The sequence below is a fragment of the Neovison vison genome, chromosome X (genome assembly GCF_020171115.1).
Source record: "Neovison vison isolate M4711 chromosome X, ASM_NN_V1, whole genome shotgun sequence".
Classification (NCBI taxonomy): Eukaryota; Metazoa; Chordata; class Mammalia; order Carnivora; family Mustelidae; genus Neogale; species Neogale vison.
The window spans coordinates 6,220,363-6,292,451 of record NC_058105.1 but is presented as its reverse complement, the minus strand read 5'-3'; the positions used below and the strand labels follow the sequence as shown (position 1 = coordinate 6,292,451).

At 41.4% G+C, this 72,089-nt stretch overlaps 1 protein-coding gene across 1 annotated transcript; it reads right to left on the bottom strand.

Moving 5' to 3' along the window:
- Positions 1–18,656: 18,656 nt before the first annotated feature.
- VMA21 (vacuolar ATPase assembly factor VMA21) lies at positions 18,657–27,844 on the bottom strand. Its single transcript, XM_044235001.1, has 3 exons — positions 27,683–27,844; positions 23,101–23,210; positions 18,657–22,485 (listed from the first exon to the last, which is right to left on the bottom strand). Exons 1-3 carry the CDS (start codon positions 27,733–27,735, stop codon positions 22,343–22,345), a joined length of 306 nt encoding a protein of 101 aa, XP_044090936.1. The 5' UTR covers positions 27,736–27,844; the 3' UTR covers positions 18,657–22,342.
- Positions 27,845–72,089: the final 44,245 nt, after the last annotated feature.

Below are 72,089 nucleotides of genomic sequence, written 5' to 3'. Positions count from 1 at the left end.
TTAGCCAGAAGACATAGATGGGGAGGAAATATCTGAACACTCTCTTGGGAAGAAATGATCTTTAAAAGGTTTTATTTATTTGACAGACAGAGACACAGTGAGAGAAAGAACACAAGCAGGGAGAGTGGGACAGAGAGAGGCAGCCTTCCTGCCAAGCAGGGAGCCTGATGAGGGACTCAGGCTGGATCCCAGGACCCTGGGATCATGACCTGAGCTGAAGGCAGACGCTTAATGACTGAGCCATCCAGGTGCCCCAGGAAACGTTTTCTATAGGTCTAGAAAATGTTGGGCTTCTTTTAAACTCTGCTTGAGCAGTGACCCGTGGAAATTATAAGAGAAAGGTTTCTGCTCATCATCTGAGTGTTGGGCCTGGTAAAGCGTTCTGACTTGGGTTTGTCTGTCTCCAGGCCCGTGGTTAATAAATGTTGTTAGCAAACAGCTCAGGAGGTTATTATGTTGTGGCTGGAAGAGAGATGAAATGGGTACAGTCTGGAAGGTGGTTCCATTACAGGCTCATATGTTTAAATTGCAGTTATTTTCTATGGAATGTAGCCTTTAAGTAGAATCTGTCATTTCCCAAAGCAGACCACGCTAACAATGGGAGCGGACTGTTATTTTGTTTGGGTGCTTCTTCCAGAATCAGTTTTATAATAACCACCATTAATCAGCAAATAGGAGTAATAACCTAAATAAGGGCACCTCGAATTCAACCGTGCATGCACAAAACAAGTCTCATCTGGCTGGCCTTTGCACAAAGCCATTCAATGGGCAGGTGCTATCTCCACTCACTTATGAGGACATAAAGGCACAGAGTGATTATGGGAATTAGCCAAAAGCGTCCCTCCAAACTCACAATATACTTTCCCTAATGTTATTGCTTTTCCATGAGACACATCTCTTGAGAATGTAAAACATTAAAATGGACCCAAATCACCTTCATCTAGCTTCAGTCCCTGGGCACTACCAACCCCGGTATTTCTGAAAATCAAGGAGAAATACATCTGTAGGTAGGAGTCTGTAATTGCCTATTGTTTTATAAAACAAATTGAGCAAACTTGTGCCACCTCTATAAACCACCTGTCCACGTTCTCTGTGGGTCCTCCTTCCCTTTCTATTAGCAAAATTGCTAGCAAATTTACTGGAGTAAGGAACAAAGTATGTCCCAACAAAAAGCAAGTAAATTAACTGGCTGCATTTCAGCTGTTGGCATTAAAATCCAATCTGTGTGTTGGTGGGGAGCCCTGGAGGTGGCGGGACAGCTAGGAGGGGAATAGCAATATATTACAATGGACCTACTTTGCTGGCTTTCTGGAAAAATAACAAAAAAGACCAAAAAGCCTGTTTGGATAATCTCCCAATGCCCACCCACACCAGAAGAAACACCAGGTGAAATGCTCGCTTAGCCCATAACTCAAAGAACACAGGCTTAAGGCTAAGCCACAGTGTTCACACAGAATGCAGGCTCCAAGTGCCCCGGAGTTCAGAGCCGGTCTTCGAAGTTCACATAAAGGCATCTCAAGCCCGTCCTATTGCAGTTCGCTCCTCCATGCTTGGTCATGCATGTGCCTATCCCTTAAGCCATTGCTCCTCTTCCCGATCCCTATATGTGAGCATTCAGCAAATGTCCATCACGTGCCTGTTATGTGCTAAGTGCTATGTGTCCAACTGCTATGAAGTTTCTAACTATAAAATAAAAAGTTTCAAAATAAGCATTTACTTCAGATATGCTCCATCATCGTGCCACAACACACGACTCAACCCTACCTCCTCCCAGTCTCCCATGGTTCAGATCGGCTGTTAAATAAAAACTCCTCTATCCCCACTTCTCCCATCAAGCAGCTTTCTCTTCTCACATCCATGAATCAAGAAACTCACTGCCACCCAACCCAGAAGGTACCAATGCTGGGCGTCTCAGCGGATCAGAAAATGCTCCCTCAAGCCTGCTTCCTCCTCTCCCTCTCTCTGCCTGCCTCTCTGTCTGCTTGTGATCTCTGTCTGTCAAATAAATAAATAAATAAATCTTTAAAAAAAAAAAAGAAAATGCTCCCTCGTATTGGGCCAAACTCTACCTTCCCTGCCCCATTTATACAACCCAGGACACACAGCTGTCAGTTATCAATGGTGCTGTCAATAGCAACGTCTTGTACCAACAAAATGTGGCAGCTTTCACCTACGTAACTCCACATCCAGGATAACTGATAACTTGTCAAAGAGGTAAGCAAGGAATAGTTCTGTTTCTGCTTTCCTTTCTATATAACTCACATTTAAATTACTTGCTGAAGGAGGAATATAAATGAGACTCAATCAGACCTCATGAGTCATTGTTTCAGTGGGAAACAAAGCAGCCCTGCTTCAAAAGGCAATTTAATTAATTTTGTTATGTGCTGTGGAAATAAGCTTTCAGAGATGATTCAAAACACTTACGTGAGATCATCTAAAAATAAGCAAACAACGCAAATTACTGTCTTTTTTTTATGAAAATACTAACATAATAGGAAGATAACTTTAAAATATAAAATGATGTCTGTGTGTAGTATTAAAAAGGGAAAAAACAGAGTGCAGTCTTAGCCAGTTGTACGTCAAAGGTAAACAAAAGCAAACATGCCACCCAGGAAAGACAAGGGTCAGTTTTAACAGCTCTCTTCTGACCCAGAGAAGGATACACCTTCCATTGCAGCCTTTGGACTTCCCCTCTCTGCATCCCCGTTTTCTCATTTGTAAAACGAGGAGGATTCCTGTCACTCTGATTTGCGGAGTTGAGGGTCAAATGAAAAAGTGGGTATAAAAATACTTTCTAAACTTGTAACTCTCTATCAGAGTAGAAAAATAACACTTTTGAGTTATAGATCTTTTAAGTAAAAACACTGTTTGTGCTTTATTTTCTTACCTCTTACTACTTAGAAATATGGCAAAACCGCAAAGACATTAAGACTTGACCCCCACCTGTACATCAAAACTGTCTGCCCCATCTCCTGGAGTGAGAGACACCCAGTTGTCCAAGTCAGAAACCTTGGAGTCCTGCTTGGTTCAACTCTTCCCTCCAACATCCAGTCCACCGAGTCATCTTTCAAAATATACCCAGAATCCAACGATCTCCACTCTATGCAATGCCCCTGGTCCAAGCTCCTGTCACTTCCTATCTCTCCCGAATGGATGCACTGCCTGCTGGGCTAGGAGTGGTCTCCCCTCTTGCCGCTTTCAACCCAATTTTTTTCATTTCCGAGTTTACACTGTCTCAGGAAGGATAGCCTTTCTGTTAAAAAGTCACACCCACACACACACAGAGGAAGAAAAAAAGGGAGAGACATATGAGGCAAGACCCCTTACCCACCACAGCCTTTGAACATTGTCATACAATACCTGATGCTTGGAGCTAATGGCAACCATAGATATGGCAGAGCTACGGCAGCCATGCACATAGAGAACCACTTAGAGTCCCCAAATCATCATACTACTGAGTTAACCAATCCTGGAACCACTTAGCTTTGGGCTCTTTTGTTAAATGGCAGGAATCAGCAAACTCTTTCTTGAAAGGCCACACAGTAGATGGGTTAAGCTTTGTGGTCCATCTTTGTCTCAACTCAACTCCCTCTGCAGTGCAAGAATAGCCATACCCAATACTTAGACGAAAGGACATGGCTGTCTACCAATAAAACTTTATTTACAGATACTGAAGTTGGAAATTCATGTAATTTTCAAATACCCCAGAATATTCTTCTTTTTTTTAAAGGCTTTTTATTTATTCATTTGAGACGGAGAGAGCAAGTGAGAGCACGCGCAGGTGGGAGTACAGAGGGGGAGACGCAGGGAGCCCGGTGATGCGGGGGGCTCCGTACCAGGCCCTTAGATCAGACCTCAGCCGAAGGCAGACACTTCACCAACCGAGCCACCCAGGCGCCCCTGGACTAGTCTTGGTTTTTTTCAACCACTTAAAAATGTAGAAAACACATACTATATGTCGGCTAACTGAACATAATAATAAAAATAAAAATAATAATAGTAATAATAAATACTTATTATTACAGGAACCAAAACATTAAATAAATAGAAGAAAGAATGTAAAACACATTCTCAACTCACAGGTCATATAAAAACAGGTAATGGGCCAGGTATGGCCTGCAACAGACTGTAGTTTATCAACCCTTGATGGGATAATAACAAACCTACTTTAGGCCTCTTAATTTTTTTTGACAGTGATGCACATATTAGTTTATTTTTTTAATTTAATTCTTATTCTCTTACTTACAGCCAAGAGTACATGAATTGATACAATATCCTTTTTCCTTTTTTTACTTAGAATTTTTATTTTTGAAATATATTAAAACATGCACAAAAATGTAATATGCACACATGTCCCCACTACCCAGATATAACTGATATTAACATATTGCCATACTTGCTTCAAACAACATTTTTTAAATAAATAATGCCTTACCCAACAGCTGGAGGTGACCCCCTGCTCCTCTTATGAAGGTACCAAACCCCCTGAGATAGGTGTAGGCTCTTCTCTGCACGCTGGGTATGTCCATGCACTTGGGTATCCATAAACAATAGGCCCTATTGTTTTCTGCTATTATCCATGTTGATGCACGTAGAGCTGGTTCATTCACTTTTGCCACTGTATGAATAAGTCACAATTCATCCAGCTACACCCCAGCTGGGAAAGGGAAGTTAGGGTTTTTTTTTGGTTTTTTTGTCTTTTTTTTATGGTTTCACTTCTACCCAAATAGACTTACAGAAGAGTATATCGTGTCACTTCTCACTGTTGGCAAAGGAGCTTTCTAACAGCATAGGCTTGATTGGGTCCCTCTCCTGCTGAAAATCTTTTGCTAGCCTTCTGTTGCCCAATCTTCTGAGCTTTAGCCCTGTGTTTCTGCCTCTGCTTTCTGCCTTTGAAGCTTTGCAGCTCTGCTCTGGCCCTACTGAACTCCCTTCCACCTGTGGGCCTTGGCACATGCTTTTCCTTTGGCCAAGCACAGTGCTCACAAGGCCCTCATGTGCTGAGCCTGCCACCTCCTCACCCAGACCCTCTCATCCTTCCCCACCCAGATATCACATGCGCTGCTCCGGCCAGTGCCCCACATGCCCTCCTCCCAGCCCCAGCCCTACGCCACGGCCCCATCAAACCCTTTGCTTTCTCCACACAGCGGCACCTCATCTAAGAAACTTTCAGTGACCTGGACGCCTGGATGGCTGAGTGGGTTAAGCCGCTGCCTTCGGCTCAGGTCATGATCTCGGGGTCCTGGGATCGAGTCCCGCATCGGGCTCTCTGCTCGGCAGGGAGCCTGCTTCCTCCTCTCTCTCTCTGCCTGCCTCTCTGCCTGCTTGTGATCTCTCTCTGTCAAATAAATAAATAAAAATCTTAAAAAAAAAAAAAAAAAAAGAAAGAAAGAAACTTTCAGTGACCTTCCCTGACCCTGCCAGGAGGTGGCTCCTGTGTGCTGACAGCTATGAAGCAGCTCCATAAAGCGGGTGCCCCTCCTTAACTTGCCATTCCCCTCTGCAGTATGGGGTCTATCTGTATCCGGGCACCATGTCCTTCATGCCTCTCTGTCCTCCTTGGATTTGGCACATAGAAAATATTCACTAAATATTAATGGGGTAATATCTGGATAAATTAAAAAAAAAAAAAAAGATGGCTCTACATGACTGATCCCAAGAATTACACAGACTGGGATGTGACTGACAGAACCCAGTCCAAGTGGCTCTTCCCCATGGATATCTGAACCCAGTAAATACTGCTATTTATAGCCTCTGAAGCTCAACTTTAGCTTGAAGATTCAGCCGATTATTAAACTGCCCTAACTTTTCTTAAATTCTTTTAAAGCTATTCTGAAACATAAACTCAGTTACTTACTTTTAGTTCAGGCAGGCTTCTGGTGAAAGTATATAAACTTGCAGAGAGAAGAAAATCTACATCTACTAGGAAATGAATTTATAAAAATGATGACTAAACATTAACTAGTAACCTAACCCTGAGATAAAAAAGCTAATATTACCTCCAGAAGCTAATCATTGGCCCCTTATTCACCAGAAGGATCCGTTCCAATAATTACACATTAGCAGTACTTTTATTTCTGTTACTCTCAGTACTTTACACCAAAGCAGAAGTCCATACATGAAGTTATAACATTAAATTTCTCCTGTCTCTTGTGGAAATCAATCTTGCTGGCTTACAAGCACAACATAAATCCAAAAGCATCTTGTCCACTGAACACCAAGAGGGCCCATAGAAGGGAATTTTAAAAACATCTTAATTTATCTCTCTTCAAATCCTAGAGCTTATATGCCGGGACCATTTGGGAAAGCAATGCTTCTAAATATACTATATACTTCTAAAGCAATGGGCAGAGAATATCGTTTAACACTCTATTGACCACTCACGCTATCCTCAGGAACTCTGACAGCAAGGGGCTACTGAGCTACCAAGGGGACCGGCCTGGAAAATGGAGAACCGAGGTGCTATCTCAGCTTTTCCATGACTTGCTGTGTGATCTTCAGCAAGCTACTTCCCCTTTCTGGCCCTCAAACAAACACTGAATAGTTAAACTAGAGAAGGGTGGATGGTTGCTTCCAGCTTTGGGAGGTATTTATCAAGTCTTCAAGCACATGCAATTTTATGTTAGTATTTTACAGAAGGAATTCAAGCAGTTATACCCAGTGTCTTCCAGAATTTGGTAGGCTAAAGAAGTGTGGATTAAATATAAGAGACATGTAATTTAATACACCAGGATATGTTGAATTAATAAGCAAGCTGTGTCTAATTACTAGGCTTTATTTTTAATACCAAAACTCCTGGATTTTTCTTCTCCCTGATGTGCTCATTTGGCAACTGGGAAACAGTAATTTCAACAACCCTGTCACTCTGAGTATCCGTTTCTACAAGACGGTGCAGTTACACAATTAATATATATCAACAGGGGGATTTGGGCCCACAAACGATGTATGAAAACTGTTTCAGACTACAAAACAAGCCTCCTAAGCCTTTTCAAATTATAGAGGCAATGGTGATTAACAACTGATTCAGTGGAAAAATCATTTTGTGCATTCAAAGCCTGAAGTACAGCCAGAAGGGGAAAGAATCAACAAAATAACACGGCCAGGCTAGATTGAATCCACACAACATATTATAGAAGAGGCCCTTAATGGGCTGGGCAAAAAAATGGGCTTGCTCACCAGGTGAAGTTAATAAAAGACCCTTTGACCAAGATTTCCATGACAAAGCTCTGCTAATTTTCTCAAGAAGAATCTGCTCCAGTGGTGAGTCACTGCCCTTTTACTGGCATTATTCTAATGATGCGAGTTAGAAGAAAAGGTCACAATTTAGATCAATGCCATCTTTGGATGACAGAGTGGGTGAGTCACCAAATGAAATTAATGCTGAAGCGTGGTTACCATTTTTGCTGTATATACTCTCGCCTGATAACACTCTATGTACAACATATCCAATGAGGTATTTCAGGAGAGCTGGTTGCTAGGTTTCAGCCTCGCTCAGAGCTCTTCATTTCAGTACAGAAAGAAATATGGAAAATTTTCAAGATGATAATATTAAATTTGCCATGAGGCAAAGGGCTCAGATATTTGCATACTGACATGGGCCACTCTAGTGACTAACATAAAATACAAAAAGAAAAGAAAGCCAGAGTTTCAAGAACTTCAGAAATCTCTTAGCCATTCCCCTTATTTTATAGAAGGCACTGAGAATTCAGAAAGGGAAGTGACTTGCCTAAGATGACATGTTTAGTAGCAAGAAGAAATCAGAAACCAGAGTTCTGTCTCCTTGACCAATGTGCTTCTCCAAAATGGACATGCTTGATTTATATGTTCAGTTTACAGACTTTAGATTCGACAAAATAGCCCCTATTTCTGGTAAGGGGAAGCAGCAGCCAAGTGAACAGGATGACTTTTAAAAAAAAAAAAATTGAAAAGTTTGTCAGGCTTTTAATCTTTATTTAAAATATTTATTATAAAGATGTGCTTTAACACTTCACCAAGTAAGATATACAAATGGAAAAGAAATAAGCAGCTCAAAATCACATGTCATTAGAGAACTGCAAATGAAAACAATGAGATACAACCTACATACCTAGTAGAATGGCCCAAATGCCAAACACTAAGAACACCAAATGCCGGCAGGGATACGGAGCAACAGGAACCTCTGGCAGGCACGCGGGCGCAAATGTAAAATGGTGCGGCCGCTTCGGAAGACAGTTGGCAGTTTCTCACGAAACGAAACATACTCTTACCATACCATACAGCAATCATACTCCTTGGTATTTACCCAAACAAGCTGAAAACTTATGTCAACACAAAACCTGCACATGGATATTTTTATAGCAGCTTTATTCATAATTGCTAAAACTTGGAAGCAATACGTGAATGGACAAACCGTGGTACACTCAGACAATAGAATGTAATTAGCATTTTTTAAAATGAGCTAACCCTCTAAACCTACTTTGTTGTGAGTTTTTATCATGAATGGATTTTGTACGTGGTCAACATAATAAAGGCCATATATGAAAAACCCACACTATGCAGCCATCAAAAAAAAAAAAAAAAAAGAAAAAAAATCCTGCCATTTGCAACGACATGGATTGAACTAGGGGGTATTATGCTGAGCAAAATAGGTCAATCAGAGAAAGACAATTATCATATGATCTCTCTGATATGAGGAATTTGAAAGGCAGGGTGGGGGGTTTGGGGGGTAGGGAAGGAAAAAATAAACAAGATGGGATCGGGAGGGAGACAAACCGTAAGAGACTCTTAATGTCACAAAACACACTGAGGGTTGTTGGAGGGTAGGGGGGTAGGGATAGGGTGGCTGGGTTATGGACATTGGGGAGGGTATGTATTATGGTGAGCGCTGCGAAATATGTAAGCCAGATGATTCACAGACCTGTATCCCTGGGGCAAATAATACATTATATGTTAATAAAAAAGAATAAATGATCATTTCAACAGATGCAGAAAAAGCATATGACAAAGTACAACACCCATTCATGATAAAAACTCTCGGCAAAGTAGGTTGCAGAGAAAGGGGAACCCTCCTACACTGTTGGTGGGAATCCATGCTGGTGCAGCCACTCTGGAAAACAGTATGGAGGTTCCTCAGACAGTTGAAAATAGAGCTACCCTGTGACCCAGCAATCGCGGTACTGGGTATTTATCCTAAAGACACAAATGTAGTGATCTGAAGGGGCAACCGTGCACCCGAATGTTTATAGCAGCAATGTCCACAATAGCCAAACTATGGAAAGAGCCTAGATGCCCATCAACGGATGAATGGATAAAGAAGAAGTGGTATATATATACGATGGAATACTATGCAGCCATCAAAAGAAATGACCTCTTGCCATTTGCGATGACGTGGATGGAACTAGAGGGTATTATGCTGAGTGAAATAAGTCAATCAGAGAAAGACAATTATTATATGATCTCCCTGATATGAGGAATTTGAGAGGCAGGGTGGGGGGTTTGGGGGGTAGGGAAGGAAAAAATAAACAAGATGGGATTGGAAGGGAGACAAAACTTTAGGAGACTCTTAATATCACAGAACAAACTGAGGGTTGCCAGGGGAAGAGGGGTAGGGAGAGGGTGGTTGGGTTATTGACACTGGGGAGGGTATGTGCTATGGTGAGTACTGTTAAGTGTGTAAGCCTGACGATTCACAGACCTGTACGCCTGAAGCAAATAATACATTATGCGTTAATTTAAAAAAAAGAAAACAAAGAGAAACCCACAGCTAACATCATACCCAATGAAAAACTGAGAGCCTTTCCTCTAAGATCAAGAGCAAGACAAGGATGTCTACTCTCACCACTTTTATTTAACATAGCACTGGAAATCCTAGCAATCAGACCACAAAAAGAAATAAAAGGAATCCAACTGGTAAGGAAGCAGTAAAATTTTCACTATTTGCAGGTGATGTAATACCGTATATAGAAAAGATTCCACCAAAAACTACTAGAACTGAAGAAAGAATTCAGTAAAGTCACAGGACACTTAATACATAGAAATCTGTTGCACATCTATACACTAATAATAAAGTAGCAGAAAGAGAAATTAAGAAGACACTTTCATTTGTAATTACATTAAAAGTAATAAAATACCTAGGAATAAACTTAAGCCAGGAGGTGAAAGACCTGCACTTCAAAAACTATAAAAACATTGATGGAAGAAATGGAAGACGACACAAAGATACTCCATGCTCATGGACTGGAAGAACCAATATTGTTAAAATGTCCACACTACCCAAAGCAATCTACAGATTCAGTGCAATCCCTATCAAAATACCAACAGCATTTTTCACAGAACTAAAACAAGTAATACTAAGATCTCTATGTAGCCATAACAGACCTCAAATAGCCAAAGCAATCTTCAGAAAGAGCAATGCTGGAGGCATCACAATCCCAGATTTCAAGATATACCAAAGATGTAGTAATCAAAGCAATATGGTACTGGCACAAAAGGGGCCAAAGATCACTGAAACAGAATAGATCCATGGTCAATGAATCCATGACAAAGGAAGCAATGGGAAAAGATAGTCTCTTCAACAAATGATGTTCGGAAAACTGGACAGCTACATGTGAAAGAATGAAACTGGACCACTTTATTATGTCCTATACAAAAATAAACTCAAAATGGATTAAAGACCTAAATTTGAGACCCAAAACCATAAAACTCCTAGAAGACAACAGTTGTAGCAACATTTTCTAGATAGGTCTCCTCAGGAAAGGGAATCAAAAGCAAAACTAAACTATTGGGACTACACCAAAATAAAGCTTTTGCACAGTGAAGGAAACCATCAACAAAACAAAAAGGCAACCTACGTAATGGGAAAAGATATTTGCAAATGACATATCTGATTAAGGGTTAGTATCCAAAACATATAAAGAACTTAAACAAGTCAACACCAAGAAAAAGAAATAATCCAGTTAAAAAATGAGCAGAGGACCTGAACAGACATTTTTTCCTAAGAGGACATACAGATGGCCAACGGACATATGAAAAGATGTTCAACATCACTAATCACTAGGGAAATGTAAATCAAAACCACAATGAGATATCAACTCATACCTGTCAGAATGGCTAGAATCATAAATATAAGAAATAACAAGTATTGGCAAGGATGTGGAGAAAAAGGAACCCTCGTGCACTGTTGGTGGGAATGCAAATTGGTGCAGCCACTATGGAAACAGTATGGAGTTTCCTTAAAATATGAAAAATAGCATTGCCATATGATCCAGTAATTCCACCACTGGGTACTGACCCAAAGAAAACAAAAACATTAATTCAAAAAGATATATGCACCCCTACGTTTATTGCAGCATTATTTTCAACAGCCATGAGATGGAAGCAGCCCATAGATGAATGAATAAAGAAGATGGTGGTATATGTGTGTACACTGTGTGTATCTGTGGTATATACCCATATCCATATCCATATACACACACACCCACAATGGAATATTACTCAGTTATAAAAAAGAATGTAATCTTGCCACGAGCAACAATATGGTTGGACCTAGAGGGTATAACGCTAAGTGAAATAAGTCAGATAGAGAGACAAATACCATATGATTTCACTCATGTATGGAATTTAAGAAACAAAACAAATGAACAAAGAAAAAAGAAACAACAAAATAGACTTAAATATAGTGAACAAACAGGTGGTTGCCAGAGGGGAGGTAGGTGGGGGACTGGGGAAATAGATGAGGGGGATCGAGAGTACACTTAACTTGATGAGCACTGAGAAATGTAGAGAATTGATGAATCTTATACTGTACACCTGAAACTAATATAACACTGTATGTTAACTATATTTCAGTAAAAATTAAATAAATAACAAACATGAGCAAAAAAAAATAAAATTTTTTAAAATGAGCTATCAAGCCATGAAAGGACACAGAGGAAACTTCAACATATATTATTAGATGAAATAAGTTAATATGAAAATACTACATACTTTATGATTCCAACTCTGTATCATCCTGGAAAAGGCAAAACTATGGAGACAGTAAAAAGATCAGTGGTTGCCAGGGGTTGGGATGGAGGGAGGAAGGATGAATATGTTGAGTACAGAGGTGGTTTTAAGAAAGTGAGACTATTTGGGGCGCCCGGGTGGCTCAGTGGGTTAAGCCTCTGCCTTCAGCTCAGGTCATGATCTTGGGGTCCTGGGATCAAGCCCCACATGGGGCTCTCTGCTCAGCGGGGAGCCTTCTCCCTCTCTCTCTGCCTCCCTCTCTGCCTACTTGTGATCTCCCTCTCTGTGTCAAATAAATAAATAAAATCTTTAAAAAAAAAAGACAGCGAGATTATTTTGTGTGATACTACAACAGTGGATACATGTTATTATACTTTTGTCCAAACCCGTAGAATGCATTCCACCAAGAGTAAAGCCTAATGTGAACTATGGACTTTGGGTGATGATGCGTCAGTGTCGGCTCATTGATTATAATGAATGTACCACTACGGTTTGAGATGTTGATGGCAGGGGAGGCTCTGAGGAGGGGGGAGTTAAGGGGATACATGGGAACTCTCTATTCTTTCCACTCAGTTTTGCTGTATACTTAAAATTTTTCTAAAAAAATAAAGTCAATTTAAAAAATTCTAATGTGCTATAGTTCTCATTTAGGAACTTTTACAACTCATAGGTTTGGGAATGAGAAGTTCAACACACACATTAAGCTAGTTTGCAAGATACATACAGTCTGACAGATTCTCAGAAAACCTAGTAAAAATTCTTCAGAACATGAAACATAATGACATTACACCAAATAAGTTGAAGCTTAATGCAGAGAGAAGACCTCTTCAAGCACCAAAACCCACACTGCATACTCACAATGAAAATAATTAAATATTCAACATACTGATGATTATTTTGTTAAAGGAATTATGTGCATTTTAACATGTGATCAGAGTTCAGGAAGCTTGCTCCTTGAGTTCCGTGTGACAATTAAATCTTTTGTTGTTTCTGGCTGGAGGGATCCTGCTCAAAGAGTCACCCCAGTGTTCTGGGCTACGCTTCCTGCACTGGAGATAATCATGAAGCTATCTGAAGGTTATTATAAGTAAGAAACAGATTATTGCTAAGTATGCTGACTAACATATCCTAATAAAATTTAAAAAAAGAAATGGATCATTAGTAGTAAAATCAAAGCTAAATGAAACAGGTAACAACATAAAAATCACTCGTTATTATGGAATTGTTATAGTTAAGCTTTTTTTGTTTTTGTTTGTTTTTAAGATTTTATTTACTTGAGAGAAAGAAAGAGTAGGGATGAGGGGCAGAGAGGGAGAAGCAGACTCCCACGGTGAGCGGGAGCCTGATGCAAGCCTTGATTCCAGCACCCTGAGATCATGACCTGAGCTGAAAGATGTTTAACTGACTGAGACACCCAGGCGCCCCAAGTTAAACTTTTGAAACCCACCATATTAACAGAAAGAACACACACCTTCTAGAAAGAAAGCTACATCTATTTCTGTTAAATAAAGAACCATGTGTTTGGATGATATAAAAGATGAATAATGTGCATTCTGTAGAAAACATCGTGTTAAGGATAGATAGAAGTCAAAGTCTGGAGGTTTCCCTGTCACTAATGTGGGTTGAGCAGAGCTGCTCCTGTCCCCCCAGTGGACTCCCTCTCCATTGCAGGTCCAGCTGCCTCAAGGACTCAAGCAAACAGAAAGCATATGTTAATATCAAACTCAAGAGAAAGAATTCTAAAACGGGACACAATTTGGAATGACATTCACTCAACATTCATTCACTCAACACATCCACTGTATACCTATTCTGTGGCAGGCACAAGGCAGTGCTCTGGGCATACAGTGTCAGCAAAATTGGCTGATATGATGCTTACCCGCATGTAGATGCATAGATCTCTAACGCTCACCCAGATGAAAATTAGGGGTGGGGGTCAGGCCAGTTGAGAACCAAATTGTGAAGCTCCCCCTGCAACTCTCTTGGTCACCATCGGGCTCTTGGTGTTTTGAGAAGCTGGTGACTTACCCAAGGAACTGCAATCATGGGGTTCCAGGTGGAAGTAAAAAAAAAGTCCAAAATCAAGGCGTGGACACAGCCACACTCCCTCTGGAGGCTCTAGGGAAGGATCCTCCTGTCTCTTCCAGTTTCTGTGGGCCCCAGGCCTCCTTAGCTTGTGGTGGTCACATCACTGCAGTCTCTGCCTCTGTCTTCACATGGCCTTCTCCTCTGCGTGGGTCTGTTTCAAACTCCCCCTGCCTCTATCTTGTAAGGATACATGTGACTGCATTAAGGTTATGAAGGGCTATCAAAGACCACCTACCAAAATAATCCAGGTAAACGCCTCCTTTCAAGATCCTTAATTTAACCACATCTTTCTCCATGTAAAGTGATATCCACTCTTGACATACAAAGTAATATTCACAGGATGTAGGAATCGGTGAGTACATCTTTGGAATGCTATTTTTTTAGTCTACCATAAAATCCCTGTGATAATATTGAGCCCATCCAGATAATCCAGGATATTCTCCTCCTAAAGTTGGCTAAATAGCAAACTTCCATCTACCTGCACCTTTATTTCTTTTTTCACAATTTCTCAGGATTAAGATGTGACCGTATTTGGGGAGTCATTATTCTGCCTAGGAGACTATATAATGAAATATTACAGGGCTGAGTTCAATCCCTATGTTGAAGGCCTAACCCCCGATATTTCAGAACATGAAATCCAGTCTTTAAAAGAGGAAATTAGTTAAAATGAGGTTATCAGGGTTATCTAGTCCATTATGACTCATGTCCTCATAAGAAAAGATTAGGCCATGGGCATACAGAGGGAAAAGCATGTGAAGCCACAGGGAGAAGATGGCCATCTATAAGCCAAGGTTCTTCAGCTCTGCCAACACCTGGATCTTGGACTTCTGGCCTCCAGAAGAACGGCGCGACAATATGTTTCTGTTGATTAAGCCGCACGGTCTGTGGTACTTGGTTATGGTGGCTTGAGCAAATTCACGCACTAATCTAATCCAGAGAGTTACTACCCCATCGCATTCACAGGTTCCATCCATAGTCACGAGGTGTACAAGATATAAGGCATGTCCACGAGGCAGTGGCATTCTCGGGGGCATCTTAGAATCCTACCTACCACACAGGGCAATTCTCACCAGAGCCTCTGCCAAGTCAGTTGGAAAAAATGGTTTAACTTCTCTTGCTTATTCCATTTTACTGAGCTTTCTATTCATTCTCCATTCAACTTTCAGTCCCGATTCTAGTTGGCCCAAGATGGGTCAGGAGGGAGGACTGAGCAAAGAGTGGAGGCAGAGCACTTCATATTTAAGTAGAAGCAGTAGAAGTACTAGGGGAGGGGCACCTTGGTGGCTCAGCTCAGGTCTTGATCTCAGGGTTGTGAGTTTAAGCCCCACAATGGGCTCCATGCCATTATCAAAACAAAACAAACAAACAAACAAACAAAAAACCAGAAAAAAAAGAGAAAAGAAATACTGGGGGGTGAGGGAGAAGCATGGTGCCTTTGGCTTGTTCTACATTCAATTTTTAGAAAAGAAATGGAATGCAGAAGTGTGAGCAGACTTCATTTTTCACAGCCCCCAAACATGTTTATTTTGTATTGTGAATATTTTTAAAGCAGTAACATCAGGCTATGCAATATACACTTTTCTTTAAAACAAGTATTTCTATAGTTACATACAGCTGAGAAAAATCAGAGTATTTCTATTCTACTTTTGTTGTCTTTACACACATTAACAGGCCAGGGGTAAACTTGATGACATTGCTGATAATTGCAGAATTACACAGCAGAGCACTGGCCAGTGGTCCCAGACCCAGGTGCTAGGCTGCCTCTTGCTACCATCAGTGGGAAGTGTGTGAAACAGGATCCTAGGTGAACGACAGCACTTGCTACGTTCTGTGAAACCTGGTGAAACAGGAAACCCCCAGGTGCCATACCCACAAAGAACACATCCAGCCGCACTGCTGCTTCGCTTGGATGCAGGCACAAAGCATCTGCCCCTGGCTACCCAGGTTTATAAAGAACCACAGATGTGGTGGGGAGGGGTAAGATGGGGAGGGGTTGAGAGAAGGGATGTTTTAGGGCTTCAGAGCACGGTGCAGAGTCCTGGAAACGGAAAGCCCCAGAGACAGATGGCAGAAAGATTTTGATGACTCTCCAACTATTTCAGTTTTCTTCCTAAGGCAGAACTCACAAAATTTGGTACAGAGGGACTGTGCCGCTATTTTGCCACTTACTAGGTGCCCAGCCCTGATGCAGCTGTAAGGTCCTCTGGAGGACGGCCCCACACCAGGTCCTGCCGTGTCCTGACAATGACGCTGGTTCCATGCTCCGAAGTGCATGACTCCCATCCCTGCATTCGTATCTGTCTATATCCCTAGCTACACCTATGTCTACACTGCATACTGCCATTTTCACTTCACGAATCTGTTGAGGCCCGCAGCAAATACGCTGAGAACCTCACCAGCATCAAACTCCTTCCTCAGGGGTGCTCACTGAGTGGCCCAAGTTAACCAAGTGATGGTTTGGGACTGGTCACTTGTCCGGCATGAACCCGCCGACGCTAGGCACTGCCCGGCCAAAGTGATTGTTTCACAGGTGGGTGTGTGAAGCCCAGGGAGGTTGCTGAGCGGCCAGGTGACTATCTGTGGGGGACAAATGGGGCCTCGGAATGGCTGTGGCCGTTCTGTTATCACGAGATAGGGAAGCCTGAGGCTGTCACCAACACGCTGAGGAGGACATGCAGAGAGAATCACAGAGAAATGGACCAGGAACTCTGAACCGTGCGAATGGACTGGCCCCATCTCTGACCTCTTCCATTGTTTAAGCCAGTTTGAACGGTGGTTTCCGTTACTTCCAGTTGGCCAAGAACATCCTTACTAAACTAAGCGCGAGGCACCGGGGATTTAGGGGACATACTGAAGCATACAGCACAGTGGAGGCAGGCCAACAATCAGGGCAATTTCATCCAATACTGTGTTGTGAAGGACGGAGGAGGCCTTTCTGGAGAAGCAACATGAGAGCTGAGACCTAAAGGGTGAGAGAGCGCCAGCCCTGGGAGGATCTGAGGGCGAGGGTCCTGGGCAGAGGAACAGCCAGTGGAAAGCTGTGGCACGGAGTGAGCACAGGCAGAACAGCAGGCTGAACAGGCAGTGAAGAGGAAGATGCAAGCAGTGACAGGAAGAGTATGTGGTGGCAGGCCTTATACTAGTATAGTATAGTATAGTATAGTATAGTTTACTGTACTACTCATAGAGCAGATATGCCTAGAAAACCATTTCCAGTCTTCTCCATTAGCTCCTTTACTTTTGAAACCAGAGTCTCTTAAATGCCTGTGCTAGGTTTTCCCCTCTCTTCAAAGACAACAGTTTAAGAATTCCAAATAAGAGGAAGGCATCAGAGGAGCAGCAGTGGCCATTTCCTAATAGGCTGAAGCTGTTTCTAAGAGGGCTGTCCCCTGCACCAGTTTTCATAGAATTCCTAAACAGTGAAGCAAAGTCAACATGATGGTCAGGTACCCAAGAAAGCTCTCCCGATTTTTTAAAAAGATGATTTATTTATTTATTTGACACACACACACAGAGATCACAACTAGGCAGAAGTAGGCAGAGAGGCAGGCAGAGAGAGAGAGAGAGGAGGAAGCAGGCTCCCTGCTGAGCAGAGAGCCTGATGCGGGGCTCGATCCCAGGACCGTGGGATCATGACCTGAGCCGAAGGCAGAGGCTTAACCCAATGAGCCACCCAGGCGCCCCAGCTCTCCTGATTTTAAGCAGAGCCTCCAATATACAGCATTATGCAGAACTCTACCTTTGCTTATTAAAGTATCTATTTCAGGCCAGCTTTATACAAACATCTCCCAGTCTAGCATTAAAAACAAACATTAACAATTCCCAATCTCTAGCAGCAGTTCTCAAACTGGCTTCATCAGATATGGCCTGTTACCAACAACTATTTCCATTCCAGGCCCCACCCCCAGAGGTTCTGACTCGGTAGGTCTGGGCAGTAAATCCTATAAGGTGATTCCAGTGGTCTCTGCAATGCCACTCTATGTGTCCTGAGTTCCCCGGACATTTTATAATCTGTACCTTTGTATATATATATGATCACATATCATCTTTATGTTTGGACACTGAGAGGTCTCAAATCTTTTTTAGAGGAGGACAGTATTCATTAAGAACTAGCTAGAGCCCTCAGAAGCACAGAAATTAGCTGGAGCACCACCAAAAGGTAGTTAGAGGGCCACAGACAAAGGCAACTGGCACAGGAAGGGGGTAGCATGCTAGACAGGGCAAGGAATTGACTACCCCCTAACTTAATTATTTAGCCACAAATATTACTCCCTTAGCAGTACCTGAAGCCCATTCACTCCCAAATGAATTTTCTTTAAAAAGCCACAGGGCAAGATGCTGCTTTCTTTCCCCACTGCCACACCACTTCTGATGGGGTCACCACATAGTGGGTATAACCAGCCCTTCCTGTCTTGGTACCCCTCAGAGACCCCCACCAGTTTGAGCACCTCTGGTCTACAAGTATTGCATAAAGGCCTACCCTTGACAACTCTATAGATTTTATATGGTATAAATAGAAGCAAATAAGGGCTAAAAAACAGAGATGTTAATAAACTTACTATTCATTCAATCAGGACACATCAAAGTCGCATTTCGAACACTTTTTTAATGACAACAGACGGTAAATTTATACAAATTACAGGCTGGAATATAATGGATACAAAATCCATCCAGGTAACAGTTAGAAAAGTATCACTTACAAAAGTAAATCTGATTCAAGTGGCTAAAGAACTCAAGCCCCCCATTTCAATAATTAAACACAGCTTTCAAAATAGCGCATCTAATCCCCATCCCTAGTCAGGGCACTACTCAAAGACTACAGCATACTCAACGACTCTACTGAGTTAAAGATTCTAACATCTTCGGCAAGGATGTCAAGAGACATCTCGTAGCAGATTCACTATGCAAAACTCAAACAAGAATATGTGAACGTTCTTTGCAAACTGTAAGGTGCTGTGCAGATGTTGTTAGCTATTGCTATTATTGTCCAGTGAGAGTTCACTGAACTTGAGAAAAAGGAAGACTAGCATGTGTAACTGACAAATATGACTGACAGAATACCTTAAAAGGAATGCAGAATCCATTCTTAAGAACATGAAGCAATGAAACAGGAAAGGAAAGTGTGGCCAGGAATGAGGGTAAATTGGGGAATTTCAGACTATTTTAGTGAATATATAAAGCATTTGACTATTCATAAATTAACATGTAATAGTTATTGTTAGATTTCCAAAGTCCCTGAAAATAATTTAGCTTCTCAGGTTACCCTTTCCCCTTCTGCCAAATGAAGAAAAAAATCTTGTCAAGTTATCAATGTGTTGCTTTAGCCAGCTCTCGCAAAACTCATCTTCAATATAAGAGTAGAATCTGAATAGAGTTGTACTCCTCTGTCGGAGGACACACATCACTTGACAGCCGAGAAAACCTGCTGCTGACCTCAGAAAAGTGACCAATTCTGTGCCACTGCTGAACCATTTATAAAGTGGGCCAACAATGGTCTATGACTTCACTTGATCATAAATAAAACAATAAACACGAACTTGTCTAGAGATGAGAAATACACACTAGATAGTTGTTTCACGTACCTTTGGCTATCATCTTTCCTTGTGTACACCTTATTTAACTGTTTTTACTGGTCTCCTTGGGTACTCTTAGCTGTACATATAAAATTTATATGAAAATGGCAGATAAATATCAAACATGTCAATCAGCTGGCTCTTTTGGCAAAGATAATGAGATTTTTATGATGAAAATAGCCTAATTATTACAATGTATATGTTAGATTTCCATGAAATAGGAGGTTTTTAAAAAGATGTTTAAGTTCCTTCAGTAACAGCTCAAAACTTAATTCTGCTGTTAATACGTAAAACAGTGTCTATCCACTTGAAGAGCTAATAACATCAGGTGCATTCTACAACACACTTCATTTTCTAGCACAACAGGAACGAAAATATTATATTCTGGCAGGTGGGCGCAAAATGGGAGGTAAGATGGGGAAAGCAATGTGTTTATCAGTAGCTCGTGCTGACACTTCAAGTTACGCTTCCTAATTGAGGTTATTCTTACAATCCCTTTTCAAACAACAGTGAACATAGTCCTATCTTAAAACACATATGAGGGCTCAACTGTAGCTTTCCTTTCTATACATCCTGAAGTACGTACATTGTGCAAGAGGAAATAAGTGGGACATCTTGAATAATAAATCTGTATGTCAAACACCATATGTCATTTCAACAGCAGCAAAGTAGTGAATTAACAGAACTCTGGAAAAAAATTAACTGGTTTGAAAACAAGCCTGTACTTTAACAATCTCAAATATCAACTCTAGCTTCCAATCCTAACTTTCAAACACTTGGTACTTTTTCCAAGAGTAAATTACAACTGCTTTTGCATGAATCTCTGGTTTAAATACTTGCAGAAAAACACCCATATCATTTTCTACTCAGCAAACATCTGAAATCAGAATAATCTAACGTTGGGCATTCTTATTTTACAAACAGCATGAGACCTCAAAAGTACAAAACCTTGGCATTATAGAAAAGAAATTAGGTGGGTAACAATTCTACGTGTAACAAGGCTTCTAAAGGGACAACCATTTAGAAATCCACCACACAGTACCCCAAACTTAAACCAGGATATTCTACAACTTTATATTAAATTTGTACAATTTTATACTAAAACTGTAGTCTTTAAGAAAACACTTTACAGTTAAAATAATGACTTAAAGATATTTAAACTGCAGACAATGTTTAACTATAAGCAAAATAAGAATCCTAAAATAGTCATCTTTCACTTTTTCTCAACAATTAAACACAAATGCCTACTTACTTTATGCTTAACCACCTCCCTATTCCTTTAGTCCAGCTGCACAACGAAAATAGGGGTGAACAGAAAAATCAGTAATGGCAAAAACAGCAAAGGCCACTATATTAGGAACTGCCAGTAACAGGAAATTGGACTAGTAAAAAGGAGTAAGGGTAGGATGTGCTTTTTCAAGAAAATGGCCAATATCATTCATCCAGAAAAATAATGTAAATAGCTGCGAGGCAACACAGGCAGAATTTGAACTTAACAGAATTTGAACTAAACCAAATGTTTAGTGTGCTCAATGAGCATTAGGAAATGCACATGGAATATAAGGCAAAATAATGTTTATCTCCAGGTGGAAATATCACACGGAATTTAAATTCTCTTCCTGTTTCAATACACATTTCTCCAGGTGTGTTTTTAGACTGCACGCAAGTAGTAGCAAGTAGCTGGAAAGAACAGACTAAGGGTGCCAAAGTAAAACGGCAGGGTCTTTTCCCGTCAGATAGGACCTCAGGATTACAGAACTGTATACACCTGGGGCATAACAGCTCTGATTAAAAAAGACTCGACTAGCAATCCCAGGAATACTTCCTGGATGATAAAAATAATCTACTTTCATGAAGTATGTGAAAATGGGCACACCTAAATGTAAATTCCTACCATATACACTACTGAAAAGTAGGAAAAACAAACTGAAAGGGAGTTTACACAAACCCTGTAATGAAAGCATTACTTCACTATTCAATGCCAGAGCAAAGCAGATCATTAAAAAGTTAGCCTAAAAGCACAGGGTAGCCTGCATAGGCTAAGTGCCCAGGTAGCTATCTCTTTGCTTTGCTGCCTAGATCCTTCAATGAACCAGTCCTTTCCCACAAAAGGGTGTGGGTGTGATCTGGCCTAGTCTTCCCATGAAATAATGTAATGAGAAAGATTCCTATTGACTAGGAATTACACTCGATGCAAAATTTTCAGTGACATTCAGATGAAGTCCAAAATCCACAATTCAAGCAATTTCGCACAGGAATTTACAACCTAGAATCCAATGACCCAGGACTTTAGTAAAAGTAAGGGAAAGTGCTGCAGTGAAAACCAGCTCAGATTTCCTTCACTGTGTACATCTTAACAAATCCAGAGAAGTGAACCTTAAAACCAACCAAAAGACAAAATGCTGTAAAACATTTTTGGCTGTGAGATAATCAAGTTCTTCCCAAATGTATAATTAAGTTAACATACTTATTTGTGACCAACTTAACATTACAAATTCTCATTTGCAAATGAGAGACTCGTACAGTTAAAACTGATGATACAAATCATTGCATTAGAAGGATCAAATTCTACACTAGTCAAATGTGACTCCTTCAGATGGATTTTAACATGTTCTCAACTTTATTGAAATTATTAATACCCCAGACACATTTACCATTTTTAAAAATCCATTTAATGCTATCAAAAGGTGACGTTCAATTTAATCCTGTTTGCCTTCACGCCACTGTCGTGAGCCTTCATTCCAGGCCACATAAACAAAGAGGGCCAACACCACGTGGACGGCGACCACCGCAACAATAGCAGCATAAAAATAGCTGTCCCTATTGGACATTCCAAAGGCGCCTATCAAGAGAAAAAAAGTTTCCATTTTATTCCCAAATTTATCAAAGTGCAAAAAACAAAGCATACTGCTTTTTATTAGCTATTTATTTATTTAACCAGTCAGGCAATTAAAAAGGAATACTTTGGGTGGTGATAAATCAAGTATTCATTTAAAGATCTGAATACCTCCTATACACAAGGAACATTATTCTGAGTGAAAACTGTAGTGATCGCTTCACTCACAGACTTCAACATACAAAGGGGGACTTCATTTTCTTTTTCTACTAATGTCTACTAATGTCTTCTACTAATGTCTGCTACCATGTACACTGCCCCAAATTCCTCCTCCCATGTCAGCTAAGTCTTGCTGTCAGAGGTATAGTAAGAGAAAGAACTTGCAAGCCATTTCACAGAACCCTCAACAAATATACTGTCACGCTAAAATGACTCAATGATGAACAAGTTAATTTCATGAAGGAAGACGCACTTGAACAACATGATTTTTGAAAAGCAAAACAGAAACAGATGGAAGAAGCAAATTAAGAACACCCAGCTTACAGATATAAAGAGATCATAAACACATAGAATCTTAAAAATACTAAGGGGGAAATGTCTTGTTTTATCATTTAGGATTACCTTCAAAAACATAAGATTTAGTCGTGAAATATAGCCCAATAGGTACTGTGATCATTAAAGCTGTGAAGAACAGGAGCGTCTTCAGGGTAGATGCTAATGAACTTTCATTTCTGGAAGAAAGTAAACAAAGAGAAAATCAGAACCTGCACAGCCATTTCCAACTGGTTTTGTACCCACAGAAAAGATGCTGGAAACCCTGCCCCTGCCTTGGGAGCACTGGACAGAGGAAGAGAAGTCAGGAACTCAAAATGAGAAGATCCTAAAGACCTAGAGAACACCCAAGAGACTGCCATTCAGATCCAGTGCGAGAGGAAGCGTCAAACTATGAAAGTGGTTTGTAGTGTCCAAAGTGCCATGCAAGCATACCCTAATTACAGAATATATAATGGAGACAGTAAAGGAAAAGAGAGAAAACAACTAATGACGTTCCTTCACAAAGCACACTATCAAGGGCCAGCTGGATACAGTACAAACAAGGCATGAGAGATCTCCAGAGAAAAAGCAGTCTAGAAAAATTTAGATGCAGCTGAAGGAAACTTAACTTCTTTGTAATTAAATAGCTATAGTACAACTTAGATAAGTCTTCATGCAACATGGACTCATTAAAAATTTAATGTCAAGGGGCGCCTGGGTGGCTCAGTGGGTAAAGCCTCTGCCTTCAGCTCAGGTCATGATCCCAGGGTCCTGGGATCGAGCCCCACATCGGGCTCTCTGCTCAGCGGGAAGCCTGCTTCCCGCCCCCCTCTCTGCCTGCCTCTCTGCCTACTTGTGATCTCTGTCAAATAAATAAATATAATATTTTTAAAACTTAATGTCAATAAAAAACCATAAAAAAAATTAATGTCAAAACACCTTCTATTCAGTGAATTCTATTTGTCCGGAGGTTATTTTAAAATCAAGGAAATATTCCAATGGAGAAAGTTTTGATCCAGAATACAAGAAAACCATTCTGAAGAACAGAATCAAGCTTTTCAAATTTATACTTGAAGAAAAACAAGTCTGATAATCTGCTACTTAAAACATTAATACAAAGACTAATATAAAAAAGATTAACATAAAAGCACAAACGAAACTGGATACAATAAAAATGTCCATAATAAGAAAATGATTTCACAATTGATGTGTATCAATATATGGATCCAACAAAAAAAACTCTGACCATTACTCAGAAAGTCCTTGTGTGACAAATGAACAAGGCAAACTACATCGTGTTATGTGTATCAGGGATCTGCAAAATAAGGCCTAAGGGCCCAATGCCTATTTCTATAAATAAAGTTTAACTGGAACACAGACACACCCATTTGTTTATGTATCATCTAAGGTGGCTTCGGAGCTACAAAGGACAAGCTGAGTAGTGGTACCAAACTATATGGCCCTCAAAACTTAAAATATTTGCTATCTGGTCCTTTACAGAAGAACTTCACCAACCCCTGACATATACTATTCCAATTATGTTAAAAATGTGTGCAAATAAAAAACGACTACAGATTAATATACAAAAATAAAGTTATTTCCCCATTTTCAAAATGTTCCTTAATGTTGTTTCACTGACTTTTCAATAAGTAGATATATGTCAGGATTTGTCCTATGCATTGCTACAAATGAGCAGCACTACTGCAAAGTGAAGCGACAGTAGGTTTCCAGCAACCGTGGACACATCTGTACCTCATACATACCACCACGTACACTGTAAACACAGTAAACCCTACAGCTTTAATCATTTAGCTTAAAGTCCTTTTTCGTCTCTTAAATCTATCATCAGACTACCTTAACACACTTCACGCTTTATGCTTATTGTCAACACTTGACCTTAATTCTCTTTCTGGTAATCCTCAGAGGCTCCAGTTTTTGTCCGTATCTTTTTTTTTAAGCTTTTATTTATTTATTATTTGAGAGAGTGGGGGTGGGGGGAGGGTCAGAGGGAGAAGCAGACTCCCTGCAGAGCAGGGAGCCCGATGCCGGACTCGATCCTGAGACTCCAGGATAATGACCTGAGCCAAAGGCAGTCGCTTAACCAACTGAGCCACCCAGGCGCCCCTGTCCGTATCTTTAGGAAGGAGCTAACCATGCCTTCAATGTCCCCCTCAAAAGAGCCTATCCTCTAAGCACTTTTCCTGATCATTCTGCCTGAAATGACTCATTGCTCTGGGATGCCATCACACTTAGCTCATACCTGTTATTACAGGACTTAACGTGCCACCCTGCTTCCTATTAGTCCTGCACATCTCTCTGGAGCCCTAAAAAATCCAGGCAAAGGGGTTCTTTTAAGTGTGTAAATGATTAGCAAGGAGGTTTCTGGAAGCCCAGAAAGGAAGGGAACATCTCAAGTTTATGGTTTATAAACAATGGTCTACAAACTTTTTTGACTATTAATCCATCTTAAATATAAGTTTTGAGCACAAAGCCCATATAAGGGCATACTGATTTTTTTGAACAGATCATCTACACACATATTATCAATTCATTACTTAAAATATAAAACATGTGCGAAACTAGATACTAAAAAGGATACAGTTAAAATAAATTCACATAGTAGTTTGTAATATTTCCTTTCCCTACTTCAGTGGATCATCTTTCAACACATCCTCCTACGATGATCACTGAGCTACACAATCCTCATCTAATATAGTTATGCTTCCTTAAACTGTTGACTAGTAGTAAACTTTTAGGGAAATTTACTGTGTAATCCTCATAAAGAATATGAGTAGCTCTACAGTAGGTCTATATAAATTCAACGTAAGTATTTGACCACTTCTTTCATGAATCCCAACACAAAACATGACCTGGGTGTTTCTATAGTGATTTCAAGTATGTGATTTAGGCATGCAAAGTTAAAATATCTAACCTGATAAAGAAACAAAGCTGGAGAATCTAGAGAAAGGGAGTGTTAACTGGTTCTTTTGTTCTTCAGATCACCTCTCTTAAATACGTAGTATCTCACCTGGCCTTCAGAAAACATCATTATTGAAAAGATGCTGTAATACCATACAAAAATGTGTTAAGGCAAACAAAAGCATTTACAATCCCACCGCTTAAACTTAGTCTTGTCTTATCTACATGTTAATTTCTAGCCCTACACTCTTATACCAGGCATGGGCTCAGCTTAACAATTTGCAGTTTATTTTCAACTCTTTTTCATTTTTTTTACCCTAAGCTCCAAAATTTTTTATTCTGGGTTATGACCTCACAAATATGGGACTAAGTATCAAGTTAAGTACACAGACTTTTGAAAACTAGCAAACTTCCTCTAATGTTAACAGGATATTTTCTCTTTGGCTTCCAGCCACATCCCCACCACAGCTGGCAGTTCTGCAGGCACAAGCCAGCTTGGGTGTAACACGTGAATTATTCTAAAACAAAGTAACTGGTATCATTCAACTGATTTCTTCTACAACTCTCTCACTGGGTGTCACAGAGACTTCTTAGAAATAAAGAACATGAAAAATCCAGAATTAAAGTGGGCCTCCAACAAAGAAATAACTTAGGATGAATCTTACTGTTCTCCCACTCTTTAAACAGCTTACCCAGTTGATATGAACTTCTGCAGCAAGCAGTAGCAGACACAGCTTACCACTTCCCTTCTGTGGCAATCAAGACTTCTACTGCAACTAGATTTCACTGCAAATTCCATTATGAAACACGAAAATCAGGTGTAGGAGGGCTACACTGTATTCTAAGTGTACCTGACAAAATTATCTGTTGGTATCCTAGTAAAAAGTAATTTAAAAAACATCTATATTGACATCATAAGAGAGAGAAAAGGATCACGGGGCTCCAAAGATTACAGGCTTTGGAATCAGTGGGATTGGTCAAATACCAGCTTCAACAATTACTAATTGTGTGTCCTAACTGTGTGATCTTGGGCAAGTCACTTATCCTGAGTAACTTCATCTTTTTTTTTTTTTTTTAAAGGGCGAACACTTTCTTAATTTTACTAAGGTATGTAATAAAGAGCCTAAGTTGAGTCTGGCACACAGTTAAGTCATCATCAAATGGCAGGTAAATCCCTCCCCACCTTTTGGCCTACCCAGGTATCACTGGCTAGGCTAGTGGGCCACAGTGGGCCAGAACGGCCGTTGTACTCAGCCACCAAACCTCATTCTACTAATTCCCCCAAGTGAAGTAGTCTCAAACCAGGGGAAGCCCTACTCTCTTCCCCTCGTTCATTCATACAACAAACATTTAAGCCCCGACGATGCAGGCCCCGTAGGGGACACGTAGAAGGAGAAGGCCGGGTTCCTGTCCTCAGGGAGCTCACCCTGTAGTGGGGAGACACTGCAGAGAGCAAGATCGCAAAAACAGACGACAGCGAAAGGAAGGGCTAGAACAGAAGCATGAGCTGAAGGCCCGCCGACCTCTACCCTATGACCCCAAGCCCCAGCTTGCGTGCGTGTAGACGATGGAGACCCCAACCTGCCTCCCCCCTGCCCCAGCCCGCAGCCCGGCCCCGAGGGTCCAGACCTCATGCCCACTGCAGGCCAGCCCGCTCGGTTCGGGCTTTCCTTTACACCCCACTCCAGGCCAGGGCCAGGTCGCCTTGCGGTCAGGGCTCCTACCCGGCCTGGGGCCCGCTCGGGACTACCTGAAGTCGGGTGGCTGCAGCGCATTTAGCGCCGCTTTATCAAGGCGCTCCATGGTGTAGCCGCGCCCGCAGCAGGTGCTGGGAGGCGGGCTGGGCTCCAGGACCGCACTCACTCCCCCCGGTTAGGCGACCCGAAGAGGTGTGCCGCGCCGGAAGTGCCGGCCGGAGCCGGGCGGCGGGACGCAATGCGCAAGTGCGGCGCGCCATGGTGACGTTGAGCGGCGCCGGCGCCGCCGTCGGCGCCGGCGTTCACGTGACTTACCGGCTAGGGCGCCGGGGCGCGCGCTCAGGGAAGAGCTGTCTGTGCTCGAAGAGCAGGCCGGGCGAGTAGCCGAGCCACCCCACGTTGAGCCGAGACTTGCCTCGCAGCATGATCCTCCGAGGTGGACGGCGGTGCCACCGCCCCCTGAGCGCGCGGGAGCACCTCTGGTCCCCCTCCGGAACCGCGTCGCCAAGCTGCGGTGTCGAGGCTGCCCGAACAGATGAGCCGCAAAGAGGGACGACCGGCAGAAGACTGTGGTCCTAGGCAACCAAGCAGTGTCTGAAGACAACACAAAAAAGAAGTGCACATTATTTCCCAGCCCTTGAGAAACGCCTCATAATTATTACCAACAGTGAAAGTCCAGCCATGGGAAAGTGGGAGGAGTTAGTTTAACACTCACCGGAGTCCGTAAGCTAGTCGATGTCAGAGCTGGAAAGAGCCCTTGCTGAGTGACCTCCGGACCTGACGATGCCAGTGACCCCAACTTCCACTTCAAGTTAAAAACATTTTGCAGCTGCTCAGAAAGCTGCCAATGAGACAACCGGAACTCAAATAGTAAGGGACAGATGGGCCTCCCGGGCCCGCGCAACCCGAGAGAGGTATAAACGAAAACAGTGCGGTAAGCATAGGGTCAGGCTTGACAAAATAGGGTTGCCACTGGCAGCTAGTAAGAAGACAACCCTTACATGGTCAACGCCTGGAAAGGGCCGCTGACCACACATCTATTTTCTGCACCACATGGATACAAAGACCGCATGTGAAATCATAACTAAACAGGGCAGCTTAAAACAGTGATAAGCACTGTGGGCTGGGATGCAAGAAGCCTGGGTTTGAGTTCAAACTGATTTCCTCTCTGGCCCTCATCTAGAACCTTAGGGAGACAAAATCATCTAATTCCAGAACTAGCACAAAATTAAAATTTAACTGTGGAGTTGGCAAACCGTGGTCAGCTGGGTGAATACATACAGCCTGCACGTTTGCAGTTGCAAACAGTTTGAAACTCGTGAATTAAGAAAGGGTTTGCCTTTTTCAATGGTTGAAAAAAATCAAAAGAAGAGTTAATATTTTGCCACACATGAAAATGGTATGAAATTCAAATTTCAGTGTCCATAAATACAATTTTATTGGAATTCCACCATACTCATTAGTTTGTATCATCTATAGCTGCTTTCACACTACAATGGCAATATTATGTACTTGGGACAGAGACTGTTTAGTCCATTAATATCTGGCCCTTCACAGGAAAAAATTTGCCACCCCTGCTCTAGCTAATCACCCTATACTGAAGTTCTTGTACCCCTAGGGATCCATACTTGGAGTTTCTGAGAATAATTTTCAATATGTTAAAAAAAAACCCTAAAAAATTCCATGTATTTACTTGCCATAAGAGATCAACAGCTACTTAGAATATGACCTTTCTTTGATTTTAGGCACTAATTATATCACATTGATGAGTTAATTCTGGTTATCTCATAAGAAAATATACAAATTATTACTAAACTAAGCTGTAATATACTTCGCCGACTAAATCTTTTAAAACATACAGAATAAGCTCAAGAGGAGGGAAATTTGCTTTGTGACTTTGTGTATTTCCAATGCCTACATTAAGGGCCTGGTATATGGTAGGTGCTCAATAAATATTTGTTAAATAAATGAACTGGATCCACAGGAGATCAAAGAGCAAAAGGGTTCTTGGTAGCAAAAAGACTGCAAGCCACTGATATAGTAGTATTAGCTTGCTGGGGCTACCTTAACAATGAACTGCAAACTGAATTGTTACTGGTGGGAGAGAGTCTGCATTGTGTGCATGGAGGTCTCTCGGATCCCCCACAAAGGATCTGTGTACAAATAAAGCTAGCCAGAAGGAAAGTACCTAGCACAAAGCAGTTTTCTAAGGACAGTGCATTCTCAAGTTTGGAGGTCGGTTGGGCCCAGAAGTGGCAACTACACTGGAGCTAGGGGTCTCTTCTTTTGATGTTTGCATAGGTTATAGGTCATAACTAGGGGCGGGGGGAGTCTCCAACTGAAGTTGTTTTGTAACACCTCAGTAACTCCTCCTACCAGTTGTGAGGGGGAGTCTTCTGGCCTAGAAGGTTCTTGCTGGAACTGTCATGGCCATTTTCCTCCACAGGGGTGGGGATTGAAACCACAGTGTAAAACTATAGGTTATCCTGGGGGTCGAGGTTGGAGAGAAGAGTGCAAGTTCTATACCTGTGGCTCTTGTTCTGTCAGCCCAAGGGTATTAGAAGACTTGAGACCAGGATATTAAAAGTCATAAAGTCAGGATGTTGTGCCGTCAGGCTTGTAATTTGTCCTGTGTCTGTCAACACCTTTGTCTCCAGCTCATGTCTAACTTACTCTATCAGAATGGTTAAAGAACAGAGATTTATTGTTACATAGTTCTAGAGGCTAAAAGTCTGCAATTGAGGGGCCGGCAAAGTTGGTTTCTTCTAAGGATGGTGAGGGAGAATTTGTTATGTGCCTCTCACCTAGTTTCTGGTAGTTTGTGGGCAATCTTTTGTGATCCTTTATTTGTAGAAGCATCCCCTGGATCTCTGCATTTCTCTTCACATGGCATTCTCCCTGTGTCTGTATCTGTATCCAAATATCTTTTTATCAAGATGCCAGTCGTATTAGATTAGGGGCCTACCATACTCCAGTATGACTCAACTAATCACACCTACAACCCAATTCCTAAATAAGGTCCCATTCTGAGTTACTGGGGGTTAGGAGTTCAACATAGGATTTGGGCTAGGAGGAAGAGAGACACAATTCAGCCCATACCATTAGTCTAAACTCCTTCTACAAATGACGAAACTGTGTTCCAGAGAGGAAAGGGAGTTATCAGAACATACATTTATCTAGTGGGGCCAAGCTTAAATCCTGCCTCCAGACCAGCACTTTTACACTCTCACATCAGCAGCCTGCGTGGCATTTGTGTGATAACTTAGACAAGATCATTCTTAAAAGAGATCTGATGTGGGACAAAATGCATAATCTCATTTACATATTAGTGTCTGAGGTTTTTTAGCAAACTAAAGATGTCATACCTCTTTTTGTTGCTGACTTCACACTCCTCCAGCATTTACTGTGAGCTCACTGAGGTGAAGATAGAACTTTTAGAATAAATTCAATCTGTAAGAGAAAAAAAGAAATTAGCACTCTGGCCCCTAAACAAAGTCCTGCAACCTCCTACCTGCAGCAGCTGCTAAAGAACTGGAGGTCAGTGAAGCCCAAACAGCCGTTGCCATGGGAATGAAATGGCATGTTGGGGGCGTGGTCATGATGGAGGCAACCCTAAGGGGCACCTCCTTTATTCCCTAAGAACCAGAAAATGATTCTTAAATAGCAAAAGCCCCAGTCTGGCCCTTTCAGTTCAGTTGAGAAAACAGAGCTAAATATGGGTAGTGACTTGCCCCAGACTCACTGGATTAGAGACAGGATTCAAGAATTTATAGTTCCCAACTCTCAGTCCCATGTTTTGTCCATTGTACATATTGTCTTAAATCTCTGTATTATAAACCCAGTGACAGGAAGAGTGTACACCCAAAGTTGAGTTTGGCAGTATCCCTCCATTTTCTTTATTGACTCACCCTGCCTCCCGACCCACTGCAGTCCTCCTTTAGGTAGCTGGTGGTGGGGTTGGATGGGAATAGCCATATTTGAAACACCAGCTGGCACTTTCTGAAGCCCATCCTCGCACAGTGTGACATTTTAAAAACTAAGCCACAAGGAAAATAGAAATAAGCTCTACCATACAATCAATAAAAATCATCCTGAGAAGGGGGTGGGCAAAGAGAGAGTGGGAGAGGGACAGAAAGAAACTCTGGCTTCTTTATAATGTGGGGTGTGATTTTTTTTTCTAATACAAATTGGTAAAATATGCCCCCTGGTGAAAAAACTTAGTTCCACTTCTAGAAAGAATACATAAGTGGTTTTGGCTGGGGTTATTCTAGTAAAAACTCTTCCTTCAGGAATCCCTGGGCAATGAAATGCAAGTTTTGTTGCCGTTCGCTTATTTGTTGATGTCTCTTCCAACAGAAAATTAACTAATTTATTTCACAAACACTAATGAAATGCAAGTTTTACTGAAGGGTGACAATTTTTCTTCGAATCCAGCCTCTTTTCATTATCTCATCTGCACTGGCCTCCAGACACCACCACTGCACAGAACAGTGTGCCTGCTGCTTCAGTTTACAAAGCCTATTCACAATCTACAGTTTATATACCATCTACATTTTATAGGTGGAAAAACTCGGGCCAAGGAAAATTTTGAAGTTGGTTGAAGGCCTCACAGCACCTCCTGTCTCCCAGCTCTCAATCACTTTACTAAAATTTACATCAGGCTACCTCTCCCAATGCTGTCATCCGCTGGAGAGCTAAGCTGGGATCTTAGAGTTGGTGGAGGGACTTGCCAATGGAGCCAGGGAATACTTGGGGCCCATGGAGGAAAACTATTGTCACCCGGCTGTCCCCACAGAATCTGAAGCCCAGGAGTTGACAACTGTAGAGCACTAAAGGGAGCCCTAGGGTATCTTCTAGCAAAGGGAAAGTAGACCCTGGGAAACAGTGAAACAGGCCCCATCACTTGCCAAGCATGGTACAGGTCAGCCTAGAGGCCTGAAGCCCCTGGCACATCACAGGGGTTTTACTATGAAGGGAACCCGTGAGGAGGGGCAGAACACCAGTTGCCAGTGCCAAAGAGAAGGATCCTGGTCCAAGAGATTTTCAGACAGGCCTGCCACCACAAAGGCAACCTGAGGACTGACGGGACAGGCCCACACCCCAAAACAGACATACTTTGTGCTCCACAAGGGCCAGGTTTGGAGGAGTACTTGTGATCCGTTGGAGAACAAAGAAATCAGTGCGCAGCGAGGAGGAAGTGAAGCAGAGTCTTGCCCAGACCCTGAGATGCCGAAACACCGCAAACACCGCACACGGAGAGCCTGCAGGCCACTGGGCCTGAGACCTCGGAGTCCGCTTTCCACGTGGTCCTCCGCAACGCCAAGTGGGCCAGTGGAGGGCGCGCGAGCGCGGCCCGCCTCAGTTTTACTGGGCCGTGATTGGTCCAAAGACAACTCCAGCACTGCGCAGGAGCAGCACCGCCTTCCGGCCAGCCGAGGGCGGGGCCTGGACGGGCGGGAAGTCCCGCCCACCAGCCGCAGGGCGAGGCGAGACAGGATGGGAGCCTGAGGCGCAACGAATGTTAGCGCTCCGCCACCAAATGGGGTCCCTGGGTTGAGATCTGTGTCTCCGAGCTCTTTCATTCAACAAAGCTGACACTCGCAGCCCAAGCTGTACTCCTAATATCCGTTGAATGAAGTTAATACGTAATTGATGAATGAGCAAGAGATAAGTACCAGTGAAACCCAAAGTTCTAGCAAATTCACAATGCGAAAGAGCAATTAAGTTTTGTTTGGAATCATTTTTAATTTTGTTTTCCTATTGTCCGTATTTTCTTTTACTGAGGTATAATTAATGTATATAACATTAAGTTTGTTTCAGGCGTAAAACGTAGTGATTGGTGTTCTCCATTTTTACTTTTTCATTTCCCATGAATGAGTTGAAAACAGAAACATTGGAGAAAGGAAAAAATGGAGTAGCAGCAGGTAAATGAAATCCTGAAGAAGCCAGACTCAGAGTACCTGGTGGGCACCATGTGAAAAACATAGAAAAGACAATAAAAGACAAAGAAAGCATGCCAGCCCAGCCACGCAGAGCCAATGACTTCCTGGCTGAGCGGTGCCAGGCTGCTCTTCCCAAAACTGTGGGGGAAGAAGACACCAACCACCTGCCTGCAGGTGCACTGAAGCTGTGGCTGTGCATGAGTATGGGTGTGGAAGTTGTGTGTGTTTGTGTGCAATGCTGGAGAGATAGTTTCCTCCCAACCCCGGGAAACCTCTCCACAAAGGCTTAAGAGAAAGCTAACAACTGTATCACTGAATAGCTGTGAGACCAGAATGTGCTGCTTGTCACAGGCCACCAGCTGAAGGGATTGCAAAGACAGAAATCTCATCTAGCTAAGTGGATACAAACCATTACATCTCATAGGCTGAGTAATTTGCGGTCAGGAAAAAGCCAAAGGTAGGCTCATCTCCTCCTAGAAAACTGGAAGACAGGACATTATGTTCCTTGAGGATTACATTGCAAGAGTTTGGCTCCCAGTCCCCTGAAGGAACTTTATTGAGTTGTGAGGGGACAAGGGGGCTTAGCCCTTAAAAAATTTACATACATTTGAAAGGACAGAGAAAGAGAGTGTGAAAGAAAAGACAAGGAGGGAATCTCTTCCAGTTGCTTTTCCACAGGGAGAATGTAACTTATTTCTAATTTGCATTTGCCCTTATTATATCAAATGGCTAAAGGCCAAGGTGTGTGTGTGTGTGTGTGTGTGTGTGTGTGCCTGTGTACATGTATGTGCACCCAAACACACACATGTGAGAACCTGCCGCTAAGACAAAGATCTTTGCTGGCTCCTTTGGTTCCCAGGTCCACATGGCTCTGCCATACTCACCCCTCCAGAGTGTTCTCCCCTCTCCCTATTCCCCCTCATCATACCCTCCAAACTCCCTCCTTCTCCCTCTCCCAACCCTCACACAAACACCCTAGATGACTTTGGAAAACATGGAAAACGTGCCAATTGGGAGGCAGCTCCTGTGCTGTCTCCACCTGAAGTGCCATTGCCCCCATTTCTGCCACCTGCCAAATGTCATTTTCCTCTCAATATCTCCTGTGGCATTTGGGGCCTCCGTGATAGTCTGTGATGTCTTCTGTACCCTATGAATGTACTTGGGGCATCCGGCCTTATCCATTAGACCACAGATGGGGAGAGGGGACATGGCTGGTGCATTGAACCTACACCCTCAGTCAGCTGCACTGAGAATCCTGCTAGGGCCATTTTCTGGCTTTCTCCCTCCCACCCTCTTTCTGTTTCTCAGCTCCCTAAACTCTGCTATGAGAATATTAAGCCAGTAGAATAAGGATTTACAAGATCTGTTCCCAGAGTGTTTCCCCTAAGAGTGGGTATAGAGCTGACCAAGTTCACTTTAAATGCCTAAAGGCCAAGCGAGGTGCTTTCCCAGCTTGTCTCCCACCCTCTAGGCTCTGAGCACCCCACTGTGTAAAGCCCTAGGAAATCTAGATTTTGTTGCAAGGAACTATGTCCAACACTCCCCTGTAGTGGATAGGCTGGTACTTCAGGCCCGAGGAAGTCAAAATGGGTGAAAGAGCAACCAGCTCCTTGGAGAAGCCCATCCAGACAGGCCTATCAGTAGGCCTTTGTCAACTGAGAAGGCAAAAGTTTACACCACAAAATAGCTGCCCTTTCAGAAATCATGATTTACTGAAGTTGTGCACTCAGTCCTCTGATTCCAGGTCAGGCTGAGATCTGACTGTGAGAGAATAGTAGTTAAAAGATTTCCCCTAGGAAGTTCTGCCCCAAGAACAGCTGCCCATCACCCACTTTACCTTAACTTTAGTGCCTCGTGCTTTTTCTGGACACATGGCACTAGCATCTGCCTTTCCACATATCCCAGGGCCCGGTCAAGAAAGCCACCATTCTCTACCTCTTCTCTCAGAAAAAGCCCTCAAGCCCCACTAGACAAAGTGGAGCAAATGTTGTCCTTGGGAATGTGTGGGTCAAGGGAGGCTCACAGCATCACAAAAGGATCCCAAAAATACTTACTGGAATCACAAACTGTCAAGTGGTTATCCAGTCTTTATTCCCCAGCTCCAGAAAGAAGAAACCCAGTGCCTCCCAAGACACCTGACTTGCTTTTCCAACCTCTGTAGTAGCAAAGGTCAGCCTAACTATCCCCTCTGCTGTGTGGACGCTGGCCTCTAATAACCTTGCCAGCACCTGTTGGTGACCACATTTTACTGCTGGAACATGTTCCTCTGTCAACAAGCCCCTCAAATCTTCTCTATGCAGGTGCTGCCAGATCTTCTCTGTACTGTCTTCGGTGGATTTTTAGAGCCATATGTGTGTCCCCACACTGGTCACTGTGGCATCTCACCTACGAATTGACAAAGCAGACACAGAGGGCCAGTGGGGAAACAGCTGGATTACCACCGGAAAGAGCTGGACTTGGAGCCAAAGCCTGGATATGAATCTGGGTTCCTCCACCACTTCCTAGCTGTGGGACCACACACAGGTTGGTGCCCCTTTCTGGCCATTAGTTTACCTTACCTGGAAATGGTTTGTTAGGAGAAGTTGATGACCTAATAAACGGCAGGGTTATAATGTGGCACAAGACAAAGAGAGCTGGGCTGGGAGTGACTCTGTTGCCTCTTATTTACCCAACTGTTGGTGTCAGAACTACATGTGGGTGGGACTAACGGGAACTCTCTGCCCCTTCCGGGATATGCAAAGAAAAGTGGCAGTTGAAGAACTATTTTTTTGAGAGTATACTTCCTTTTCGAAGAAACAAGTCATTTCTTTCTTCGTTTTACAATCTCAGCACACTGCTTAGGTTGTCTTTATTCCACCGGCAGCTTTGTGATCTGCTGCAAGAGAAAGATTTCGAGGATGAAACACAACAGCAAGACTCACACAGGTGTCACCTGACAAATGGCTTCAGGAACAGGCTATGTAGCCTGAGGAAGAAAAGAGCAGGGAGAGCTCTGCCTTCAGGTATTTGAAGGGCTTTCACAGGGAAGGAAGATGAAATTAGGAGTGAGTAGAAAGCAGAAGGGGCTGGAGAACCAGGACCCAAGAACATAAGCCATGGGAAGTTTGTTCCTTTTCATTCTAAAGAATCGCTTTCTATCTGTTGGCCTATTAGAGCTGATGTACAAAGCTATCTTCACCCTTGGTGGACGTTCATGCTGTTGTGGAGGATGTATTGCTTTTAGATGACCAGGGCCTTCTTCCCCAAATCAGATGATTTTGTGCTCTCTGAGCCCATGGTGAGATCAGGCATATTTTTTTATAGCAGCTAGTACAGATTTGTGTATACATTTGGGCTTAGCTGAATGAGTGAATGAATCTTTCTTTCTTCATATAACAGGGAAGGCCTGTGATGGGGTGTTATCCTTGGCCCCTGACACCAGGATAACGATGGTGTCCCGCAGTAAAACATTTTTGCATGTAAATAGCACTTAAGTCTTCACAGTGGTTGTCAAACAGTGAGGCCCTGAGAGAAGCCAGTGCACCAACCTGGAAACATTTTTATGATAATCATCTTCCTACAGAACTTGGAGCTTCAAAAGGAGGGCATTCAAATATCCCCCTAGAATGTTGCAGCTGGAAGGAAGTTTTAAGATCACAGAATCCAACCCTTTCATTTCCCAGATGGCAAAGCCAAGGCTCTGGCTTGGGGGTGAGGGGAGGAGCATGTCTTTCCTAGCCTAAGGCCTGGCACATGGAAAGTACCTACCAGAGCCTTGATGGCTACCTGCTTGACAGTGGGCCAAACAAGGCAATAGCAGAGTGGGGTGAGAAATCAGCCTTCTCCTTCACCCAGACAAGGCAGCAGGGCTTAAACTAGACACAAGGGCAGCTGGAAGATGACATAGCAATTTAGACAGGAGCTGGAAATGAAACAGTGACATGAGAACATTAGTCAAGAACACTAGCCCACATCTCCCTCAGAGGTGACATGGAAGCCCAAGGAAGGACCATCTTTGTAGAGGAGGTGCTGGCAAACAAGCAGGGCCCACAAAACCCAGCCTAGTCTCTGCTCTGAATGGACAACACCCCTTCTGGGGATGCTGTGTCCCAAATTTACAAATCCAACGGCTTTCAGGGCTCCCTGAGTTTGTCTTCACTTGGAATGTGCTCCTCACTGATACTTTCGAAATCCTGCCCATGTAATAAGTTCAGCTAAAATGCCACCTCTTCTGAGAAGGATTTTTAAATGCCCAAGTCCTACTTCTTTATCTCCAAGACCCTAGCAGTCCTCTTCTTCAACTTACCTTAGTCTGCTTTGGACCAGTTTGGTGTGCTGGGTCTCTCTCCCTTGCCCAGATTGTCCTTCCCACTGTTCACTTACCAAACTCAGAGAACTTGCTTCATGCATACTTGCTGCTTCTCCAGTCCCAGGGACTATAGGTGCTAAGAGAGCCCAGCAGAACACCCAGAGAAAGGGAGAGCTGAAAGAGAGGCTTGCTGCCTACCCGAATCCCCTTCACAAAACAGCACTCTGCCTCTGACAAGGCCCAGAGGAAGGAGGGAGCAAGGAGGGGAGGGAAGGACACGAAAAGAAGGGAGAGGGGAGGGAAGAGATGGGGAAGCATTGTTGAGAACTGAAAAAAAACACACAAAGTTTTATTATCCAGAGAGCCTCCTAGGGAGAGAGACACACAAAGGGTGGTGGAGTGGTGGTGAAATAGTAGACCAGATTCCCCACGTGAGGGGGAACACTTCACAGTTCCGTCCATTGATTCAACCATTTGTTCAATAATTGAGGGCCTACTATGGGCATGGTACTGTTTTGTTTCGGCTTTTGGTGGTATGGCATAGTGGTTAAGGATATACATGGGTTCAAATACCAGCTAGTCCTTTACTAGCTATGTGACCTTGGATAGGTTACTTAACTTCCCTGTGCCTCAGTTTCTTTATCTGTGAAATGGGATCATAATGGTACCTTCCTTAAAGGTTCTTGTGAAAATTAAGTGATTTAATTGACACCAAGTGCTTTGAACAGTGATCTGCACAAAGCACAAAGTCTGTGTTAATCTTGGCGATTGCTTCAGGCACTGCAAATATATACATCAGTGAAAAAAACTGACAGAAATTTTTGCCCCTATTGAGCTTAAATCCTAATGGAGAGAAATAGACAATGGACAGAAACAACAAAGGAACTCAATCACATTAGGAGGTAATAAATTATGCATGAAGAAAAAAGTAAGTCAGGGAAGCTGGGAGTAGGCAGGTGGGGCCTTGCAATTTTAGGTACTGTGGTCACTGCGGGCTTCGCAGAGAGACCTGTTTGTCAACTGCATCAACTTGAACCTGCAGCTTGGGGTGAGGCCATCTCACTATCCAAGTCTCACTAAGGCACCCAAGGTTGCTTGTGCTCAGGAATGTCTTTTGGGACCAAGAAAAGATCTTTCGAGAGAGTTCTCAGAGACCAGGTGCCTTGAGGGTGAGAAGCTGTTTGCTGTTGAGTTAGAGGAGGTGCGGAAGTCTGCAAGGTAAACACTTGCGGCCAAGTTTGGCTGCTGCTGGGCCTCTGAGGAGCACACTGGACCCTTGCAGCTGGCACAGAGGTGGCTGAGGGAGCCAGAGCCCTTCAGGTAGCTTAGCTAATGAAGACCTGCAGTGCAAAGCTTGGCTCAGCCTTTCCACTCCCTGGACCTACATCACTTTTTCCCTAAACTCAGCTTCCTCTTACCTGGAAGGTCTGGTAGAACAGACTGGGAGGGCCCTGAATTCTTAATGATGCATGAAGTACAGCAGGTTTTGCTGTGGGTGATTCAGAGAGAGTCCTTTCTGGTTTTCTTGGAGGCAATGACTCCAGGAAGAGCTATAAGTTCAAGGTGTCTTCCAAGGGCAAGGTTTCTTATGAGAGGCCTCTCAGTTGGCACCCCTGCAACTCTAGTCACACAAAGGTCATTGCCAACCCCAAATCCCCCTTTTCACTTTTGGACTCCACAACTCCCCTTCATTCTATCCCAGTGCTGCTTGCAGAGGCTCAAGGGGTAGCTGTTTCACTTTTGGGTTGTTTCCTTGCTGTTGGATTATAAATTTCTCAAGGTCATGAATGTTTTTGAGAAGGTGACAAATTCTAGAAGCCTCACATTGTAGCATGCATTCAACCATTTATTCGATAAATATTTATTGAGTACCTACCAAGTGCCATGCATTGTTCTCGATGCTGAGGAAACAACAGTGAAGAAAACAGACCAAAGATCTTTCCTCACAGAGCTCATATTCTACGGGGACAAACAAGCAAAGAACATAATACATACCTAAGACAATGTCAGCACAGTGAACACTGCCATTAAGAAGAAATAAAGCAGAGTAAGGGGACTAAGAATGATGGGGTCCTTTCCAGTCATCGGGGACAGAGAAGGCTTCTGAGGTGGTGACATTCAAGCTCAATCTGAATGAATCTATGGGCCAAGCCATGTCCCAGGCAAAGGAACAGGAAGGGAACAGCAAGTACAAAGGCCCTGAGACCCAAAAAAATGCTATTATAGTATTATCAACTAGCTACTACAGAAATTTAGGTCAAAAGAGAGAACATGTCTTTTTCAAAGCATATATCAAGGAAGGAAGGAAGGAGTGAGAGATCTTCATATCCATGGATGACCACTATTAATATTTTTATGTATTTTCTTTCAGATATATTAACATATGGACACATGTACATACACACTGTTTTTCTTTAATTGTTTCTCTGTAAACTTTTTTTTATATTTGTGCTATTCCTTTTTTTTTCAATTTATTTATTTTCAGAAAAACAGTATTCATTATTTTTTCACCACACCCAGTGCTCCATGCAAGCCGTGCCCTCTATAATACCTACCACCTGGTACCCCAACCCCCCACCCCCCCCGCCACTTCAAACCCCTCAGATTGTTTTTCAGAGCAAACTTTTTTTTTTTTTTACTAACTGGATACAAGAACAATTTCCAATGTCCGTAAACATTGATCTACATTGCCATTTTTTTTCAACTTAATGTTTGTACCAATTTGAAGTATCTTTTTATTTATTGAGGTATAATTTACTTATAGTAAAATTGATCCTTTTAGGTAGACAGTTCTATGAATTTTTATAAACTTACTAAGTCGTGTAAGATCCACCATCAAGAGAGTGAATTTCCAGGGGTGCCTGGGTGGCTCAGTCATTAAGCCTCTGCCTTCGGCTCAGGTCCTGATCCCAGAGTCCTGGGATGGAGCCCCGCACTGGGCTCTCTGCTCAGCAGGAAACCTGCTTCTCCCTCTCCCACTCCCCCTGCTTGTGTTCCCTCTCTTGCTGTGTCTCTCTCTGTCAAATGAATAAATAGAATCTTTAAAAGAGAGAGAGAGAGAGAGAATTTCCCTATTATCCCAAATAGTCCTTTTCTGCTCCTTTGTAGTCAAATTGCCTTCTCCCACCTGCAGATCAGATTCCTGGCAAGCAGTTGTCTGATTTCTGTCAAAATAGTTCTGATTTTTTCAGAACGTCATATAAATGGAATCACATAGTATGGAGACCTCTGTGTCTAGCCTAGTTCTCTTAGAATAATGCTTTCAGAGGTTCATCCACAATCCTGTTTATCAGTAATTTATTATTTTTATTGCTGAATAACACTCCATCATATGGATGTACTATAATTTGTTTATCCATTCACTAGTGGAGGGATACTTGGGTTGCTTCCAGCTTTTAGTGGTCACAAATAAAGCTATTATAAGCATTCATGTAAAGATTCTTTTCCAAATGATTATGTCTTTATTTCTCTTGGGTATATACTTAGAAGTGGGATTGCTAAATTGTATGGTAAAAGTGTGTTTAACTTTGTAGGAAACAGCCAAACTTTTGTCCAAAGTATCTGTACCATTTTGCATTTCCACCAGCAAAATATGAGAGGTCTAGTTGCTCCACATGGTTATTTCTTTGGAAATTTTTAGCCACTGTAATAAAAGTGGTGGTATCTCGTTGGTTTTTCAAAAATTGTTTTAAATTCTGTTTTATTATTTTTACTGAAGTATAATCAACATACAGTGTTATGTTTGTTTCACATGATACAATATAATGATTCAATATTTCTATGCATTACTCAGTGCCCCATGATAAGTCTATTCTTAATCCCCTTCCCCTATATGACCCATTCTCGCCACCCACTTCCCTTCTGGCAATACCAGTTTGTCTGTTGTTTTAATTCACTTTTTCTCTAATGATTAATGCTGTTGAGCTTCTTTCATGTGCTTATTTGCCATTCTTACTTCCTCTTTGGTGAAGTGTCAGTTCAAATCTTTGTCCATGTTGTAATTAGACTGTTTGCTTACTGCCGAGCTACATTAATTTCCTAGGGTTCCTGTAACAAATTAACACACATTAAACAGCTCAAAACAACCAAAATAAATTCTCTAACAGTTCTGGAAGGCAGAAGTACAAACCGAGTCTTATGTGTGTCAAAGTGTCAGCAGAGTTGGTTCCTTCTGGGGGCTCCAAGAGAGAATCTGTTCTTGCCTCTTCCAGCTTCTAGTGGCTGCTGATCATTCCATGGCCTTGTTGCTCCAGTCTGTGCCTCTGTGGTCCCATTGCCTTCTCCTTTTCTGTAGTCAAATCTCCTCCTGCCTCCCTCTTATCAGGATATTTGTGATGACATTTAGGGTCCATCCAGATAGTCCAGGATAATCTCTCCATCTCGAGATTCTTAACTTCATCACATTAGCAAAGTCCCTTTTTGTCACATAAGGTAACATTCATAGGCTCCAGGGGTTAAGACCTGCATGACTTTGGGGAACCATACAAACTTAGAGACTTTTTCAGATTTTGATTCACTGTCTTTTATTAGATATGTGCTTCACAAATATTTTTTCCCTGCCTGTGGCTCATCTCTACATTTTCTCAACAGATCTCTTGAAGAACACAATTTTATAATTTTTGTTTTGATGAAGTCCAATTTATAAATGTCATCAAATTTTTTTCTATTATGGCTTATACTTTGTTTATCCTCTCAAAATAATCTTTGCATAAGCCAAGGTCTTGAAGATTTTCTCTTATATTTACTTCCAGAAATTTTATAGTTTTAGGTTTTACATTTAAGCCATTGAACAATTTTCAGTTAGTTTTTTGTAAGTCGTGCAAGACACAGGTCCAAATTCATTACTTTGCATGTGAATGGTCAATTGTTCCAGGACCATTTGGTAAAAAAAAACTATTCTTTTTCCTTTGAATTGTCTTTGTACCTTGTCAAAAACCAGTTATATTCAGTTGATCTACATGCTGGGTCTTTCACCATACCACCTTGTCTTGATTACCATAGTTTTATAATAAATCTTGGAATTTAACAGTATGAATACTCCAACTCTGTTCTTTTTTCAAAATCATACTTTTGCTATTTTTTTGCTACTACATAGAAACACAATTGACTTTTTGTATATTGGCCTTGTATTCTGTTCCAGTAGCTTTTCTGTAGATTTCTTGGGACTGTCTACATATACAATCATGTTGCCTGTGAATATAAACAGCTTTATTTTCTCCATTCCAATATGAAGCCTCCTATATCTTGTCCTTGCCTTACTGCATCAACCAAAGCCTTGGATATGATGTTGAGTACGAGTGATGACAGTGCACATTCTTATACTCCAAATCTTATTGGGGAACCATTTGGTCTTTCACTGTTAATTATGATGTTAGGGATGTACTGTTTGGGTTTTGCTGTTGTTGTTGCTGCTGCTGCTGTTGTAGATGTCCTTTTTCAAGAAGAGAAAAATCCCCTTTTATTCCTAGTTTGCTGAGAGTTTTATTACAAATGGATGTGTCATCATGTGATTTTTGCTTCTTTAGACCATTAGTGTGATGGATTACATTGATTTCTTTTTGAATGTTGAACCAACTTTGCATTGCCAGAGTAAACATCCCTTGTTTTTTTTTATATATTATTTGATTCATTTGCTACTGTTGTTGAAGCTTTTCACATTCTGTTCATAAGACATATTGGCTTTTAGTTTACTTTAGTTTTTTTCTTATACCGTGTTGTCTGGATTTGGTGTTGGAGTAATGCTGGTATCATATACTACTTTAAGAAGTATCCCCTTGTCTTCTCTTTTCTGGAATAGTTTTTGTAGAATTGGCATTACATATTCCTTAAATGTTTGGTAAAAGGTGAAAGTGAATTCATGTGCTTGAATTTGTGGAAAGATTTTAACTCAATTCCCTTCAATTCACTTAGTAGGTGTAGAGTTTCCTGATTGTATCTTTTCAACTTCTGTTTCATTGAAGTTGTGAAATTTATGGGCACAGAGTATGGTTTGTAGTCCCTTATTATCCTGTTAATGTTTATGGTATATTGTTATTGTTAATGGTTGCCTGATATCACATTATGTAAAGTAACAATTTATTTAACCATTCTGTTGTTGTTGAACTTTTAGGTTACATTTCACCATTACAAATATGATCAGTATATATGCATATACATCTTTATAGAGATGTCTCATTTCTTTAGATAAATCCAGCAAGCAGACCTTATATTTTTCTGTATTGCCCCATAAAAATTGCCCCTAAACTCAGTGGTTTAAAACAACAAACACTTATTTATGGATTTAAAAGATTTTATTTATTTATTTATTTATTTATTTATTTATTTATGTGAGAGAGAGACAGAGAGAGAGAGAGCACACAAGCAAGGGGACAGGCAAAGTGAGAGAGAGGGAGAAACAGGCTTCCCACTGAGCATGGAGCCTGACAGACCAGGGGCTTGATCTCAGGACCCCAGGATCATGACCTGAGCTGGAGGCAGATGCTTAACCAACTGAGCCACCCAGGCACCCAGACAACAAACATTTATGGTCTCATGGGTTGTGTAGGTCTGGAATCTAGGTGTGGCTTGACTAGGCCTTCTGGCTCAGGGTTTCTCACAGGGCTACAGTCAAGTGTTGGCTGGAGCTACAGTCATCTCAAGGCTTGATTGGGGGAAGATCTGCTTCCCAGCTCACTTACATGATTGCAGGCAGGATTTCATTCCTTCTAGGCCATTGTACAGAGGGCCCCAGCTCCTCACTGGCCAGACATTGACCAGAGGCTGTCCTCAGTTTCTTGCCACATGAGCATCCCTGTGGGGCAGTTCACAACATAGCAGGTGACTTCCTTCAAAGAAACAAGGGACTGAGAAACCAGGAGACAGCCAGCAAGACAGAAGCCACAGGCTTTTTGTACCTACTCTTGGAAGTGCATCCCATCACTCATGCCATATTCTATTTATTAGAAATGAGTCACTAAGTCTGGCCCACATTTAAGGAGAGGGGATTACAAAAGGCCATAAATACAAGGAGGTAAGGTTGTTTAGGGAGCATTTTAGAGCTTTCAAGAGTATGTAGAATCTTTTCATTGTTTCTTATAAAGAACTGTGATTATGGGCTCAATTCCAGCTCTTTCTTTCCCTTCTTCAAATGACTAGTTTTTACAGATAATTTAAAAATAAAATAATGAGTCAATAGAAAATATTTATAATATATGTGTAAATAAAAAGAATAGTAATTCAAGGATGCCTGGGTGGCTCCGTCATTAAGTGTCTGCCTTTGGCTGAGGTCATGATCCCAGCATCCTGGGTTCGAGTCCCACATTGGGCTCCCTGCTCAGTGGGGAGCCTGCTTCTCCCTCTCCCACTCCCCCTGCTTGTGTTCCCTCTCTTGCTCTCTGTCAAATAAATAAATAAATCTTTAAAAGAAAAGAATAGTAATTCATTGAACACCCATGTAACTACTACTCAGTTTATTTTTTAAAACATATATCTCTTTCCTTTCCATCACAGGATTAACCAAAATTCTATTTTTTGGTTTTTGTTTATTATCCCCTTGATTTTATTTAAATAAACACCTATAGTTATTTTAAAACAACATATTACTGAGTTTTGTTTGTTTTTAAACGTTGTACTGTACTGCATGTGTTGTTGTGACTTTGCTTTTTTTGCAAGAGATGCTCCTGAGATTCATCTATTTTATTGCATCTAACTGCATTTATTGTATCTACTATATAGGATCCCATTGTTATACAACTACTATAATTTATTAATGTTTCCTATTAGTAGTAAATATTTGCTATAACCAACATGTGTGTGTCTCCAGGTGCACATGTACACAGGCTTCTCTTGAAGAAAAACATTGCCATTCTGATGGGTATATGTTATAGACTGAATTGTGTATCCCCCACCCCATTCCTATGTTAATATCCTAATCCCCAGTACTCACAATGTGACTATTTGGAGATTGGGTCTTTAAAGAGGTAATTAAGGTAAAATGAGGTCATTAGGTGAGCCATAATCCAATATGACGGGTAACCGTATAAGTAGAGATTAGGACACAGATAACATTTAAAGACCACCAGGGAGGACACAGTGAGAAAGTGGTCATCTGCAAGCCAAGGAATGAGGCCTCAGGAGAAGCTGATCCTGCCAGAACCTGGATGTTAAACAAACTTCTGTTGTTAAACTCACCAAGCCTGAGGTATTTTGTTATGGCAGCCCTAGGGAACCAGTAGAGTGTGGGTCTTTTGCGGTCTTTGTAATTTGTGTTTATTGAGTTTGAACATCTTTTCATACGTGTATGGACTATTTGGCTTCCTCCCTCCTTGAAATGCCTAGTAATGTCATTTGCCCATTTGTTGTTATTGTTGTTGGGTTATTTGTCTTTTCCCTGTTCTTTTATTGACCATCTTTCTTTATGTATTCCAGACTTGAACCATTTGTCAATATATGTATTATAACCTATTCATTCTCCAATGTGTAGCTTCTCTTTCTACTCTCTTGATTTTTTACCATCCTCACTGGTCTATGCTGGAATATCTTGTGTATTTTTTTTATTTTAATAATATAGTGAATCCATGTGACCCCACCACCAATCACAAACTAGAAAATGAGTGATAACTTACATTCACCAATGGCCTCATCACCTATTCCATCCCTCTGCCATTCATTTACTCAACATAGCTAACACTACATGCCAGGGTTTGTTTTATGCCCTTTATAGGTATTTATTCTTTCAAACCTGACCATAACCCTGTGAATTAGCTACATTTTACACATGAGGCCACAGCAGCATAATGTTAAATTATTTGGCAAGGTCATGCCACATTTGATGACAACACCAGAATTTGAACCTAGGCTGTCTGTTCCTTAACCATTTTGCTATATTGCCCATTGTTAATCCCTATACAAAATGTGGTGTATCTCATTTAACTGCTTTTTAAAATTGGTGTTACCTATTAATGTTTGTCCATATAACCAACTCTTTAGTTTTGAAGTTTTATTAACTTTATTAGAAGGCAGCATACAATATGTGGTTAGTTGAACAGAAGTTTTTTGTCACATATTTTAAATTATCAGTCAATTTCTTTGTGGTTTATACTTTTTTGTATCTTATTCAAGGATTCTTTCCCTACTCCAAGGTTTTAAAGATCTGGTCTTGCATTACCTTCTAAAAAATCTATAGCTTTGCCATTCAATTTTGTGATTTAAAAAATTTTTATTTTGAAATAATTTTAGATTCATAACAATTGGACAAATATTACAGAGAGTTCCTGTACTCTCCATTTATCTTCCACAAATGATAATAGTTACCTAGACATAGTTAAATATTATCAAAGCAAGGAAATTGCCGTTGTGTGTCATACATAGTATCACAGTGTGATACAATTAATGAAACCACAGATCTTATTTAGATTGTACCACTTTTTACGTACAAGCTTTTTAAATTTGGGGGATACAGTTCATGAAATTTTTAAAATTTTATTTATTTTTTTTTTTTTTGAGAGAGAGAGAGAGCACAAGTGGGGTAAGGGGCAGAGGAAGAATCAGACTTCCTGCTGAGCAGGGAGCCTAATGCGGGACTCCATCCCAGGGCTTCAGGATTTTGACCTGAGCTGAAGGCAGACACTTAATGGACTAAGCCATCCAAGTGCCCACACTATGAAATTGTCACAGCCGGCACGACAAATCGACCAGGAACGTGAGGGTAAGAGGATGGTGAAAAGAACTTAAGAGACAAAGAGATGGGGGCAGGAGAAGCACTGAGGAGGATGTCCAGCAGTGCTAAGTTTATTCAAAGCACTAAGGCCATATATATAGTGATATTACCATAGGAGAAGCAATACACCTGTGTCTAGTTAAACAACCACGAGTTCCTCATGACGCCAAATGACTGATGCCAGTACAAATACAGCAAACCTGAAAGTAATTTATGGGCTGTACTGGGCAGCAAGGACCAGCAGTGAACTTTTGACCCCAACCAAATTGTTCTCATTTGTTTAGCAAGCATGTGGGAAGTCACTTAGGCGAGCACACAACACATAGCACAGACCCTTTCTCAGTGCTACTCAACTTTTCCTGTCCTAAACCTTCCGTTAGGTTATTCGGACTTTTTTTTTTTCTTTTTTTTTTTTTTTTCAATTTATTTATTTTCAGAAAAACAGTATTCATTATTTTTTCACCACACCCAGTGCTCCATGCAAGCTGTGCCCTCTATAATACCCACCACCTGGTACCCCAACCTCCCATCCCCCCGCCACTTCAAACCCCTCAGATTGTTTTTCAGAGTCCATAGTCTCTCATGGTTCATCTCCCCTTCCAATTTACCCAAAAGCACATACCCTCCCCAAGGTCCATAACCCTACACCCCTTCTCCCAAACCCCTCCCCCCAGCAACCCACAGTTTGTTTCGTGAGATTAAGAGTCACTTATGGTTTGTCTCCCTCCCTATCCCATCTTGTTTCATGGATTCTTCTCCTACCCACTTAAGCCCCCATGTTGCATCACCACTCCCTCATATCAGGGAGATCATATGATAGTTGTCTTTCTCCGCTTGACTTATTTCGCTAAGCATGATACGCTCTAGTTCCATCCATGTTGTCGCAAATGGCAAGATTTCGTTTCTTTTGATGGCTGCATAGTATTCCATTGTGTATATATACCACATCTTCTTGATCCATTCATCTGTTGATGGACATCTAGGTTCTTTCCATAGTTTGGCTATTGTGGACATTGCCGCTATAAACATTCGGGTGCACGTGCCCCTTTGGATCACTACGTTTGTATCTTTAGGGTAAATTCCCAGTAGTGCAATTGCTGGGTCATAGGGCAGTTCTATTTTCAACATTTTGAGGACCCTCCATGCTGTTTTCCAGAGTGGTTGCACCAGCTTGCATTCCCACCAACAGTGTAGGAGGGTTCCCCTTTCTCCGCATCCTCGCCAGCATCTGTCATTTCCTGACTTGTTGATTTTAGCCATTCTGACTGGTGTGAGGTGATATCTCATTGTGGTTTTGATTTGTAGTTCCCTGATGCCGAGTGATATGGAGCACTTTTTCATGTGTCTGTTGGCCATCTGGATGTCTTCTTTGCAGAAACGTCTGTTCATGTCCTCTGCCCATTTCTTGATTGGATTATTATTTTTTTTTTTAGGTTATTCGGACTTTAAAGGAGGCACAAGTCAGGGCCTGGTTTGGTCCTCGTCTCAAGCCTTATTGCAGCCTCCCACATGAAATTTTTACCCCAAGTTTACATTTATGCAACCACTATCACAATCGATATACTCTCTTGAGCCACCTTCCCCACACCTCTACCCCCTGCAGTTAACCATTGATTTTCATTATGACAGCTCTGTCATTTTGAGAATGTGATAGAAATGCAATCATACAGTATGTAACCTTTTAAAACTGGCTTTTTTTTTTTTACTCAGCATAATGCCTTTGAGATCCACCCAGTATATATGTGTATCAATAGTTTGTTCATTTTTGTTGCTAAGTAGTATTCTGCAGTATGGATATATGACATTTTCTTTATCCATTCACCCACTGAGTGACTTTTGAGTTGTTTCCAGCTTTTGCATGTTACAAAGCTCCTATGAACATTCATAAGCAGGTTTATGTGTGAACATATGGTTTCATTTCTCTGGAATAAATGTGCAAAAGTGGGATTGCTGGATCATATGGTAAGTGTATGTTTAACTTTATAAGAAACTGCAAAAATGTTTTACAGAGTGGCCATACCTTTTTACATTCCCACCAGCCGTGTAAGAGTATTCTCACAATATTTCATTGATTTACTATTTGTTATTTTTATTGTAGCCATTCTAGTGTGTACTGATGTTTCATTGTGGTTTTGCCTTGGAATATTACTCAGCCATCAGAAAGGATGAATACCCAACATTTGCATCAACATGGATGGGACTGGAGGAGATTATGCTGAGTGAAATAAGTCATGCAGAAAAAGCCGATTATCATATGGTTTCACTTACTTGTGGAGCATAAGGAATAACATGGAGGATATTAGGAGAAGGAAGGAAAAAGTGAATAGGGGTATATCAGAGGGGGAGACGAACATGAGAGACTGGACTCTGAGAAACAAACTGAGGGTTTTAGAGGGGAGGCGGTGGGGAATGGGTGATCCTGGTGGTGGGTATTAAGGAAAGCATGTATTGCATGGAGCGCTGGGTGTTATATGCAGACAATGAATCTTGGAACACTACATCAAAGACTAATGACTTACTGTACGGTAACTAACATAATAATAAAAACAACACTGTTAAAAAAACAAAAAAAATAAACTTATGATTCATTTTGAGTTAATTTTTTTAGTAAAGTGGGGCCTGGTGGTTAGGAAAAGGGTAATTCCTTATTCAGATAGGTCAGGATGGCCAATAGGGGTCCACCTCACAGCGTCTACAACACCTGCTGGGGGAACAATAATGCCCATTAGTGTTTCCAGGTTATGGACTGTTCTAGCTCCTAGGTCATAAGGCAAAAAACAAACAAAACAAAACAAAACAAAAACAATAACATCCAGAAGATTTACTGCTAGGCCATCCATTCAGTCCTGATGTCCCTAGTCAGTCCTTCTCTTCCTTTTAGTCTTCTGATAACTATGTATTTTCATGGGTTTTCGATTATAATTAGTGAGAGGAACATGATGAAATGCATTTACTTCATCTGGTGTAGTTAGAGACCTACCTTTAAGTCACATGAAATTTATTTTTGTGTATGATAAGAGGTAGGGATCCAATTTCATGTTTTCAATACACATGATCAGTTGTTTCATTACCATTTTACAAATAACCCACTCCTTCCCTTTCAATTATTTATAAAGACAGCTATGATACCTGGAAAGGTCAGGCTCCTCACCTTATTCTCCTTCTTTGAAAATGCTTCAATTTTTCTTGGCATTTGTTCTCTCATATAAAGTTTTGAATCCACTTGTCAGGTACCACTGGGGAAAAAAAAAAGTGTTGTGATTTTTGTTAGAAAAGCATTGAGGGGTGCCTGGGTGGCTCGGTTAGTTAAGCATCTGACTCTTGATTTCAACTCAGGTTTTGATCTCAGGGTCATGAGTTCAAGCTCCATGTTGAGCTCTGTGCCCAATTCAAAAGGAAAAAAAAAAGGAAAGGCATTGAATTTGCAGATTAATTTGGAAATGAATGGACATTTTTACACAGTTGAGACTTCCAAACCATGAATACCATATATTTCTTAATTTAGGCCTACTTTAATATCCTTGCATATCTTTTGTTAAATTTATCCCCATTTACTTTATATTTTTGATGCTAGGAAACTCTGAAGAGCCCACTGGAAAATTGCTGGTACTAATGAAAGAGTTCAGTAAAGTGACTAGACACAGACAAAACATGCAAAAAGCCAAGGTGGCAATATTTACTTGAGCACATAATAGAAAAAGGCTCCCCACTCACAATTGTAATATAAAATGTATAAAATATCCAGGAATGAATCTAACCTGAGAGATAGAGTTGGCAGTAAACACTTTCAACAAACATAGGCCATGGAAAAATAGGCTTAACATAAATAATAATAATAATGGCCTTAGCATAAAACATTATTGCTAGGCAACAAGAAAAATACTAGCCTCCCAGGAGGAAAATGGGTAAAAGACTTGAATAATCACACAAGAAGTTATGTAAATTAATAGTAAATATTTTTAAAAGCTAACCTCACTAGCAAAGAAAGAGATTAAAACAATTAGACATGTTCCACCCGTAAGTCTGGGCAGTATTTCAAAGATTGTTTCTTTGTGGGGTGACAAGGGAACAGAAACATCTGCTTCCTATGGCTCTGGTGGGAATATAATAAATGCACATTTCTGTACATCAACTCTTTTAATTCTAGACATTTGTTTTAAGGAAGTCATCAGACTAGTATGTTTTACCTTCCTCACCTGCAAAATGGGGATAATAGTGCTTTCCTCATAGAATTGTTATGAACGAACATTAATGAGAAAATTCCCTTAGGGATGCTAACCTGTACAATTTTTTGAGGAAACTGGGAAAAGGTGTCCCTACTCTGTGGATAAACTGTGCCTTTCCCAGACAGATGTCCAGGACTTGGCAAGTAGATAGGGCCTTTGTGCAAAAGAAACCTCTAGGTGGATGCAGTCACATGCCAGGGTACTTTGCCTTCAGAATGGAGAGTTCGCTTTGATTTAAGGACCTATTTTGCCCCCTGGCTGGCACCTATGTTCAGTACACCTATATGGTGACCTTGGATTCATGTGGTTTTTAGCAAAGGGCATAGCATTAAATGATAATTATATATCTTCTATTACTTTGTTCAAAGACACTCATAGACTGATATTATAGTGGTGAAAAATTGAAACCCAAATGTCCAATAGGGGAATAATTATATTAATTTGGCACTTTCATATGATGGAGCTGTTTTAATCCTTTTTTTAAAAGATTTTATTTATTTATTTGAGTGAGAGAGAGCATGAGAGGGGAGAAGGTCAGAGGGAGAAGCAGACTCCCCATGGAGCTGGGAGCCCGATGTGGGACTTGATCCCAGGACTCCAGGATCATGACCTGAGCTGAAAGCAATTGCTTAATCAACTGAGCCACCCAGGCACCCCAATTCATGTTTTTGAAGACAATTGAAAAATGTCAGAAAATTCTCAGAAAATATTAAGTTAAAAAATCAAGATCCAAACTGGATAGTGTGGTCCCAATTTTATAAAAATTCTAGTATATTTACATAAATACACACCAAAACTTTTGCAATGGTTTATACTGGTTGGGAGGCTTAGGGCCAATTTTTATTTCATGTTTTACCCTTTCTAATGGTTTTACAACTTGTCTTGGATGTATATATTACTCTTACAAGCAGAAAAAAATCACTTAAGAGGTGTCTTCCCTCCCTGACCTGTCTTCCTGGTCTTGCGGCCCTGGTCCTGTAATTGCTGCCTGGGAGCAGCATGCAGTCTGGTTTGTCATCAAGCTCTGAGCCCTTCTGAACCTTACCAGGTTTAAGCAAGTTGCCTGTGAAATGCCTAGGCCACTCAAGAGAAGTACTGTGTTTTTTTCAGGAAGTCTCCCACAGCAGGTGGCCAAGGGCAGGTTGCTCTGCAGGGCCACAAGAAGGGAGAAAAACGAAATCCTGACCCAAGTGTCTTATGAGGGAGCCGGACATCTCTGTCTTGCTCTTGGCCTGCTTTGCAAAGTGTGGCAGGGAGAAAAGTAGGTAAGATCCATTCATGGAACAATCTATCCCCATGTCCATGAACACAAGTGGAACACCCTGCCTAGGAGATGAGGCGAGACAAGTCTTGGGCAGAACAGATGGCTTGACTGGGGCAGCTGCCCAGACTTGTTAGACCAATTGAGGGAGCTATTTCCCATGATTCATCAGTAGGTGGGAATAATGGCCAATCTCAAAAGAGAGGATTGAAAATAGTTAGGGAGGAGATCGTGCCATTTACAACAACATGGACATACCTAAAGAAGGTATTACACTAAGTGAAATAAGTCAGACTGAGAAAGACAACTATCATATGATTTCACTCATAAGTGGAATGCAAAAAAAAAAAAAAAAAACACCCACAAATGAATAAATAAGCAGCAGATTCAGACCTATATATACAGACCACAAACTGCTGGTTGCTAGAGGGGAGGGGGGTGGGGGATAGGCAGAAGGAGAGAAGGGGAGTGGGAGATACAGACTTCCAGTAACGGGATGAGTAAGGCATGGGAATAAGAGGCATAGCAGAAGAAATATAGTCAATGGTATTGTAATAGCCAAGTATAGGGACAGATGGGAGCTACACTTGTGCTGAGCATGGCATAATGGATAAACTTGTGGAATATGTTGTACACCTGAAACTAGTGTAATGTGTGTGAACTATTCTGAAACAAAAAAGAAGAAAACAGAAACAACATTTTTATGGATTCAAACAAAAAAGGTCGAGCCAGCAGGCAATAGAACAATGAGCTTCAGAGCGGACATTGTGGAATCAGAGCAGCTGGTTTCAAATTGCCTCAGACTTGCTAGCTGTGTGATCTTGGGCAAGATACTTAACTTCTCTCCGCCTCTGCATTCTCATTTGTGACATGAGCAGAATAATAGAGGCCACTTACCCCTAGAGTAGATATAAAAATGATACGCACTCTTGCTTATGGTAAAGTCTATCCTGGGTAGAAGGGCAAGGGTGGGGTGAAGTATCCTCTGCCTCCCCACACCACCCATGGGCAGTTCCCAATGCCTTGATCTCAGTGCTTACCATTGGAAGCCAAGCATGGGTTTCTCATCACGCATCTGAACTCCGGAGGCACATAGGCAGACTCCTGGGTGTGGTAGAAAGCCCAGTGGTCTGGAGATCCAAGACCCCGGTTCCAGGTCCAACTCTACCACACACTTGATGTTGCTGCGGTAGTAACAGCTGCAATCTGCTTGTCTCCCAAATGAGGATAATCATCCTGCCCTTTATCCCTCACAGGACTGCTGTGAGGATCAGATGAGATAATGGAAGGGAAATAAGGGGTGATTAGTCTATGAAAGCCTGGTGAATATTTTCCCATAAAAACTACCACAATTTTGTACTCAAAGGGTGTTCTTTTCTGTATCATCTCTCCTAGACTGCTTATCTGGGTCTGAATAATTGTGATACCTAGTCACATGGATTTGCAATTATCTCTAGTTGGTTTGCTTTCTTTCTTTAATTGAAAAAGGTGTTTTGTTGTCTTTTTTTCTTCAGAACCACAGCTTTGTTGCACTTACCTTTATTTCTACCTAAATATCTATGTCCATGAAATTACTCAGAGTAGGGGCCTACATTTTCTACCAGGAACTCATCTGGTAAAAGAGGTGGAGGGTTTACTCCGCATCTTCCATGGAGACGCTAATCCCTGCCCTATGGGCCCACAGGTAAAGCTGATGCTCTTTGCCCAGGGCTGCACTGCTCTCTGACTAGGCTGTCACAAGGATGAACTAAGGTGTTGTGGGGGGAATCAGGAAGACAGAGGCTAGTAGAAGCAGGCATTTCACTTCCTCAAGCAGAGTGTGGTGCTCTATGCACTTTGTCTAATTTGATTGAGTTGTCTTTGGGCCAGTAGTTTTGTTTTGTCTTTTATGTTCTACAGTTTAACTGTCATCTCCTTTAAAAAAAAAATTACTATGGGGCGCCTGGGTGGCTCAGCTGGTTAAGCGTTGGACTCTGTTTCAGCTCAGGTCATGAACTCAGAGTCCTGATCTCAGGATCTTGAGATCAAGCCCCACATGGGTCTCCACATTCAGCAGTCTGCTTAGAGATTCTCTCTCTCTCCCTCTGCCCCTCCCACTCATTCTCTCTCTCTCTCATAAATAAATAAATAAAATATTTAAAAGAATTAGTACAGGTAGCTTCCTTTGAAGACATGTTTCTTTAGTGACATCCCGGCACCAATAGTGTACACTTTCTTTCTGGGCTCCCTTTTCCCAAAGGGATGCTTACTTTCATGGAGAATTATGTCTGGCATCATGTGAGTAAAGTGGCTTTAAAAAACACGAAGGTGGGGTGCCTGGGTGGCTCAGCGGGTTAAAGCCTCTGCTTTCGGCTCAGGTCATGATCCCAGGGTCCTGGGATCGAGCCCCACATCGGGCTCTCTGCTCAGTGGGGAGTCTGCTTTCCTTCCTCTCTCTCTGCCTGCCTCTCTGCCTACTTGTGATCTCTGTCTGTCAAATAAATTTAAAAAAATAAAAAAAAACACGAAGGTGCCCACTTCCAGGATCATCTGAATGACATATGACATGGTAAAGATCTTTTGGGTGGGTATTTCCAACAATCTTCACAACCCTGACCTATATGGGCACCTCTGCATAATGGGGGCAATGGCACATGAGAGGCAGAACTGCTTCTGGACTATTCATTTTTGGGGTGGGACTGTCACAAGCACAGAGCCTGTCCCCAAGCCACCACCTTCAGCTGCTACGAGTCATCTGCAACTATTTTAACAAACTGTCTAGTGTTTTAAATTAAATAATTTTGTGGGATTCTGGCTTGGCAGAAAGCAAACAAATAGAATGAAGCTAATTTTTTATGGGATTTGCTGTCTCAAACCTCAGGCATATTCAGTGGTGGCACCTGTTCAATGGAGCTACTTAGATGTTTTATTTAACAAACACTTAGAGCACTTATTTTGAGCAGGGACTATTCTGGGTGATTTATAGCCATGAAACTCCCACTGAATCTTAGTAACCATACTTGATGAGAGGTGAATGCCTGCCCTGTCCACTGAGGAGCTTGGCTATCCTTGGTTGGACAATATCAAGAAACTTATAAGAAAACCTGAGGGTCAGGGTGAGGAAGTCATCAGTAGTAGAACATCTGACTCCAGACTCAATGGACCACGCTGCTGTCCTGGCAGGTGTCAGGAGATCAGCCAGAAGAACTGCCACAGGGAAGCTTACCTTAACATCCACTGAGATTTGCAGATGGTGGACACATCTATGTCCCACAGAGCATGCCTATGGGAGGTGTCCAGTAAGCGCTTGTGACAGGTATGGGGGTATTAGCCATTTTCCTAGGTATGGAAGAATTATAAAGGAGAGAAATTTCAAGCTGGAAGGGCCTGTGGAGACCGTTTAATCCACTCCTGCTGCTTACTAATGAGAAGACTGAGGCCTGTCACAAGAACTGAGCTGGGGTGTCTGGAAGGATCAGTTGTCTGCCTTTGGCTCAGGTCATGATCCCAGAGTTCTGGGTCAAGCCCTACGTGGGGCTTCCTGCTCAGTGGAAAGCCTGCTTCTCCCTCTCCCAGTCCCCCTGCTTGTGCTCTCTCTGTTGCTGTCTCTCTCTCTGTGACAAATAAGTAAATAAATAAAATCTTTATGAAAGAGAGAGAGAGAGAGAGAGAGAGAACTGCCTCAGATGCACTGCTAATTAAGGGCAGAACTTGGGGTGTCCTATTCATGCTCAACCCAGAACTCATTGTGGGTACATGTGCTTTCAGTCCTCTGACTGGGCACAGACAAAGGACAGCAGAGGACAGCAATGATGAGTGAGAAAAAGAGTTCAAGACCTAGGCCTCTTGTAATTACAGTGAACATACCATTTATCTTCCAAACTCATATCCTTTTTAGAACAGAAGGGAGAACTGTTAATGATTACTGGGACACTAGCATAAACGGGTCTGTCCCTAGGAACCAGAGCATATGTTCACCATAATTAAAATTAATAAGACAATATAAAAAGCCCAACAAGTACTGCAAAGATGCTCATTAAATTCCAACATTGGCTGAGTGCTTTGCCTCCCCTAGCTCATTTGATCTTCTCCACAGACTCACCAGGCAGGTCTGCTCTGCACACTGAGGAAACTGAGGCTCCAAGAGGTCAAGTCACTTGCTTGAGGTTACATAGTGGGTTAGGGCTCAATATGGACTGGAATCCAGGTCTGTCTTGAGTCTAAAACTCTTGCTGTCCACACCACCCTGAACTGCCTCACCTTTTGCTCACCCTTTTCACTCCTGAAACATTTCCACATGGAGAAGGGGTCTGGAGATCTGATGGGTGGTGGCATGGGTATCAGGTGTACAACTTTGTGCAAGTCCCTTTATCACCATACCATCCACTCCCACCCCTAGGCCTCAATTTCCTTATCTAGGCCCCTCATTCAAGACCTTCTACAGGCTGGCCCCTGGGGATTGGTCTGGCTTTATTCCTACTCGCTCCCTGATCTTCAGCTAGACCGGCCTCCATGCAATTTCTCATGCACACTTTGGGCTCCCCTGATGCTAGGCCTGGACTCTTACACTGGCATGCCTTCCCCCACCTCACCCAGTGCAGTGCTCCCTCATATTGGTCTTTCCATGCCCACTCTTGGTCTCCCCCAGTAAAGATAACTCACCCCAAGGGCATCTGTCTCCACTCCTAAAGACAGCTTTATGAGATCCCAGAGGGACGCTCACAGTGGTGAGTAGCTCTCTTTTCACTAAAGATGCTAAAGCTCTGGCGCCTGTGGTGGTAAAACCAAGTCCAGACATTAAGCAGGACTTGAACGATAAAGCTCAAACGCCCAATGCCTCAATGTCACACTTGGAGCCAAACCAGAAGCACCACTCTTTTGGTAACAAAGCACGCCTGTCCTGGAACCCAAGACAAACACTGCTTTCAAGATGCTGAGCCACATAGCCAGGCAAGAGAACAGAAAGAAAAATACATATACACATCCATAGGAAGTAAGAAGGGAAACTTAGGAACAGTCTGCCACAGAAAGGCAGTGGAATTGTGTGTTTTTCTTACTTCTGCTTTTATGTTTACTGTCCACGTTTTGTGATTAGTGTGTATACATTTTATGATGGAAAAGAAAGTTTTATTCTTGAAATAGTCTTGGTAAACGGAAAAAGAAAAGGAAAAAAGAAAGGACAGGAAAGATATTAGTGAATCAGTATCAGATTTGCTGAGTCTTCAGCTCACCTCTGTCGCCTACTCCCTGCAGGCCTTGGACTTGGCCCTTCCCTTCTCTGGGCCTCCTCTTCCTCTCTGTAAAAGAAGGCAGGCAAACTGGGCCATCTTAAGGCAAACTTCCAGTGCTCATACCTAGAGACAGGCCACTTGCGTGTGGTTTGTGGGAGAGATCTAGGGGGCTTTTGTCTGCTCCTAGACAAGAGATTAAAATGTGGTTTGTTTTGGGGCACCTGGGTGGCTCAGTCGTTTAAACACCTGCCTTCAGCTCAGATCATGATCCCAGAGTCCTGGGACTGAGTCCCGTGGGGGAACATGCTTCTCCCTCTGCCCTTCTCCTGCTAGTGTGCTCACTCTTTCTCTTTCACAAATAAATAAATAAAATCTTCTAAAAAAATTTAAAAGGTGGGGTTTTTTTGTTGCTCTAACTGTTCTTGTTATTATGGGTTTTGTTTCTAGTTTTATGGTTGCTTTCTTCTATCAGTGTCACTGGAGGCCCAGCTCAAACCTCTGGTCTGACACAGGCCTTCTCTAAGCCTGGAGCCCTGGACTGAACAAGGCCACCAGAAAGCCCAGAGTCCCTGGACCTCTTTTCTTTCATCATGGAACAAGTGGCTCTTTTCATTTGGACCTAATCAAACCGTGAAATCTCTCCAGAATCAAAGGTAGCTCCCAAGGAGAAGAGGCCCCAAATCCACAGGAATGTGAACAAATGAGATCTTTTTCCACGTTCCCTCCTTTCTCTCTCTTTTACTTTCTGTTTTGTTCCAGAAAATATCTTATTTTATCTCCATCATACAAGTAAAACATAATCATTGTAGAACTTCAGGAAAAAAAAGATTTGAATATATCTGTCCATGGTAACAATATGCAGCTGTTGAAAGACAGGTATGTTCTCATTTTGAGTATAAGGGTATATCTGTATGTGTTGACATGGAACTATGCCCATGGCATATTTATTGAGTGAAAAAAAAAACAAGTTAAAGCACAGTGTATATAGTGTGATCCCATTTGAATTTAAATATACATGTATATGTTTATACGTGCAGGCAAATGTGTGGGAAAATCTATACCAACAGGTGCACTATCATCTTCTCTGGGAAATGCAGTGCTAAAAGGGAAAGCCTCTTTATACAGCTGTCTGGTTTTGCACTTTTTAAAAGCCTGTATTACTCTCATAATTTAAAAAAATTCAAGAAAGTAAAGAAAAATAAAGGCAACAAAAGAGCTACTACGGTTACTTCTACATTGAAATGAAAAGAAAATACCACCCATCGTGGGGAGCATTGAGTGATGTTTAGAATTGTTGAATCAATATGTTGTACACCTAAAACAAATATAACTTTTTATATTAATTATACTTCAATAAAAAATCAAATGAAAAAAAAAACGTCAAAAAGCCAAAAGAAAAAAATAGTCATGTATAATTCTTATTCTTCCTTCCTTGCCTTGAGGCAATCACTGTTAATTTTTTTGTTGCATAACCCAATCTATTTTTTAAACATGTGATGCATACATTATTTTTATTTACATAAAAGGTAACAAATTAAGCATACCATTTCCATTTAACCTGCGTTTCTCACCTAATATTGTAGCATGAGCATCTTTCTAGGTTGATGAAAATGCATCTCTCTTTTCATTCTAAATGGTTGTACACATATTTAGGTTATTTCCTTTTTATGCCCCTATTTTTTATGTTTTTATTTATTTATTTATTTTAAAAATCAATACATAAAGTATTATTTGCCCCAGGGGTACAGGTCTGTGAATCATCAGGCTTACACACTTCACAGCCCTCACCATAGCACGTGCCCTTCTCAATGTCCATAACCCAGCCACCCTATCCCTACCCACCCCCAGCAACCCTCAGTTTGTTTTGTGAGATTAAGAGTCTCTTATGGTTGGTCTCCCTCCCCAGTCCCATCTGGTTTCATTTTTACCCTCCCTACCCCCCACAACCCAACCTCCCCCCCTCCACTGTCTCTCAAATTCCTCATATCAAAGAGATCATATGATAATTGTCTTTCTCTGATTAACTTATTTCACTTAGCATAATACCCTCTAGTTCCATCCATGTCATTGCAAATGGCAAGATTTCAGGTTTTTTTTTGTTTTTGTTTTTGTTTTTAACATATACCCTTATTTTTTTAAAGAAACTGCTGTCAACATCCTTGGGCAGTTAAATCTTTGCACATATCCAGTATTATGTCCTCAGGATAAATTCCTGAAACTGCTTGGTATAAGGATGTGCAACATTTGTTAAGGGTTTTCACCTATGACACCAAATTGCCTTCCAGAAAGGCCTTGCCACTTCTCCCTCCACCAGGTCAGTGTCGTGGAGGCCCATCTGGTTTCCACATCATTCATTCACCCCTCCACAAGTTAGTCCCACTCTTTGAAATTTTTGTTCATTTGATAGCTGAAAAATGTGCAATTTCTGCGTCTTTTTAATGATCACTCCCTGATTACTACTAGGTCATCTCTCTCTCTTTTTAAGATTTATTTATCTATTTGAGAGAGGGGGAGTGCAAGAGAAAGGACTTCAGTGAGGGGAAGAGGAATCCCAGAGGAAGAGAATCTTCAAGCAGATGCCCTGCTGAGTGCTAAGCCTTATGCATGGCTTGATTTCAAGACTCTTGGTTTTGGCTCAGGTAATGATCAATCCCATGACTCTACAATCATTACCTGAGCCAAAATCAAGAGTCTGAGGCTTAACCAATTGAGCCACCCAGGCGCCCCAAGTGCTGGACATTTCTTAATGGTTCTCATTCCTCTGTCTTTTGACGAGTTGTTTGTTCATGTAGTGTTGCAATTTTCCCACTGGGGTGTTTGTCTTTTTCCTATTGATTTGTAAAAACTCCTTATATGTTAAAGATATTAATCACTGCTTTTCATATATGTCATTCTTCCAAGTATGTTATTTTGGTTTTTAATTTTACCTGTGGTGTTTGTTAATCCACAGAACATTTTTTTCTTTTTTTTTAATTTAAATTAAACTAATTAACATATAATGTATTATTAGTTTCAGAGGTGGAGGTCAGTGATTCTTCAGTCTTATATAATACCCATGGCTCATTACATCACATGCCCACAGAAGCTTTTAATTTTTGAGTTAAATTTATCAATATTTTCCTTTATAATTTCTGTTTGGTGTTTTATCTAGAATACCCTCCCACTGCAAGTGTATAAAAATATTTAACAGTACTTTCTTCTAATGTGACATTAAATTCTTTGATCTGTGTTATGGGAATGTGGGGTGTGAGGTAGTGATTTATATGTACTTTTTGAAATGGCTAGGTATCCATCCCAGCACCCACACTGGTCGTCTCTCCACTTCATTTTGTTGGGAATGCTATCTGTATCTCATCTACTGAACAACTCTTGCACATGGGTATATTGCAGGACTTGATCTCCTGTTTCATCTTTTTGATCAAGACTAGAGGTTTTGAAGCAACTCCTGGGTTTCCTCTGGAGCTTCCCATGTCACAATAGCTGTAAGTGTGTGCACCAGAAGTGGGGATGCAGCTACAGGAGACAAGCTCCAAGGGAACTGAAGGTACAGCCATACAGTAAGAAATGACCTTCTCCAAATATAGTTTAGTCAGGCACACGTCCAAACCTCCAAAGTACCAACCACTGTCCAGCAATCCCCCAAAGCCCAAACTCAGACAAAAACTCTCTCTGCCGACTGGCGCTGTTGGCCTCTGGGTGGCACTGCAGAACTGTCCTGTGTCTCCTGGAGGGCGTAGGATGGAGGAAGCGGCTCCTGGGGCTCTGGGGTACCCAGGTCCTTTTGGGCTCCAGAAGCCTGGGCAGTGGGATGCAGGCAAAGGCTGCTGCTCCCCAAGAAGCATGGCTTCACTTCTGTCTTTGGTATAGAACCACATGCTGATTCTTCAAAAGAGCCCACATGACTGAGGTTCCAGGGGCAAGGACATTACAGCCAAGACTCTTTATAAATCACTCAATTTTGTGTTACTTTACAAGGTCTTTCACAGCCAGGATATCCTTTAAGGAAATCCTTTAAGGAAAGCAGCTCCACACACAATCATCTCTGCTTTCTGAATATCTGAGGAACCAGTGGAAAAAACCCTGTGGAAACTTGACCAAGTTCTTATCCCTCTCTTAGGGACACTTTTCTTCAGTATAGCTAGCAGTCTAGAGAGAAGGCTAGAGCCTGTCATGCCAGATGAGAAGGGTTCACAAGAGGCAAGGAAGCAAATTAGTGTTCACTTTGAAAGTGCTCTGGAAGGTTCCTGAGCTGTAGCAGGCAGCTTTCATTGGGAGGCACTGGAGCATATAACTTGGGAGCTTCTAGGGGGCTGTTGCCGTCATCCAGGTAGGAGAAAGACAGCCCTGCTGGTATTTGAGATATATTTTGGAGGTAGTCCTAGGACTTATTGATGGATAGAACTTGTAGAGTGAGGAAAAGAGAACAATCAAGGATGGGATGTAGGTTTTGTCTTAAATATGGCCAACAAATGACTAGGGAGGAGTGGATTTGGGGGTAGAAATGGGAAAACTTATGGTACTTCCTCTGTGCCAAGAATTGTTTGTTTCTTGTACAGTAGCAGGTTTTATCCCCTAACATTCTCACGAGTAGGTATCATTATTATCATGTTTGCTACACAGATAAGAAATTAAGGCACAAAGAATGCTTTGGCAAGGTCATATGGTAAGCTAGCAGAGATGGGACACAAACTCAAGTGACCTACTCCAGAGTCATTACTCTTTTTTTTAATTTCACTTATTTTTTTAATTTATTATTTTATTTTTTTATTTTTTTTTTTATTTTTTTATTTTTTTTTTATTTTTTTATTTTCAGCATAACAGTATTCATTGTTTTGCACCACACCCAGTGCTCCACGCAATCCGTGCCCTCCACGCAAAACCCTCAGATTGTTTTTCAGAGTTCATAGTCTCTCATGGTTCACCTCCCCTTCCAATCAGAGTCATAACTCTTAATTATGATGCTATACTGCCTCTCCAGACTAACGTGCTTAGGGACAGGGACTTAGATTTGGACCGGGTTAAATCTGAGAAGTCTATTAGACATCCAAATGGAGAGTTCCAGAACACAGTTGAATAATAGGTTTACCTAAGATGGTGGCTTCAATGGGTATGTATGCCTCCTGGAGCTGCAAGCAGCCTCAATTAATGTCCATGATGATGATGATGATGCTATGTAAAGAGCACAGGACATACATAAGAGTCCTAAAGATAACAACTATCATTATCACTAGGATGTTCTACAGGTACCTGAAACACAACTTGTCCAAATGGAATACATTATCTTCCTCAAAAATAGGCTCCATCTCCCTTTCTCCTTTAGTTGATCAAACTGGAAATGTGGAGTCAGCCTCTAGTCTTCCATTTCTCTCAACTGCCACATCTAATTATCACCAAGTCCTGTCCACATGGACTCAAAAATGAATCCTGAATTCTTTTTCTCCTCCTCTCTATTCTCACTACCATTTGATCCAAACAAAAGATTCTCATTTCTTCTTGCTTAAGTGGTGGCCACAGCCTGCTGACTGATCTCTTACCTTTCATCTTGGGTCCCACTAAACCTTCTTCCACACATGAGCCCAAGATCTGGATCTAGATCTAGATCTAAAACAGAGATTCGATCATGTCACTGCTCTTCTGAAAATGCTTCAAGGCCTTCTCCAGCTGCCACAATTTCTGCCTCCTTGTATGTCACAGCCCAGTTTGGAGGCCACTTTCCACACATGCACATGATGAGTTCTGTGATCAGGAAAGCCCAGGAAGCTGTGGGAACAGAGAGGAATGTTACCTGCCCCAGCCATGTGTGAGAGTGGAGAGGAGTTGGGAGAGGCCTTCTGGAATAGGTGACATATAAGCCAAACCTTGAGTAATCAGTGGGAGACCAGCAAATAAAATGGAAGAAAGGAATTCCAGCATGCAAAAAGGCACAAGCAAGGGAGAAAACAAGGTAAGTTCAGTGGGCCTGGTGCACAAAGGATCAGTGGTGTGAGACTGGGGAGGTCCACAGGGCCAAGTTATACTCATCCTATAGCCCTTGGGAAGGAGTTTGGATTTTATCTTCGGGGCCACAGAAAGCCCACAGAAGTTTCACAGAGTGAGACCTGGTTATATTTGTGTTTCTGGAAGTTTCATTCTTAAAACAGCATAATCTCTAAGGAGGAGAATTTGGCAATATTTAGCAGAATTGCATATTCATTTATCCTTTTAGCCAATAATCCTACATTCATGAATGTATTCCAAAGATACATTAACAAAAATATGAAATTGTATATGCACAGGATATTTATCACAGCAGTATTTGTAATAGCAAATATTTGCCAACTACTCAATGTACATCAGTAGGGGATTGATTGAGTAAATGAAAGTCCCATCTAAATAAATGCTAAAAAAAAAAACCTGAGGATACACTGCTATCGAATATATATAGCTAAGTAAAGAAAGCAAGGTGCACAAGAACTTATATAGTATGTAATTGTTTGCATAAACAAAATGGGGATTTGGAGATATAGATGCATATATTAGTGAAAGAATAAGTGAAAAAGCAAAAAAAGTGGTTGCCTGTGGGGAAAGAATGGGGAAAGGAGACAATGATGGAAGTTAAACCTCTATAACTTGTTTTATAGGTTTGGATTTAGAAGCATTTAATATTTCATATAACTTAAAAGCAAAATTAAATCAAAGAGAAAAAAATCAATCCCTTAAAGTTGAAAACAATTTCAAATAAATGAAGGTATCTGTATATCAAGTTGATGGCATAATCATACAAAACAGAATATTTTGAAGATTTGGAAACACAGTATTTTGACAGCAAATCCCTGATGGAATACATATTGAAGACAAATAAAGAGAAAGAAGTACTAAATTGCATTCAGTCTTTTGTTACTAGTTATGATGGTGTTATTTTAACACACATGTATTAGAATAAAACAAATTGTATATATGTATATGTATAGACATTTTAGAAAAAGCCAAATAAGTAATAATGTTAATATTACTAAGAACCATGATTTTCAGCATAAAAGAGATATTATAAAACCAAAGAAGTTAAGTAAAATGTACTTAACTTAATCTTTCTCATGAATTGAAGTCATCAGTGTGAACTCTTCAGTTTTGCTTTCTAAGGGGTATATATTTCTTAACCCTATCCAGTGAAAAGGCTAAGTAACCCTGCAACCCAGTAGTAAATACCCAGCTTATAATATTTTACTACATATTTTACAGATTTCCCACTGAAATATGCCAAGGCTCCTTGGAAAAATGGTTGGTTGCAGGTTTCTGGCAGAAAATATACAAATGAGCTGAAAATCTCTGATGGTTTTATCAAAGGCTACTTGAGTCAAATAAAAAAGACATAGGAGGATAGATATTCCCTTCTGATAATCCAGAATAGCTTGTTACAGACCAACCTTTCTGCTGAGAACTAGAATGGTTGAACAAAATATGGGGGGAAACTATTTTGAGGCAATGGGGAAGTGCCAGTGCGGTGAGGACTTAACAAACCAAGATTTCAAAAAGAAGGGAAACATAAAGAGGTGAGCCTGACACTGAGCATCACTTTTCCCCTCAAGGCATTTGCTAATTCTAAGCAGTGGCTAAGAGACAGAGAAGGTGAGCAAGATTCCCATAGTTTTTTGGGTTTGAAGGGTCAAATACAGGCAATCAGGGCCCACCAAGAAGGACGAGTCTGGTAAACAGACTCTAAATTCGTATCCCCAATGGGATATTGGATGAGGAGCTTTGTCTTGTGAGGTGGCAAGGATGACTTCCAGACATCTTATACCTTTCTTAAAGCCAATGGGCTCCTCCCCCTGTTTTTGCCTCTCAGCTTTCTGGCCCTTGGGCTATGTCTCCTTTGATGGTACTGTCCAAAGCTGCAGTGGTTCTTCTCCAGAAATCTTTTAGATCCATTTGCTTAGTAGGCAGTTGTATCCCTGTGCAAGCTCCCCTGGAGACAACAGCTACACCAAGTCATCAGGGGTTCTGCTGCTAAGCCCCACCTCATCCACAATTCCTTGAGTAACTGACTCTTTGGAAGCAGTTTCCCTTGTTCCTTACAAATTTTCTATTAATTGATTGATAGAGTACTTTTGTCAATCAGCAATTTTTAGGATTTTGATTATGTTACACTGTGTAGCCACAAATCAGATTAGGATTTTTTTATGACTTAATCCAGATGATATCATGTTGATCAGTTAAATCACCTACAGCACCTACAAGGACCTAATTGTTCTGGCATAAAATAATTTATTCCCCTTTTTTCCACATGACCATTATGAGACACCTTGTTAAAATCTTACTGAAATCCAGATCCACTACATTTTGCTGATGTACTAGCCAGGTTACCTTGCCAGAGGAGGAAATGGGACACGTGGGGAATGATTTACTATTGGCAGATCCATTCTAGGTCCCGCAGACAATTTCTTCCTTTTTCTAGCAGTTCTCAAACAAGTCATAAATAGTGCCCTTCAGACCTGGCCCTCACTTAGATGGTAAGCTACTTGATCTGTGATTTAGCATCAGAAGACTGGAGAGGTGTAAAAGGTATTACAGTTTCTGCAATCTCTTCTCCACCACAGGTCCTCATTTATAAGTGTCTCAGTGTTCTGGGGTAGAATCTTTTAAGACCAGAGAACTGAACCCATTTTGAGAGCCCACAATACCCTCTGAATACGTCATTGGTGTTCTGACTGCCCACTCCTTTGGAGTGAGTCCTGTACCATGTTTGGCTCCCCAGCTCTTGTCTTCCCTCATCCCATGTTTCTCTATTTCCTCACCAGTGTTCTGTTCATGTCAGAGCATGATCAAACTATGAAAGACTGGTTAAAAGTCATGTTAATTGTAATGATTTATTTAGGTCACTTACTGTCTGTGTTTATAAATGGCTTCAGTAACTGCTCATCAGTCATTGACTACAGCCCACGTTACCTTTGTACTATGTAATTGCTGTAGGAAAATCTACTTATGAATGGTCAGTCTTCAAAGTTCGGTGATAGTTTGAGATTTATGCATAAAGTGAATGATTAGACAAGTCAGGTTCTCAAACTATTTTTTACCCCAGTTGTGGTAACCACCTCCAAGATGGCCTCTGGTAAGCCTTGTCTCTTGGTACTTATACCCCTGTATAGTCTCTTCCAACATTATATCAGTGTTAGTCTGTATTACTAGCCAAATATGGACAAAGTGATGGTATGTGATTTCTGAGACTAGGTCATAAAAGACGTTGCCATTCCTGCCTTGTTCTCTCGGGTTGCTTCCTCCAGGGAAGCCAGCACCACATTTCAAGAGGACTCAAGCAACCCAACAGATAGATCCACATAGTGAGAAACTGAGGCCTCAATCAATAACCAGGACCAACTTTCTAGCCATGTGAGTGAGACATCTTGAAAGTAAACCCTCCAGCTCCTGGCTCACACCATAACTGCAACCCCATAAAGGACTCTGACCCAGAACGATCTAGCTACATTGTTCCTGAATTCCTGACCATCAGAAACGGTAAGATAACAAGTGCTTATGGTCTTAGGCAAGTAAGTTTTGAAGTAATTTTTATGCAAAAATATATATGATATAGCAACTCCCAGTAAGATATAAATTATATACCATGACTCAATATACACATATATATGTATGTAAAAATACAATAAATTTTATGAAACTGAATAAGATCAATCTGATATTTTCACTTTTAAAAATTTCTGTTCATGACCCACTAAATCAATTTTATGATCTGCTAATGGGTCATCATGCAAAGTTTGAAAAACACAGAAGTAGAGGATATTATCCCTCTACTTCTGAAATCCTATAGTTTCATGTGGTATGGATATATGCTCATAATATGAACAAAACAGAACATTGGCTCCAATGAGTAAAACACATAGGCATTTCAGTAAGAGTCAATAGGAAAAGAGGGTGGATAGAGGCTGTTGTAATTCTCCTTTGTGCTTCCCATTGTCTCAATCCTTTGGGCCTAAATCTTTCTTTGTTGGTTTTAGATCTTTCTTATGGAATAACCTGGGCTTCTCATATAGATGTGTCTTTCCCACTTGGATGTGTAACTGCCCATCTGCAGCATTTGGAGTGAAGTCAGTCATCTTCTGTTTTTTTTATCTTGTCCTTGGCTTTTTATGAACATATGTCAGGCAGTGATAGTCTGCATTCACACAACCTGCAATCAATTCAGGGGAATTCCTTGAATGATTTAAGACTCTCCTTCCTGTGCACTACCTTAAAGGAAAACACTGTTAATGAACTCCTAAGATAATTTTCCCATACTATGGTATAAGAGGACTGCAACAGGTATACACGGAATTAAAATAGGGAGCCAATTGTTGATATCCAGTGGAAATATTGATCATCATATGAGAGCGAGATAGAGAGAGAAGAATGGAACAGACGAAATGGAGAGGGAGGGAAGGTAAAGAGGGAGGAAGAGCGTAGGAGGAGAAGGATGAAGGGAAAGAAGGAATAAGGGGAAGGAAGAAAAGAGGAAGGAAACAAGCAAACCAATTTGCTACAATATAGCATCCACCAACTGGGACATAAGAACAGCATGTTTTAAGATTTATAATATAACCAGGCATAACCAGAACCATACAGCAGCTGGGAACCACAAAGTGACAAAGCTGGAGGAAATATGCCCACTTCACAGAGGAAAACCTGTGGTACAACTCTACAGTTTTCACTAACAGTTATAGGTTCCCTCTGGAAGAACTTGTGAGCAGGGGGAAGCAGCATGCCTAAGAGATTGATGAGGGTTTCGGAAACCTGGCCTCAAGAAACAGTTAATCCTATAGCCAGCACCCAGTTTTCTAATTTCCTGCTCCTGGGGAATGAACTGCCTGCTTGACCCCCACTTACTTCCATCCCTCTTAAGTACCCCAGGCCTGTGGTTGAACATGAGGTTTCCCATGATGTCCATAGACCATAATTCATAGCTGAGGAGGGGTTGGTTCATTTCAGTCTGACCCCAGACATCCTGGTAACATTCTATGATTTTCTGTGGTTTTTGAATATCCAGATATGGAAAAAGTTATTAGGAGCTAGATGTTTACTAAGGAATTAAATAGAACATTAAGAAGGAAGATTTGAAGATGCATAACCAAACCTGGTTTCTCACTGTACACCCTTGAAGCTTTCCTGCTTCCATGTACTTGTCTCTAAATTGGATGGTTTCTCTTTCCTCTCACTGAGTCTAAATTAAATCACACCCTTATTTGAAGGTTCAACTCATACACCACTTCCCCTTTGAAGTGTCTTTTAATTGTCTTAGTAAAAATGTTTAGTAAAAGGTTTCCCCTAGTGACTGAAAACTCCTACAGTAGGGCTCAGTTTGAGCACATGAGGTACTTAAGAGACATATGAATTAAGGCGACCAAAAGACAACTGAGTGTATGGATCTGGATTCTCAGGAAAGAGGTCTACATAGAAACTCAAGATCTCAAAATCAGCAGCATGTAAATGGTAGTTGAAATCATGACCAAAAAAACAAAACAAAACAAAAAAAAACACCTTAACTTCAAACCCCTCAGACTGTTTTTCAGAGTCCATAGTCTCTCATGAAGTGGCGGGGGGGTGGGAGGTTGGGGTACCAGGTGGTGGGTATTATAGAGGGCACAGCTTGCATGGAGCACTGGGTGTGGTGAAAAAATAATGAATACTGTTTTTTTTGAAAATAAATAAATTGGGGGAAAAAAACACCGTAAGATGTACTATATGTTGGCTAACTGAATATAATAAAATAATAATAAAAAATAAATTAAAAGAAGAATCATGAGAGTAGGCAAAAGATTGCTCAGGGAGACCAAGAAGAAAAGTATGAGTCATGTAAAAGTCGTTTTCACAGTGCAAAAAAAGTCTGTTGATTAGCTCGGAACGACATGAGAATTGAGTGCGTAGAAAATCAGGAATTTGCACCCCAAGAGCTTGATTGATTCTAATAATGACAGCACTCCAATCTAACAACAGATTGGACACTCTGCTAAGGATTTTCCATGTGTGTCTCAGCGAATTTTTCAACCATTGGGGCAGATATTAACATCCCCATTTGATGGATGAGGAAACTAAGGCACCTACAGCTCAAGCAACTACCCAACAAGGTCACGCTGTTGGCAAAGGATGAAGCTGGGATGTAGGCTCAGGTGTGTGGGACTCAGAAGTTTGAGCTCTTTCTTGGTAGCTTGCATCATACTGCTTCTCACTATGCTAGTTGCCAGTTGCCATTATATTGCTAATTATATTATTCTGCATCTGATCTAGATAGGCATCTGTCTCTGGGGTCCATCTCAGAGATGAGACAATGACAAAAAAAAAACCAAACAAACAAGAAATGCTACTTTACAGATGAGTAACACAGAAAGAAGTCGCACTCTCAACATTATCCCTATAACAAGGCTTCAACCATCCTGAGAGTCACTTCCAGTCTCCTTCAATTCTCACAGTTTGACTACCTCCTACATGTAGATGACAGCAGGAGATAAGGTAAAGAATAAAGTTGCACTAAAGTGACCAGTAGAGGCTTTCTCAGATCAAGTACATGCTTTCATTTCCTCAAGTCTTTGCTGAATTTTGGGGGAAAGTGTATTTTAACATCCAAAGAGAAAACTGAAATATCTTATGGGCTGCAGACTTCCTGTATTACCCCAGTAGGAACAAATCTCTGCTTTCCCTGGGTTCCTACAACACATCATTCTTTTGTATCCCTATTAAAGTCCCTTCTCACTGCCTTCCACAAATCCCAGTTATTTGTGTCCCTGGTGGTTTCCCTCAATAGATTATGAGCCCTAAGAGGACAAAATTCTGCCTCATTCACCTGGGCAGCTCCCACGGAAGCTATTGCTGTGCTCTTTAAGTGGTGGACTGAGGGACGCACTAGTAAATGCTTGTTGAAGTGGGAGAAATATGGCTGATGACTGTAGTGCTTTCTCTTCCTCAGAGAAGCTAATTTCCATTGTCTATCCTAACTTGTGGGGACCCCTATCTCCATCTCTCCTTGACCCTTCCTCTGCTTTCCAGCAGCTCCTTCTGCTTTCCCTAATAACATTATCATAACATATTGTCACTGCCTATTTTCTTGTCTATCCTATAGACTGAAAGCAAATTAAGGGTAGGTACTCTGTCTGATCCACCTCAGTGCCCCTAGTACCTCAAACATAATGCCTAATGAGTGTGTTATGAATGAATGAACCAAAAGAAGGAAGGAAAAAGGGAGAGAAGGAAAGAAAGAGGGAAAGAGAGAAGCAGAGAGGGAGGTAGGAGGGAAAAAAGATGATCTTGGGATTTTAAGTCTTTTGGAAGTTAAGAAAACAAACTAGTGGGGGCGCCTGGGTGCCTTCCTCTCAGGTCATGATCCAAGGGTCCTGGGATGGAGCCCTATATCCAGCTCTCTGCTCAGCAGGGAGTCTGCTTCCCCATCTCTCTCTCTCTCTGCCTGCCTCTCTGCCTACTTGTGATCTCTGTCAAATAAATAAATTAATTTAAAAAAAAAAGAAAATATACCAGTGTGGGTGGGAGGAGGAAGAGGTCATCAATTCTTCTGTGAGAAAAAATACTCCTGACCTTTGTAAGAAAATAAAAGAATGCTAGTTTACAAGTAGGCGGGGGGGTGGGAGGTTGGGGTACCAGGTGGTGGGTATTATAGAGGGCACGGCTTGCATGGAGCACTGGGTGTGGTGAAAAAATAATGAATAATGTTTTTCTGAAAATAAATAAATTGGAAAAAAAAAGAAGTGACTGAATCCTTGATTAAACAGCAGGAAAATTATCCAGCATGATTTACTGCTCTATTTATGTAACACCTAGTTTCCAACTCTTTCTAACTTAAGGTCTTTAACTTTGTGAGACTTT

What these genes read in the sequence shown, in the direction of transcription:
- VMA21 (XM_044235001.1), bottom strand. Translation starts at nt 27,735, where the DNA reads ATGGAGCGCCTTGATAAAGCGGCGCTAAATGCGCTGCAGCCACCCGAC. An exon ending in CTGCAGCCACCCGACTTCAG is followed by an intron (nt 23,211 to 27,682) that starts GTAGTCCCGAGC and finishes ACTTTCTTCCAG; the next exon opens with AAATGAAAGTTCATTAGCAT. An exon ending in TAAATCTTATGTTTTTGAAG is followed by an intron (nt 22,486 to 23,100) that starts GTAATCCTAAAT and finishes TTCTCTTGATAG; the next exon opens with GCGCCTTTGGAATGTCCAAT.